The sequence below is a fragment of the Coregonus clupeaformis genome, chromosome 2, assembly GCF_020615455.1.
Source record: "Coregonus clupeaformis isolate EN_2021a chromosome 2, ASM2061545v1, whole genome shotgun sequence".
NCBI classification, from domain to species: Eukaryota; Metazoa; Chordata; class Actinopteri; order Salmoniformes; family Salmonidae; genus Coregonus; species Coregonus clupeaformis.
Window position 1 is genome coordinate 18,260,175 of NC_059193.1, and position 72,089 is coordinate 18,332,263.

Consider the following 72,089-nt stretch of genomic DNA (forward strand, 5'->3'; position numbering starts at 1 on the left):
ACGTTTCGACAGACAAGCTGTCTTCTTCAGGGTATAATGACAAACACTGCGGGTCACTAGTTTATATAGTGTCAAAGGACACACGCAGGTGTCTGTCATGGCCGGGTGTGGCCTAATAGCATTGGCCAATTCACAGATAAAAACAACATACAAAAACCATGGATAGCATATGATCATAGATACTTGGCTACATAGGCCCACAACATTTACAATGAATAGCAAAATCACAAGAATGGCTTCAAATCAAAGTCTACGTTGAGACCGAAGGGAGCAAGGGTCTTTAAATTAAAGATCCAGGCAGCCTCTCGTTTTAACAATAAATTGTCAAGGATAAGCCTACAAGAAACACAGCCCATATTTTAAGTGTTTCTAAAATCCCCTATGGGAAAAATGAATGGTGTAAAAACAATTGGAACCATTTCCCTGTTTGACCGCTAGGTTTTCTAAGTATTATTACTCATACTGTGGTACTCTATATGCTTATCAGAGTGGTTAAGGTTAGGTTTAAAATCTCATTTTAAGAAGATAAATTGTATAAATGGGCGGGGTTTATGACTTTGTGGCTGTGGTAACCAGTGATGACCAGGCACAACTGATAGGCTATAAAGTGTTTTTTCTCTCTCAAAGTTGCCAGGATGTCACGTGTCCTACTTATATCAGTACACTTGTAACAACCTAATCATTACAGAACTTATATTCGATAAAATAAGCAACCACGTAGCAAATAAGCCATTACAGGTAGCTTAGTGGGTAAGAGCGTTGTGCCAGTAACCGAAAGGTCGCTGGTTCTAATCCCCGGGCCGACTAGGTGAAAAATCTGTCGATGTGCCCTTAAGCAAGGCACTTAACCCTAAATGCTCCTGTAAGTCGCTCTGGATAAGAGCGTCTGCTAAATGACTAAAATGTAAATGTAAATGTTAACCAAATTCGACACTCTCTCATTGAACTCCATACAAAAACTCCTTGCTTTGTGAGCGAAAAAACGCAACTTGCTGGAGAAGACATATTTTGAGCCCAGTTATCCCTCTCGCTTCGCCTCTTCCTCTCTGGAATAGCTGGCTCGGACGCATTCACCATATGAATGGTGTGATTGGTATGATGATTTCCTGTTTTTTTAATGGGATGAGTGTAGTCTAATTGGGTGCACTGAGTCAGTCGTCAAAGTCATGCAATCTCCCTCCGTACAGGAAGAGGGAGACATTGTAATAGGGCACTACGTTTTTCAGCATTTTACGTCAGGGTTGTAAAGTGAACAATTTGACATCGCTGCAACATGTGTGTTGTGTTGTTGATGCACTAACTTTAGCTTTTGTAAATATTATTGGAGCTACGCAAAGGTAGGTTACTTAGCTATGTGTCACATCGTGTAGCTGTTATTCATGTTAATTTTAACATTGAATAACATGGCTTGTCTGCACGCACAGCTAGTTAGCTAGCTACCTTTCCATATTGGCTAGCCTGCTAGCTACAGATGCTAATCAATGCTCATTGTCTTCATCTGTGTATAGGTAAATAGGATTTGTGTGTAATGCGGAACTTGAGGTTGCTGAAGAGCCTTCGTTGCTTGGAGCTGCAAGGCCCAGGCACGCCGCAATGTTTCTCTGTTCGGACGGACACAGGCACGGTGCTCATCGCTTCAGAATACTCCGTCACAGAGTTGGACACACGAGCTGGCCAGGTACGTTACGCATAACAGTGTTCTCCAATCCTATTCCTGGAGACCCACATGGTGCAGGTTTTTGTTGCAGCCCATCACTAACACACTGTATTCAACTATTCCTATACCCATCATGTTCAGGTGGTGAATGAGGTGTCATTGACAGCTGAGAGCTATCTTCCAGAGGATGGCAGTGGGACAGTTGTTGGTATCCAAGACTTACCAGACCAGGAGTCAGTGTGTGTGGCTACAGCCACTGGTGATGTCATTCTCTACAACCTGAACACTAACCAGGTATCAAGATTGAAGTAGTAACCCTGTTTATTGAAATTACATAAGAGTGCATTGACACCGTTACTCATAACAGGTCTGTTCTGCCTCTGTTTTCACGTGTGTGTGTGTGTGTGTGTGTGTGTCCATGTCCATCTCAGCTGGAGTGTGTGGGCAGTGTGGGCAGTGGTCTGTCAGCCATGAGCTGGAGCCCGGACCAGGAGTTGGTCACTCTCACCACTGGTCAGTATACCAACCACCTCTAGATTATGGTCATTGACTTAATAGTCTATTGTTCATGGGGTCTATCATGAGCCATCAGAAGTAATGCGCTCTCTTTCTTGATACCTTTCAGGTCAGGACACCATTATCATGATGACCAAAGACTTTGAACCCATCACAGAGGTTGGGATCCATCAGGATGACTTTGGAGAGGGTAAGACTGATCAAATCACATTAAAGATGGGATCGTAATGTAAAATCCCAATGTATGTACACTATGCATATGGTTGACTGACACACCTTTTATGTGTTTTAGGGAAGTTTATCACAGTGGGCTGGGGGAAGAAAGAGACCCAGTTCCATGGCTCAGAGGGCAAGCATGCTGCCCAGAGGAAGACTATAGTAAGGAATATTATTAATCTTTCACCCTAAAAAGAGCAGTTGAACACTACTTGATGAAGGTCTCACTGTCTCTCTCCTCTCTCTCTGTGTGACAGGAGGTGCAGCCGGCCATGTCGTGGGACGACCGCAGGCCAAGGGTGACGTGGAGAGGAGACGGGCAGCTCTTCGCTGTGAGCGCTGTTTGCCCCCAGACTGGTGAGAATCAATGTTTTTCACAAACTCTGTGGAGTGAAGTGAAACAATTACTGTAAAAATATATATACTGTAGATTGTGTTGGTATCACATACATTGCATATGTGTGATGTTTCAGGTGCCAGAAAGGTCAGAGTGTGGAACAGAGAGTGTGTCTTACAGTCGACAAGTGAAACCGTCAACGGTCTGGAGCAGTCACTGTGTTGGAAGTAAGATTTCTGTGGAGAATCCTTCAACATCTTTGAGCACCTTGTTGTATTATGCTTTAGGTAACTCAAATACAACAAATATCACAACATGGTTTGCATTTGAGCTACATTGAAACCAATGCCTTGTTTCAGACCGTCGGGTAGTTTGATAGCAGCCACGCAGCGTCATCCTAACAAGCACAGTGTGGTGTTTATGGAGAAGAACGGCCTCCTACACGGGGACTTCACCCTGCCCTTTGGCAAAGAACAGGTCAAGGTACACTACCGGTCAAAAGTTTTAGAACACCTACTCATTCAAGGGTTTTTATTTATTTTTACTATTTTCTACATTGTAGAATAATAGTGAGGACATCAAAACTATGAAATAACACATATGGAATCATGTAGTAACCAAAAAAGTGTTAAACAAATCAAAATATATTTGATGTTTGAGATTCTTCAAATAGCCACCCTTTGCCTTGATGACAGCTTTGCACACTCTTGGTGTTCTCTCAAACCGTTTCACCTGGAATGCTTTTCCAACAGTCTTGAAGGAGTTCCCACATATGCTGAGCACTTGTTGGCTGCTTTTTCTTCACTCTGCGGTCTGACTCATCCCAAACCATCTCAATTTGGTTGAGGTCGGGGGATTGTGGAGGCCAGGTCATCTGATGCAGCACTCCATCACTCTCCTTCTAGGTAAAATAGCCCTTACACAGCCTGTTGAAAAACAAATGATACGCCATCCCATCTGGTTTGGGCTTAGTTGGACTATCGCTGTAGAATGCTGTGGTAGCCATGCTGGTTAAGTGTGCCTTGATTTCTAAATAAATCACAGACAGTGTCACCAGCAGTGCACCCCCACACCATAACACCCCCTCCTCCATGCTTTACGGTGGGAAATACACATGCGGAGATCATGCGTTCACCCACACCGCGTCTCACACAGACACGGCGGTTGGAACCAAAACTCTCCAATTTAGACTCCAGACCAAAGGACACATTTCCACTGGTCTAATGTCCATTGCTCGTGTTTCTTGGCCCAAGCAAGTCTCTTCTTATTATTGGTGTCCTTTAGTAGTGGTTTCTTTGCAGCAATTTGACCATGAAGGCCTGATTCACACAGTCCCCTCTGAACAGTTGATGTTGAGATGTCTGTTACTTGAACTCTGTGAAGCATTTATTTGGGCTGCAATTAACTTTTAACAAGGCACACCTGTTAATTGAAATGCAGCTGGTTGAGAGAATGCCAAGAGTGTGCAAAGGTGTCATCAAGGCTAAGGGTTGCTATTTGAAGAATCTCAAATATATAAAATACATTTTGATTTGTTTAACACTTTTGGTTACTACATGATTCCATATGTGTTATTTAATCGTTTTGATGTCTTCACTATTATTCTACAATGTAGAAAGTTGTCAAAGACTCCAGCCACACTAGTCATAGACTGTTCTCTCTGCTACCGTATGGCAAGCGGTACCGGAGCACCAAGTCTAGGTCCAAAAGGCTTCTCAACAGCTTCTACCCCCAAGCCATAAGACTCCTGAACAGCTAATCATTGCTACCCGGACTATTTGCACTATTTTCATTTCTTAATGGTTAGGATTTGGGGAGGGCAACTGATCCTAGATCTGTGTGACTGTTGCAGGTGAAGGAGCTGCTATGGAACAGTGACTCCACTGTGTTGGCTGTGTGGCTGGAAGATATGACACCAGGAGAGGGCGGTCAAGTCAACACATACAGTAAGATCCTCTACAAATTACTCCCAATATTATTTCTTAACTTTATAACATGGGTTAATCAAATTGTCTTTCAGTCAATTTGTTGCCTTTTTACCAAGCAGATGTTCTAATATGTTAAACTGATCTGGAGGGACATTCTGCATACTTTATAGTATCCAGGATGAAGCCAACCGTGCCATAGCTTTTTTTTTACACCCCTGCCTCACTCCCTCTCCGTCCCTCCTCCAGTTCAGCTGTGGACAGTAGGTAACTACCACTGGTACCTGAAGCAGAACCTGTACTTTGGCAGCGACCCCCAGAGGGCACCAGCCTACGTGAGCTGGGATCCTGAGAGGCCCCTGCGGCTGCACCTGGTGACCCGAGGCTGGGCCAGCCTGAACTACGACTGGGGCTGGAGCACCGACCGCAGCCACGGGGAGGACGGGCAGGACAACGCCAACGTGGCCGTGATTGACGGGGGTGAGTTTTTAGTTTAACATTTTTAATTTCACCTTTATTTAACCTGGTAAGCCGGTTGAGAACAAGTTCTCATTTACAACTGCGACCTGGCCAAGATAAAGCAAAGCAGTGTGATAAAAACAACAACAACACAGAGTTACATATGGAATAAACAAAACGTACAGTCAGTAACACAATAGAAAATCTATATACAGTGTGTGCAAATGTAGTAAGTTATGGAGGTAAGGCAATAAATAGGTCATAGTGCAAAATAATTACAATTTAGTATTAACACTAGAGTGATAGATGTGGAGAAGATGATGTGCAAATAGAGATACTGAGGTGCAAATGAGCAAAATAAATAACAATATGGGGATGAGGTAGTTGGCTGGGCTAATTACAGATGGGCTGTGTACAGGTGCTGTGATCGGTAAGCTGCTCTGACAACTGATGCTTAAAGTTAGTGTGGGAGATAAGTTTCAGACACAGACCTTGTTTATAGTAGTCTTTGACATTTACTGATCAGATCACTGATATATACAGTTGAAGTCGGAAGTTTACATACACCTTAGCCAAATACATTTAAACTCAGTTTTTCACAATTCCTGACATTTAATCCTAGTAAAAATTCCCTGTCTTCGGTCAGTTAGGATCACCACTTTATTTTAAGAATGTGAAATATCAGAATAATAGTAGAGAGAATGATTTATTTCAGCTTTTATTTATTTCATCACATTCCCAGTGGGTCAGAAGTTTACATACACTCAATTAGTATTTGGTAGCATTGCCTTTAAATTGTTTACCTTGGGTCAAACGTTTCGGGTAGCCTTCCACAAGCTTCCCACAATAAGTTGGGTGAATGTTGGCCCATTCCTCCTGACAGAGCTGGTGTAACTGAGTCAGGTTTGTAGGCCTCCTTGCTCGCACACGCTTTTTCAGTTCTGCCCACAAATGTTCTATAGGATTAAGGTCAGGGCTTTGTGATAGCCACTCCAATACCTTGACTTTGTTGTCCTTAAGCCATTTTTCCACAACTTTGGAAGTATGCTTGGGGTCATTCTCCATTCGGAAGACCCATTTGCGACCAAGCTTTAACTTCCTGACTGATGACTTGAGATGTTGCTTCAATATATCCACATAATTTTCCTTCCTCATGATGCCATCTATTTTGTGAAGTGCACCAGTCCCTCCTGCAGCATAGCACCCCCACAGCATGATGCTGCCACCCACGTGTTCTTCGGCTTGCAAGCAACCCCCTTTTTCCTCCAAACATAACGATGATCATTATGGCCAAACAGTTCTATTTTTGTTTCATCAGACCAGAGGACATTTCTCCAAAAAGTATGATCTTTGTCCCCATGTGCAGTTGCAAACCGTAGTCTGGATTTTTTATGGCGGTTTTGGAGCAGTGGCTTCTTCCTTGCTGAGTGGCCTTTCAGGTTATGTCGATATAGGACTCGTTTTACTGTGGATATAGATACTTTTGTACCTGTTTCCTCCAGCATCTTCACAAGGTCCTTTGCTGTTGTTCTGGGATTGATTTGCACTTTTACATTTACATTTATGTCATTTAGCAGACGCTCTTATCCAGAGCGACTTACAAATTGGTACGTTAATCTCTAGGAGACAGAACGCGTCTCCTTCCTGAGTGGTATGACGGCTGCTTGGTCCCATGGTTTTTATACTTGCGTACTATTGTTTGTACAGATGAACGTGGTACCTTCAGGCGTTTGGAAATTGCTCCCAAGGATGAACCAGACTTGTGGAGGTCTACAATTTTTGATTTCCTTTGATTTTCCCATGATGTCAAGCAAAGAGGCACTAAGTTTGAAGGTAGGCCTTTAAATACATCCACAGGTACACCTCCAATTGACTCAAATGATGTCAATTAGCCTATCAGAAGCTTCTCAAGCCCTGACATCATTTTCTGGAATTTTCCAAGCTGTTTAAAGGCACAGTCAACTTAGTGTATGTAAACTTCTGACCCACTGGAATTGTGATACAGTGAATTATGTGAAATAATCTGTCTTGTTGGAAAAATTACTTGTCCTGCAGAAAGTAGATGTCCTAACCGACTTGCCAAAACTATAGTTTGTTAAAAAGAAATTAGTGGAGTGGTTGAAAAACGAGTTTTAATGACTCCAACCTAAGTGTATGTAAATTTCCGACTTCAACTGTAAGTGAGTGGATAGATGAAGACATGGTTTCCAACCCTCCATTGCTTTCACAAACCGTACTGTGTCAGATCAGTGATTTCCTCAAGGACAGGGAGGAAGGAAAGGTGCATTTTTTTAAAGTATTCAAAAAGGGCCGATGAATTAGAGAAGGGGAGATATGGAGTATTTTGAAGCATCTAAAAGGCATCGCATTTGTCTGAATGCCTCTGTTTTCTAGATAAGGTCCTAGTGTCAACGTTTCGTCAGTGTGTGGTGCCCCCGCCCATGTGTGCCTACGACCTTCAGCTGCCCGCCCCCGTCAACCTGGTGACCTTCCAGCGCCAGAGCACCAATGAGCTGGCAGCGCTCACAGCCGACGGACACATCTCTGTCTATGGCCAAGGTGGGCCACCTGAAGTTTCCTATCTTATTGCTCAGCCATTATTCTTCTCTTGATACATGCATCTCTATGGTCGCTTTTTCCTCTACATCTCTTTTCCCACTCACACTGTGCTGTTAATTAATTAAGATGGGTACTGGGTCCATAAAGTCTGGTTGTGTGTTCAGGTACTGGGGAACAGAGTGAGCCTGCAGCCGGATTGAGAGGATTCCGATCTGTCACACACCCTCCCCAGCTAAAGACAACTTACAGGTACAATCGGGACAGTCATTCATCCAAAGCCTTTTCTATTATGACCCTCACACTACATATTGCGCCCTAACATTGTGGCTGTGTTGCGTGATGCAGGGTTGCGGTGGATCAGGAGGAGCCCCTGGCTCTGCGTCTGCTGCTGTGGCTGAGTGATGATGTGTTCCTGGGGGTGGTGGGCTGTACAGAGGGGCCGTCCCAGTCCAAGCTGCTCATCCTGGGACCCTCAGAGGCCCAGGGCCCCCAGCCAACCTTGGAGATCAGGTATGAAGGAATTATAGTTGACGACAACAACGCAACTTTTACCTGCTGTCAAATGTCCCCCTAACTGTTTCTATCCCCAGGTCACATGTGGAGGTGGAAGGTCACGTGATCAGCATGTGTCACAGCTCCAAGACGGGCACGGTGGCATTGCAGCTGGAGGATGGTCAGATCAGGAAGTTCCTCTGGGGTCAGTAACGACTACTTCCTGGATTATGAGAATATTGCTTGTAGACTTGCTTGCAGAGTTCGATCATGAGATGTATTTTATGTCTCCAGCTGTACATTTGAAAAATGATCAAATAGGATTTTTTTTAAATGAATGGACCTGTGTATGGTGTCCCCAGACTCTCTGAAGCCTAGTGTTGTGGAGTGGCAGGACTCAACAGGCTGCCGAATCAACTTTCCAGATCCCTGTGTGCAGACGGCCCTCTTTACCATAGAAGAGGTAAGGAAACAATCTAACTGAATACTGGTCTCACAGAAAATGTCAATATTACTATAATTTGGTGATTTGATAATGTTGATTATGTGCCAAAAGTACCTACCTCCTGGTCTCTAATCAAGGGGATTTTTTGGTAATGTCAACAGGAGCATCTGCTAGGGCTTACGGACCGATCTCACCTGTTTGTTGGCGAGACAGAGGTATGTCTTGTTTTGCTTTGGTGATTCAGCACAAAGGCAGAGTTACCATTGTGATTGATGCAAACACACCTCTTACTTTAATTAATTAGCTGCTGGGCCTCCCGAGTGACGCAGCGGTCTAGGGCACTGCATCGCAGTGCTAGAGGCGTCACTGCAGGCCCGGGTTCGATCCCGGGCTGTATTACAACCGGCCGTGATCGGGAGTCCCATAGGGCGGTGCACAATTGGTCCAGCATCGTCCGGCATCGTCCGGCTTAGGGGAGGGTTTGGCCGGGGGGGCTTTACTTGGTTCATCACGCTCTAGCGACTCCTTGTGGCGGGCCGGGCGTCTGCAGGCTGACCTCGGTTGGCAGTTGAATGGTGTTTCCTCCGACACGTTGGTGCGGCTGGCTTCCGGGTTAAGCGGGCGGGTGTTAAGAAGCGTGGTTTGGCGGGTCGTGTTTTGGAGGACACATGACTCGACCTTCGCCTCCCGAGCCAGTTGGGAAGTTGCAGCAATGAGACAAGATCGAAATTGGGGCGATAAAGGGGGTAAAAAATAAAATATTTAATTAATTAGCTGCTTGCCCCACTCATGTAATGCAAAGTTGAGTCATATTCATTAAAAACATTTGACTTTATTCACCAACCTGATTGTGTCATTGCCTCCCTCTGTCCTTCATCCACAGGTGGCCTCCAACGTTTCCTCCTTCGTGGTCTACGATGACTTCCTGCTGCTCACCACACACTCGCACACATGCCGCTGCCTCCGACTCAGCACACTCACTGTCAAAGGGCTGCAGGTGGCCTTGGCTGCAGACGGTCAGAATCAGAATGACCAGAATGACGAGACTCTCCGCAGGGTGGAGAGGGGCTCCAGAATCGTCACTGTGGTGCCCCAGGACACCAGGCTCATCCTACAGGTCTGAACAGTTCCGTCTGTCATAAAACAGATTAAAATCCCAGGTTACATCATTGCTATTACCCATATTGTTTAGCACAACATCCCTGGTCGTGTTGATGTTGAACGTGTTGGATGGGTGTCTGCAGATGCCTCGCGGTAACCTGGAGACCATCCACCATCGAGCGCTAGTATTGGCTCAGCTCAGAAAGTGGCTGGACAGTCAGAAGTTCAGAGAGGCCTTTGAGTGCATGAGGAAGCTGCGGATCAACCTCAACCTGATCTACGACCACAGCCCCAAGGTAGGTAAACACACAACCAGGTCACTTCTTCTTTTTCACCTAACCTGTCTGTGACCTTCTGGTGTGGAATGGCACATACAACAAGACTGTTTTTCCTTTCTGGCAGGTGTTTTTGGAAAGCGTGGAGACCTTCCTGAGACAGCTAGACTCTATCAATCACATCAACCTGTTCCTCACAGAGCTCAAGTAAGAACCTTTAACCTTTTTGTTTTTTACAACAATGACAAACGATGCCCATTTGTAATACATTTTAGGAAATTGCCATTAGTTTCAGTATGTACTTATTTTTTTTACTTTTTTAGGGAGGAAGATACCACTACAACAATGTACCCTTGTTCAGTGAACACTACAGGCCAGTCAGCCCCTGTGGCTTGTGGGAAAAAGGTGGATATTGTGTGTGATGCGTTGCGCTGCACCATGGAATCTATGGACCAGCACAAGTGAGTGCGCTCTTGATATGGATTATCCTTTTTGTCAATGAAAACCAATAAAATGTGATTTTGTATTGCACTATTTACAGAGCATTTTAACTAGTATTGTACTCAAATCATGTTTATTTCACAAGATTCTTGATTGAGAGAATAATACTGTCGTTATAACCCTCAGGTATTGTCTGTCTATTTTGACGTCACATGTGAAGAAGACTGTTCCTGAGCTGGAGATTGCCCTGCAGAAAGTCCACGAGCTTAGAGGTAAAACGGACACGAGCAGATCAGCAAGAGGAAGAAATTGTTAACAAGATATCTGAAATCTATGTTTGTAACCTGTGTATTTGTAGTGAACCCACCCAGTGCTGCCAACGCAGTGAGTGCGGAGGAGGCTCTGAAGTACCTGTTGTTCCTGGTCAATGTCAACGAGCTGTATGAACACTCTCTGGGCACCTACGACTTTGACTTGGTCCTCATGGTGGCCGAGAAGTCCCAAAAGGTGAGTGACAGTAGTACTTCACTGTACAGAACAGCACCTAAACAGTACCTAATAGCTACCCTGATGAAGCCATTGCTGCAGAAACTTTGGTGGACGACTGGACGTTCACTGCAAATAGAGAAAAGACTGTGCTACTTACATGTATTTTTATGGGTATTAAAGCGATTGATTCTCCTTTGCCTTCCCAAACATTCAAGGACCCCAAAGAGTACCTTCCCTTCCTGAACATGCTGAAGACATTAGAGCCCAATTACCAGCGCTACACCATCGACAAACACCTCAAGAGATACAGGAAGGCCCTGCATCACCTCAGCAAGTGTGGTGAGTGTCTCCTGCCATAGTCATCTCAACGTGTCATTACGTGGACAATTAATTAACTGAACTTCATTGAAAAGAAGGACCTAAACTGGGTGTGGTGTTTTGTGCCAGGTGAGGAGCACTTCAACGAGACCCTAAATCTGGTGAAGGACCAGAGGCTGTATAGTGAAGCCCTGGGGCTCTACCCAACAGACAGCCCTCAGTACAAGGTAATGCGTTATCACACAGCCGCGCTGTGTGCTATCCGCGCTGTGTGCTACTGTTGTCTCTGACCTCTAACCCCTGACCTCCAACCCTGACCTCTAGGCGCTGAGTTGTGCCTATGCCGAGTACCTGGTGGAGCAGCAGCAGGCGGAGCAGGCAGGGTTGTTGCTGTGGCGCTGCGGCGAGGCGACCCGCGCCCTCCAGGCCTTTGTGGGCAGTGCCAGCTGGAGGAACGCCCTCTGTGTGGCAGAGCAGATCCCGCTGCCATCCGACCAGCTGGCACTGCTGGCCAGGGACCTGGCAGGTACAGTGGCTACCCACGTCTGGCACTCAGCGCCTCACAGCTCCACCATCAAGTCTTTAATGTTGCTGTTATATTCAATCTGTGTTGCTCATTTGGTTTCATATTACCCCCTATCATTTCAGAGAAACTGATAGAGCTCAGAAGATATACGGAGGCGGCCATATTGTTGGAGCGGTATGCCAAGGACTGTGAGGAGGCCATATCAGCTCTAATCACAGGTGCAGTCTGGGAAGAAGCACTTCGACTGGTGAGTTAACAAGATGGCCTCCATCGTGCAACACGCTCTTCAAACTCTGCCCAAACCAAGACAAAATGACATTCTCTTTTGTCTGTACTAGGTGTATTTGTACAACAGACAAGACATAATTGAAACAAACCTCAAACCAGCTCTCTTGGAAGGTAAACCCCCCTTTTCCATTGGTGAATTGAAATGCTCTTGATGACAAAGTGCTAATTATTTTTCAATGTGCAGTATATTCATTATATAGGTCATAAATTTGGCACCAAATATATACATTGTTTTTATGAACACTGTCTTTAGCATGTAGTTCTCAGACCTCCTACCTGGAAGTTCAGAGGGCGATGTTCACTCGTCACAAAACCCGTCTGGCTGTGGTACGGGAGCTTAAGGAAAAAGCCAGGCTGGAGTTACTGGGTAGATACCATTCATTGTTGCATTACTTACACAAGGATACAGTTTATAATCGTTTTAAGGCTCTGAGAATGGGCTTGTCCATGTTATATTGACCTGCCTCCCTCGCTCGGTTTCTCCCTTTCTCTTGTTCTGTCTCCCCATCTCTCCTTCTAGATGAGGATGTCCCAGACTGTCCAGAGGCAGAGCTCTACTCAGAGGCCAGTAGTGTGATGACAGGCAGCCATGCCGGCTCCAAGTACTCACATAGTAACTCCCGCATCTCCTCGTGAGTCAGCACTTTACACATCTGTATAAATTACATGAAATACCTAGTGGGGGTAGAGGTGGGTTTGGGACTTGGGAGTAAGGTGTCAGCTGTCTCACTATGAGAGAGGAACTGACCTCTGTCTCTCAGGAGGTCATCTAAGAACCGCCGGAAGGCCGAGCGCAAGAAGCTGAGTCTGAAGGAAGGGAGCCCCCTAGAGGACATGGCCCTACTGCACGCCCTGGCAGAGATCATCCACTCTGTGGACAAGATGAGAGGTGGGAGATGCACATTCTTTTCTTACCGCTTCTCCCTTTCTTGGTCTCGCTCTCTCTCGCTTTCATCCATTTGGCCTACTCTCACTCATAATGATGGGCATTTCTCTGAAATCCTCAATAGAATTACAGTTATCTGGTTGGAATAGTTTTTAATCGTCTCATTCATATTTGTTATAGTGCTACTTAAAAGGTAGAGTGTTGTGGGCAGCTCCTGTGTGATTTACATGGTTTTGATCCACCCCTGCAGAGGAGGTGCACAGCCTGCTGAAAGCCCTGGTGCTGTTCCAGTTTGACGGACAGGCGGGGAGGCTGCAACAGGCCTATGGGGAGGCTCTCCAAATGATAGAGGTGGCCCTTCCTGAGGTGTGGCAGGAGGGTCTTCAGCAGACCCAGGCCCCGGTGAGAGAGAGAGAGACACACACACACACACACACAGACTTGTTTTTAGAAATAGTTAATTTACCCTGTGTTTTCATTTTGTTCTTCAGATCACAGGTCCTAACTCCACAGCCAACAGCATCATGGCTTCATTTCAACAGCCAAGACCCTCAGCAACCCAAGGTCAGTTTTAGTAATATTCCTATTTATTGCTATTGAAAACATAGTATTTACTTATTTGTTAAGCAATACTAGGTGCTAAAATCATAGTCAGGTCCATAAATATTTGGACATTGACCAAGTTATTATTATTTTAGCTGTCTACCACAGCATATTGGTGTTGAAATTAAATAATGAATATGAGCTGAAAGTGCAGACATTCAGCTTTAATTTGAGGGTATTTACATCCAAATCGGGTGAACGGTGTAGGAATTACAGCACTTTTTATATGTGGTCCCCCCTTTTTTAAGGGACCAAAAGTAATTGGACAATTGGCTGCTCAGCTGTTCCATGGCCAGGTGTGTGTTATTCCCTAATTAGTTCATTTACAAGTAAGTAGATGAAAGGTCTAGAGTTGATTTCAAGTGTGGCATTTCCATTTGGAATCTGTTGCTGTTAACCCTCAATATGAAGTCCAAAGAGCTGTCACTGCCAGTGAAGCAAGCCATCATTAGGCAGAAAAATCTAAACGAACCAATCAGAGAGATGGCAAAAACATTAGGTGTGGCCAAATCAACTATTTGGTACATTCTTAAAAAGAAAGAACATACTGGTGAGCTCAGGAACCACCAAAAGGCCCGGAAGACCACGGAAAACAACTGTGGTGGATGACAGAATAATGATTTCCCTGGTGAAGAAAAACCCCTTCACAACAGTTGGCCAGATCAAGAACACCCTCCAGGAGGTAGGTGTATCTGTGTCAGAGTCAACAATCAAGAGAAGACTTCACCAGAGTAAATACAGAGGGTTTACCACAAGATGTAAACCATTGATAAGCCTCAAAAACAGGAAGACCAGATTAGAGTTTGCCAAAAAAAAAAAACATCTTAAAAAGCCTGTACAGTTCTGGAACAACATCCTATGGACAGATGAGACAAAGATCAACTTGTACCAGAATGATGGGAAGAGAAGTGTATGGAGAAGGGAAGGAACTGCTCATGATCCGAAGCATACCACCTCATCTGTGAATCATGGTGGAGGCAGTGTTATGGCGTGGGCATGTATGGCTGCCAATGGAACTGGTTCCCTTGTATTTATTGATGATGTGACTGCTGACAAAAGCAGCAGGATGAATTCTGAAGTGTTTAGGGCTATATTATCTGCTCAGATTCAGCCAAACGCTTCAAAACTCATTGGACGGTGCTTCACAGTGCAGATGGACAATGACCCAAAGCACACTGCAAAAGCAACCCAATACTTTTTTAAGGCAAAAAGTGGAATATTCTGCAATGGCCAAGTCAATCACCTGACCTGAATCCAATTGAGCATGCATTTCACTTGCTGAAGGCAAAACTGAAGGCAAAACGCCCCAAGAACAAGCAGGAACTGAAGACAGCTGCAGTAAAGGCCTGGCAGAGCATCACCAAGAAAGAAACCCAGCATCTGGTGATGTCTATGGGTTCCAGACTTCAGGCAGTCAGTCATTGACTGCAAAGGATTTGCAACCAAGTATTAAAACTCACAATTTAATTTTGATTGTTAGTTTGTCCAAATACTTTTGAGCCCATAAAATTGGGGGGCTATGTATAAAAATGGTTTTAATTCCTACACGGTTCATACAATAATTTTGACAAAACCCTTAAATTAAAGTCTACACTTAAAGCACATCATGATAGTTTCCTTACAAATCCATTGTGGTGGCGTACAGAGCCAAAATGATGCAAATTGTGTCACTGTCCAAATACTTATGGACCTGACTACATTCTTATTCCCCTTTTAGTTTATTCATAAAATATGCTCTTCCTCTTTGCAGATTCAGAGACCCCACCACCCCCAAAGATGAGAAATGGTGTCAAGTGGAAGCTGAGTATTCTGAAGTAGCTTTTTGTCATCACTGTTATCTTTTTTTAACTGTAAAGCAATCAATCATCTTATCATAAATGTAGCCTATTAATAAAGATGTATACTGGATCTCTTGTCCTTCTTGTATGACTAAGGTATTATGAACAGAGCTCTGTGTTGTTAAATGGTCTCAAAATAATGTCGGTAATGGGTATGTGGTTATAACTTATTCATATTATCACAGATATGGAAAAGGCAGACACAGTTCAATTTAGTTAATTTACATTTACAATTTACTGTTTCATTTGCCAACTATACAGGTACATTTATAACGTTGCTTTCAGAAACATTTTCGAAAAATAGCAGAGGGCCCTTTTTCCTCAGTCTTTCTTCTGAATCCAAAGTGACTGGAAAGAGGACAGGGAGGCAAGGATGGAACCTCCAAGCCACACTGTGTTTTGACCCTCCTGGGATGCCACAACCATAGTCTCACTGCATGGTGCCATCTGGTTGAGCTCGCTCTGCAACCATTCAGGAAGACCGACCACTGAACATTGTGGAGCCGCCGCAAATTAGTATATTTTGTAGCATGTCACGCTTCAGTTTGATGTCACATTTATTGATCCAGTTCATGACCATAATAGGAAGTCCTGGGTCACGGGATCCAATCAGATTTGGCTGGAAAAGCACCTCTGGACAAAGAAAACACTCCTTCCCCAATGAGGGAGAATTCCCATCTGGAAGCTTGTATTGCACCGTGTCGCTTTCTCTTTGTTTTAGTTCAATGTCTATATCAGGGGCTACATACAGTAACAACATTTTGCCTTGATGACATCCATTAGGCCTAATTTATTACAATAAACACTTTTTCCAGACTCCTGCATTAACTTCTGTAAGTAAAGGTCAAGGCTTCATCCTGCGTTTTCTGCACGACGTGTAACTTGGCATGCAATGGGGACTGCGTAAGAGCACCCGTGCCCTCACTTCAAAAACCAGTCCACTGGTCCTACCATAGGAATATAGGGATACAACTGACTGGTTTCCAATGATCATTGCTGGGGTGCCGAAGCTCTCGAACCTGATTTCGGCTAGCTTTTCTCTGTTGGTGCTCTGACTAAGGCGGGTCACATAAAAGCACGGCGTCCTCTTCGCTTGGGATACCCAGCGTTTTGAACGCGTATTCCCACAGTCTCTCTTTGGCATCCCATCCCGTTACTATGCCATTATGCACCGGGCTGACGTGGAATATGTTTGACTTTTCTAAGATTTCACTCCCACATAGCTGCGTTTGTAATGCAAGGGGCATTGGCGCGCAAAACCCCACAACACTGGGAATCACGCACGAGGGCACAACCGCCCCCAACGAACACGGCTTTCAGGTATCCTTCCCCGACATCGATGACTACACACTTGGTGCACTTGACGATACCCTTTGGACTCGACTTCTTTTCATCAAACTCTGTTGAAGATTTAGATGATCTGGACGACTTCTTCGGTTTAGGGTTCTCTGTATCCGAAGAGGTGTTTTTATTTATTTGGAAGACGTTTTCCTTGTCTGACTTTTCCCTTCTCCTTCATTCACCCTGATCAACTTTTGCAGGACTCTCTCTTGGAAGAATGGGAGCCATAAAAGTGTCGTTGTCCATCTTTTTACGTCATGGTGTAAATACTGTAACATGCAAAAACCGAAAGCTCTGTGCCCCGACCACTGACAGTTTTGATACGCCAGGGTGACGGCAATCATTTCGTTACCTTTGTTGCGCTCATAAACGTCACAATCTAAAACGTCATTGGGAATGCATAAAGTCATGTAGCCTACAGAACAGTTAGAACCAGCGTGGCTCAGTCGAGAAAAATGTAACGAGAAGAATAGCTTCAGATCGCTGAGCACAGAGTACATTTGTTTCAACTACTCGGTGTTTCATTCACTGTTTTATAATAATCCAAATATAGCCTACCTGTATTTGTTTTATTTTTAATTCAAAGCATTTTGCATCGGAGATTTCCAAGGGATCAATAGGCCCATAAGTGCTTCTATTTAGCTTCCTTAAATATTCCACTGTTTAGCATTTAGTCCATAATTAACGCGTTGTCTAGATACCATTTTGACGTTAAATCTATAGTTTGCCCATATTATATTTAGTCTGCGTGCAAAATGGCACTAAGTTTGATCAGGGCCCATAGGGTGTAAAGAACTTAAGTTAAAAATACTTTAAAGTACTACTTAAGTAGTTTTTGGGGGTATCTGTTTACTATTTATATTTTATACATTTATTTTTACTCCACTACATTCCTAAAGGAAATAATGTACTTTTTACTCTACATTTTTCCTGACATCCAAAAGTACTCGTTACATTTTGAATGCTTAGCAGGACAGGGAAATGGTCCAATTCACACACTTATCAAGAGAACATCCCTACTGCTTCTGATCTGGTGGACTCACTAATCACAAATGCTTAGTTTGTAAATTATGTCTGAGTGATGGCGTGTGTCCCTGGCCATCCATAATTTTAAACACAAGAAACCCTTGCCATCTAGTTTGCTTAATGTAAGGATTGTTTTATTATACTTTTACTTTTGATACTTAAGTACATTAGCAATTACATTTTACTGTTGGTATTTAAGTATATTTTAAACCAAATACTTTTAGACTTTCACTCAAGTAATATTTTACTGGGTGACATTCACTTGAGTCATTTTCTATTCATGTCTCTTTACTTTTACTCAAGTATGACAATTGGGTACTTTTCCCACCACTGTGGTCAACAGTAGTATAGGGAATAGATTGCCATTTGGGAAGCAGCCAAGAGTTTCTCTCCTACATATTATTAAGTATTCAATTTATGTATGGTGTTAATTAAAGGAGCTTTATGTAAAATGTCTACATTGTAATTTCAGAAAATTTCCTTAACCCTATCAGTCCCGAGACCCCAGCAAAAATCGGCGTTTTCATTTATCTGACTTTCATTTATCTGCATGTCCAGCCCTTATATTTAGCCTCACAATTAAGTGTTTTAACATTTTCTTTTCAGGACAACCAGGGCTACAAGTAGAACACAAAACCATTTGACATAAACAGTTGCATTCATGAGTTTAATTTACAAAGCAAAAACCTGATAAAAATGAATTTATATAGAATGCTGTAAGTACAGAAATTGTTTGCTCACTGGGAAATGAATATCCAACTAGTCAGTGACAACTGTGTGGAGTTTGTGACAGCAACTATATGAGCTTATTACAGTAGTATATGCACTATGTCCTGGAATTTCCTATGATTTTCTATGTAGAAGAACCCCTGACCTTCTAACGACTCGTGTAGCTTGTGAGCAAAACGTGATACTTTTTAATAGTTTGTAGCTCAACCATTCGGACTCGACGTTTTTGTAAAAAAGACCCTTCGGGATCTGCCCGTATCTCACAAACATTGCTCTAGCTCAGCCCCCGTTAATCACGCAAATCGAATGGTACAACGCAGAAGTCTGTAGCTCAAACACGCAATGTTTAAAAGGGGTTAGAAGTCTAAATTGCACCTGTGTCACGGTTGGACTCATTGGGTTAATATATATGCAGTAAAAGTGTAATGAGTGTTTCACAATGTTTTTTTCTATAAATAAAAATTGGGCCCACACAAAATTGATGTGGGTCAACAAGCCGGAACGGCTCGTCAAATTGGCAGGCTGCACAACCTCCCCACCTTCCTGCCATTATCTGGTCCATTGGACCATTAGTTATCTCAAATGCAGTAGTTATGGAATGCCCTTAGACCTCATCTAATCAATGAAATAATATTAATATATAATATTGGGCTAACTCAAATCCTCACATAGACTAGGAACTCCACCTCAATTTTGCCCCTGAGATTGACCTAATGAGCCAAATCGGTGATTTAGCGCATTTTTATTGGGTAAGCATTATTTGTTTATTTATTTAAAACAGGCAAGTCAGTTAAGAACAAATTCTTATTTACAATGACGGCCACCTCAATATTTGCAGCCGTAGGTGGTAATATCTCTCTAGGAGCTGATCAGTCGTCAATATTGTTAAATATTTTGAATGTTAAGGAAAGATTTGAATGGAGAAAGCTGATCCGAGAGCAGCGCTCCCTCTATTTCGATCCTATCAGTAATCGACATGCTCCAAAGATGCACTTAGCGACCGTTCTCTCTGCGCGGTGTCTTGGGAAACGCATGTTACATTTTCGGGCGTTGTATAAAAGCTGCATAATTAAAACGCTCCTAAGCCTAAATTCCATCGCTATCGAGAAACTGGGCCCTGACCAGTTGGAGGGCCAGACTGCCAGAGCCTGAAAAAAACGTTATTCTCTCTCAGTATTATAATTTGATATATCCGAATTGCATTTACGTTGTTTGTGATAATTTTAAATGCCTAAATTGTTCTCAGAAAGGTGGGTTTAATGGTAAGAGATACCCAAAACATTTGTTGGAACAATCGAGTGTCTGCAGAAAAAATATCATGAAAGAACACAAATTACAAGTATTTTTACCTTAATCCCACTTGGTGGCATAAAGAGACCTGCTGTTACCAAGAGCGAAGTGTTGGATGTTGCACTAGAATATATATTATACTGTATATCTGACTGTCAAGGCTCAATAAGAGGGCAGCTAAACAAAGAAAATACTTTCACTATGTTCCTGGTCAAATATATTTTTAATGGCCCAGACAAGAAATTGTACATGTAAATCCAGGAAACCACTGACACATAATCAATACATAACAATCCATGCGTTTCACATCTAGGAACACAAGTCAACACACATGAAAAGGAATTTCATCAGGATTTGGGGATTCAAAAATCAACATGACTAATTAACCAGACAAATGACAGCCCTTTTTATTTCTTGCTGTGCAGTAAAAATAATCATAATAAATGCAATTAAAAAATATATTTACATGAATATTTTTATATATATAAAAAACAAGTATTTCTAATGCCTACGCCTGCACTCCCAATACCCCAGTGTTTCCCCTCGCTAGACCTTGTCTTAGGCGTGGCGCAGGAGCCCCAAAACAGCAACACGGACTGCCAATTGATATTAATTGGGGCCAAAGCATTTTGGCATGAACAACAGAGCTGGATGGGAGACCCTACCCGGCCCGCAGTAAAGAGATGGTAGGGAAAGCACTGCACAGTCCCATGGGAAGAGCAGCTGGCATGCCGATGGAAGGGGGCTTGTGGGGTTAAGCAGGGCTATGCTCAGGGTTTCCAGAGTTTGAGTAGGCCGTCCTCACTGTACGTGGAGATGAGGTTCTGGTGGGGGTGGTGGGCGATGCCAATCACATCCTTCTCATGGACCTGGGGTAGGGGAGACGAGATGTCATTATGAGATTCTAATACAACCTTTAGGCTATAGTCAATCCAGGCAATTTCACATTAATCTAACGAGGGCGGCAGGTAGCCTAGTGGTTAAAGCGTTGGGCCAGTAACCGAAAGGTCGCTGGTTCGACGAGCCGAGAAGGTGAAAAATCTGTTAATGTGCCCTTGAGCAAGGCACTTAACCCTAGTTTGCTTCAGGGGCACCATACTACTATGGCTGACCCTGTAAAACAACACATTTCACTCCACCTATCCGGTGTGATAATATACAGTGCATTTGGAAAGTATTCAGACACCTTTACTTTTTCCATATTTAGTTACGTTACAGCCTTATTCTAAAATTGATTGAATTGTTTTTTCCCCCTCATCAATCTACACACAATACCCCATAATGACAAAGCAAAAACAGGTTTTTAGAAATTTGAGCAAATGTATAAAAAAAACGAAAATATCACATTTACATAAGTATTCAGACCCTTTACTCAGTACTTTGTTGAAGCACCTTTGGCAGCGATTACAGCCTCAAGTCTTTTTGGGTATGATGCTACAAGCTTGGCACACTTTTCAGGTCTCTCCAGAAATATTTGATTGGGTTCAAGTCTGGGCTCTGGCTGGGCCACTCAAGGACATTCAGAGACTTGTCCTGAAGCCACTCCTGCGTTGTCTTGGCTGTGTGCTTAGTGTCGTTGTCCTGTTGGAAGGTGAACCTTCACCCCAGTCTGAGGTCCTGAGTGCTCTGGAGCAGGTTTTCATCAAAGGATCTCTCTGTACTTTGCTCCGTTCATCTTTCCCTCGATCCTGACTAGTCTCCCAGTCCCTGCCGCTGAAAAACATCCCCACAGCATGATGCTGCTACCACCATGCTTCACCTTAGGGATAGTGCCAGGTTTCATCCAGACATGACGCTTGACATTCAGGCCAAAGAGTTCAATCTTGGTTTCATCAGACCAGAGAATCTTGTTTCTCATGGTCTGAGAGGCTTTTAGGTGACTTTTGGTACCCTTCCTCAGATCTGTGCCTCGACACAATCCTGTCTCGGAGCTCTACGGATAATTCCTTCGACCTCATGGCTTGGTTTTTGCTCTGACATGCACTGTCAACTGTGGGACCTTATATAGACAGGTGTCTGCCTTTCCAAATCATGTCCAATCAATTGAATTTACCACAGGAGGACTCCAATCAAGTTGTAGAAACATCTCAAGGATGATCAATGGAACAGGATGCACCTGAGCTCAATTATCGAGTCTCATAGCAAAGGGTCTGAATACTTATGTAAATAAGGTATTTCTGTTTATTTGTAATACATTTTCAAAATAATAAAAACAACTTTTTGCTTTGTCATTATGGGATATTGTGTGTAGATTGATGATGACCAAAAAATTATGTAATACATTTTAGAATAAGGCTGTAACGTAACAAAATGTCGAAAAAGTCAAGGGGTCTGAATACTTTCCGAATGGACAATGTTGAATTACGTGCATTGTCCCTGACCCTGTCTGACTAAATTACATCAACACACATGAAAATAAATAAACAACTCTTATTTTTATAATTGGGAAGTAACAGTTTTAACCAGGCTTGAGGTAAATGTTTTTAATGATCGCAATGCAATTCACCCCACCTGCAAATCAAAATGCATTCATCTGTTCAGTTTTTGGGTGTCTGGATATATACCAGTAATATACTCTCCGGAGCATAAAAAAAAAAACTCCCATAGGCCTATTTCCTGTCGGATCATGGCACATGCTTTCTCTTTAAAATTAAATGTTTTGATAGATAACATGGCTTCATGGTAGACCTATGTTAATAAAAGCAGTAGGCCTATATGTTAGGGCTGGTCCTGCATGTCCGATGCGCATCCAAACTGGGAATGTAATCTCCGTCTCTCCCGTGTGGGCGGACTAATCTACCAGCTCACGTTTGTTGCCTATGTTTAGACCTAGTGCTCATTATGCACCTTGCTTTATTTGCATTATTTGAAAGGATTTGAGGGTTAGTTTAAGATTTGGGGAAAACAGGCAGTGGGTCTTGAGATCTGCCGTTGAAGATTTCACACAGGGAATTAGGGTGCTATATGCACAGCAGCTCAGTTCATAGTAGCCAACCTTGGATACCATGGATTGTTGCATATTAATATAACTATTGTGATGCATAATTGCCATGGTCATTTGGAATTACCAATCAATGAGCATTATAGGTAATGTAGTCATTCTACAGATACATTGGCCTACAAATGCTTGCATCATTTACATTGTGACAGCATGGTATCCCCGGGATACCGGACATTCCAAAACAAAAGTGGAATATAATGTGGCCAGTGGCATGTAAGAGGACAACGTGCTTCTTTCGAGCCTAAAATAAAGAAAATTGGTGCAATATTGTAGGAGGAGATCCTCCACAGTTAAGGCATACGGTATTAAAATATTGATGATTAGGAATACACATACTGTCAGGGTTCTCTCCAGCTTGCCGGTGACTGTGCTAAAGCAGTAGAGTACAAAGTCCTCTCCTACACAGTAGATCCACTCGCCACGGGGAGACAGCGTACAGCAGACAAAGTCTCCTCCCTCCCTCTTACCAGAGCTGAAACTCCTCACAATCTGGAGGACAGAGGGGGAATAAGGTAATACATGACATGTCTATCATTTTCAAATATTCAAAATGAATACTTCATACTCATTCAGTTATAAGTGGTTTAATGACTGTAAGTGGTCAAGTTGAGTCCTGACCTGGCCCTGCATGTTCATGATGACTACGGTGTTGGAGCGGTTGCACACCACAAAGTGCTCTGGGTTCTTGGGCAGCAGGATGACGTTGTTGACTGTGATGTCGGTTCCGGCCGAAGTGCCAAGGGACTTGAAGGTGTTGGTGCATTCTGTGGTTTTCATGTTCCAGACCTGACAGAGATTCACGGACAAGGGTTAACAATCAAAAGCCGAGAACATACAGTACCAGTCAAAAGTTTGGACACCTACTCATTCAAGGGGTTTTCTTAGTTTTTTTTACTATTTTCTACATTGTAGAATAATAGTGAAGACATCAAAACTATGAAATAAACAAATCAAAATATTTTAGATTCTTCAAAGTAGCCACCCTTTGCCTTGATGACTCTTGGCATTCTCTCAACCAGCTTCATGAGGTAGTCACCTGGAATGCATTTCAATTAACAGGTGTGCCTTGTTAAAAGCTAATTTGTGGAATTTCTTTCTTAATGTGTTTGAACCAATCAGTTGTGTTGTGACAAGGTAGGGGGGTATATAGAAGATAGCCCTATATGGTAAATACCAAGTCCATATTATGGCAAGAACAGCTCAAATAAGCAAAGAGAAACAACAGTCCATGATTACTTTAAGACATGAAGGTCAGTCAATCCGGAACATTTCATGAACTTTGCAGTCGCAAAAACCCTCAAGCGCTATGATGAAACTGGCTCTCATGAGGACCGCCACAGGAAAGGAAGACCCAGAGTTACCTCTGCTGCAGAGGATAAGTTCATTAGACTTACCAGCCTCAGAAATTGCAGCCCAAATAAATGCTTCACAGAGTTCAAGTAACAGACACATCTCAACATCAACTGTTTAGAGGAGACTGCATGAATCAGGTCTTCATGGTCGAATTGCTGCAAAGACACCACTACTAAAGGACACCAATAAGAAGAAGAGACTTGCTTGGGCCAAGAAACACGAGCAATGGACATTAGACCGGTGGAAATCTGTCCTTTGGTCTGGCGTCCAAATTTGAGATTTTTGGTTACAACCCGCTTGTCTTTGTGAGACGCAGAGTAGGTGAACAGATTATCTCCGCATGTGTGGTTCCCACCGTGAAGCATGGAGGAGGAGGTGTGATGGTGCTTTGCTGGTCACACTGTCTGTGATATATTTAGAATTCAAGGCACACTTAACCGGCATGGTTACCACAGCATTCTGCAGCGATACACCATCCCATCTGGTTTGCGCTTAGTGGGACTATCATTTGTTTTTAAACAGGAGAATGACCCAAAACACACCTCCAGGCTGTGTAAGGGCTATTTGACCAAGAAGGAGAGTGATGGAGTGCTGCATCAGATGACCTGGCCTCCACAATCACCCGACCTCAACCCAATTGAGATTGTTTGGGATGAGTTGGACCGCAGAGTGAAGGAAAAGCAGCCAACAAGTGCTTAGCATATGTGGGAACTCCTTCAAGACTGTTGGAAAAGCATTCCTCATGAAGCTGGTTGAGAGAATGCCAAGAGTGTGCAAAGCTGTCATCAAGGCAAAGGGTGGCTATTTGAAGAATCTAAAATATTTGTTTATTTGAATAACACTTTTTTGGTTACTACATGATTCCATATGTGTTACATTTCATTGTTTTAATGTCTTCACTATTATTCTACAATGTAGAAAATAGTATAAATAAAGAAAAACCCTTGAATGAGTAGGTGTCCAAACGTTTGACTGGTACTGTATATTATGCTATAAATAAAGGTATACTGGTCATACCATGAATTAAACAATCTGCTATTGGGTGGAGACAAGTCAATATACGCTATATACACTGCTCAAAAAAGTCAACAACGGCTCAGCCGCAAAGTGGTAGGCCACACAAGCTCACAGAACGGGACCGTAGAGTGCTGAAGCACATAGCGCGTAAAAATAGTCTGTCCTCGGTTGCAACACTCACTATTGAGTTCCAAACTGCCTCTGGAAGCAACTTCAGCACAAGAAGTGTTCGTTGGGAGCTTCATGAAATGGGTTTCCATGGACGAGCAGCCGCACACAAGCCTAAGATCACCATGCGCAATGTCAAGCGTCGGCTGGAGTGGTTTAAAGCTCGCCGCCATTGGACTCTGGAAACGCGTTCTCTGGAGTGATGAATCACGCTTCACCATCTGGCAGTCCGACGGACGAATCTGGGTTTGGCGGATGCCAGGAGAACGTTACCTGCCCGAATGCATAGTGCCAACTGTATAGTTTGGCGGAGGAGGAATAATGGTCTGGGGCTGTTTTCCATGGTTCGGGCTAGGACCCTTAGTTCCAGTGAAGGGAAATCTTAATGCTACAGCATACAATGACATTCTAGACGATTCTGTGCTTCCAACTTTTTGGCAACAGTTTGGGGAAGGCCCGTTCCTGTTTCAGCATGACAACGCCCCCGTGCAGAAAGCGAGGTCCATACAGAAATGGCTTGTTGAGATCGGTGTGGAAGAACTTCACTGGCCTGCACAGAGCCCTGACCTCAAACCCATCGAACACCTTTGGGATGAATTGGAATGCAGACTGCGAGCCAGGCCGAATCGCCCAACATCAGTGCCCGACCTCACTAATGCTCGTGGCTGAATGGAAGCAAGTCCCCGCAGCAATGTTCAAACATCTAGTGGAAAGCCTTCCCATTAGAGTGGAAGCTGTTATAGCAGCAACGGGAAGACCAACTCCATATTAATGCCCATGATTTTGGAATGAGATGTTCGACTTGTAGATTATGGGACTGTTGGCTTCTAGCAGCGTGGGGGTCATACCTTTACGGTGCCGTCAGAGGAAGCGCTGATGATATGGTGGCCGTCAGGTGTGAATGTTGCTTCATTAACAAACGAAGAATGTCCTCGGAACTCTTTCAGCGACTTGCCTGACTTCAGCCCGTGAACCCTGTGGAACGCAAAAACATAACAGTTATGGTTCATTGGTGACCACTGATCTATAGGCAGAAAAAAGGAGAAAGTCAGAAAAGAGAAAGCATGAGAGAAAAATAGTTTCATTTATGAAGGTTACCTAATGGTCTGGTCAAAGGAGGCACTGAGCAGCTGGCTGCTGTCCTTGCAGAAACTGAGGCAGGTGACACCTTTACTGTGGGCGCGCTCAAAGCGCCGCAAGCACTGGCCACTCTGGATCTTCCATACCTGTCAGAGGAGAAATGAGGTAGGGACGGTAGTGTGAGTATCCACTCAACCCAATGCAAGAGTTTGAACATCAAAAGTGGAGGGAAAAGTGACACTCCTATAGACCTTTTTAAGGAGGCGCGGAAGTGAACCCTGGAACCCCAAAGAAATTCCGGTGCATTTGTAAACAGCTGTTCCATCGCAGCTGTAAACAGCTAGGCTAACTAGCTTAGTCTAGTTGTTTTATCAAGGTCAAAATTAGCATTTGGACCATAGTATTCATGGGTGGGATGGTCCTTACGAGCAGAGACAAATCTATTTTTGCAATTTAAAGATTTCCCAAAGAAGCATCGCAGCGGGCTGCATTGCCTGCATGGATAGTAACATTAGCAGCAGGAGGTGGCGGCGCCAGGATGATGTGTAGCACACAGGTCATTGGTTTACGGCATCTATTCTAGGTAACGTCAGCTAGATAGCTACATATAATTAGGATAGACAGCCATCCCCACAAAAATGTATGACACAAATGTTAGCTTGATCTGCTAAAAACAACAATGTTAGCTACCTAGCTAGCTAATAAACATATTTCCAGTCCCAAAGAGAGAACTATGACAATACAAAAACAATTGCAACAATATGAAATGTTATATCACTTGAGAATAATGAATCAAGTCCTGGTCTAATTTCGATGTTTCCTAACCTCAGATACAGAGACCTGTGAAAGCTGCTTAACCCGGTCTGCAGATGAAGGTCCCAAGTCCTGGAGAGACTGAAGGGTATATCTCCAATGGGTTACATATGATATCGGTTTACTGTTAGAATTGGTTGTAAGATTACAAATATACTGTTAAGTAACATTACATAGATTTAGAACATGCATGGCCAACCTTGCTCCTAGATATCTAGCTACTGGGTGTGCTGGTTTCTGTTCCAGCCCAGCTCTGACATTCTGCTGATTATTTGTATTAGACACTATTCATTTAACTATTCAATCATCTCTTGTTTTGGAGTAAGATGGATGGCTAAACCCACTAACATTTACATAAGCTTTCTTTGTAGGATATGAAATGAAGTGTTGATTCTTTGAATTAAGTATTTTGTATTGTTTGGACATTGAACATTCCCTGTTTGTCTGTTTTATTTGGTTGTCATTCACTCTGATTTTGTCTGACATTGCACAGATTTGCAGTTGCAGCTGATGTCCTTGATTATTGGTGTGAGTGTAACGATCCCTGTATGGCTGACCTAGGATGCAACCCCTGTCCACAACAACACTTCAAACCCGCAAAGCAGCGTCCATTATCCTACCAAAACCATGATCTTGGTTGGGCTAGGATAACAATACTTGAAGTCTCAGGGTGGGTGACATCACCACACGATGACTACTAGGGCTTTGTCTCACTTTGTCTTTCCTTGATTACTCACATCCTATCGCAACTGTATTGGAGAAGGTACAAGGTCCCCCTCCCCTCTGACTTTCTTCTCAAATGGGTTTTGAGAAGGTGATGAGAGGAATCGAGGATGAATTGAGAAAGCACCCGTCACCCCTCCTGCAATTTTGCTTCATTCAACTCTCCTTCTCCAGTGGTTGGCACGCTAGCTTCATTTGATTAAGGTTTGCGTCCCGGCCCCGTCAGCCATACAGGGATGGAACTCATACATTAAAATGGCTACTTTGCTGCCCATGTAAAAGTGACCCTTCACTGTGTTCACTCTCCAGGGTATTTCTCTTGCCTCCACTATCCATGCTCTACCCTTTTGCTTCCATTGGTTGTGAAATTATTTATGGCATGCATGCCTCATGCAGACATATGATGGGATTAGTATCGGCTTCGTGGGCATGTCCAATGAGGCTTGTCATTTCTATACTGAAACAGGATTAGCAAGTCGTCACACATTGTTGACATTTTGTTGAGGTTTTCTCAATTTTAAATGATATTATTAGGAATATTAAAAAACACTTACATCTGAGAATCATTTGCTAATACCTTGAAAAGAAAAGGCTGATACTGGCAAGAGCAGTGTGGGTTATTTTTCATTAGACAATGAGGCTAAGCATGTTGAAGGATACAAGATTTGACTTCTACATTTAGTGTACATGCCGTCATGAAATGGATTAGTGCAAGCCCTACCCTTGAAGGTAGGCCTTAAGGATGACATGCACAGGAGAGAGACATCATTAGCAAATATCACCATCATGAGGGTGTGCAGAAAGGAATATTTAAAGGTTCATTTGATTTAATTTCAAAATATTTGTTTGCTTCATGTTATGTATGATCCTGGTGTAATCATATGCAGTTCAACATTATAACCACAAGGTGTCAGTTCTAGTATTTGTATACTGAACAAAAATATAAAACGCTTCATGTAAAGTATTGGTCCCATTTTCCATACGCACAAAAAGCTTATGCACAAATGTGTTTACATCCCTGTTAGTGAGCATTTCTCCTTTGCCAAGATAATCCATCCACCTGACAGGTGTGGCATATCAAGAAGCTGATTAAACAGCATGATCATTACACAGGTGCATGTTGTGCTGGGGACAATAAAAGGCCACTCTAAAATGTGCAGTTTTGTCACAAAACACAATGCCATAGCTGTCTCAAGTTGAGGGAGTGTACAATTTGCATGCTGACTGCAGGAATGTCCACCAGAGCTGTTGCCAGAGAATGTAATGTTAATTTCTCTACCATAAGAACTTTAGAGAATTTGGCAGCACGTCCAACCTGCCTCAACCACAGACCACGTGTAACCACACCAGCCCAGGACCTTCACATCAGGCTTCTTCACCTCCGGGATCGTCTGAGACTAGCCACCCGAACAGCTGATGAAACGGTAGGTTTACACAACCAAAGAATTCAGGGAAGCTCATCTGCGTGCTCGTCATCCTCACCACGGTCTTGACATGACTGCAGTTCGGAGTCGTAACTGACTTCAGCGGGCAAATGCTCACCTTCCGATGGCCACTGGCACACTGGAGAAGTGTGCTCCTCAAGGATGAATCCCGGGTTCAACTGTACTGGGCAGTTAGCAGACAGCGTGTATGGCGTCGTGTGGGCGAGTGGTTTGCTGATGTCAACATTGTGAACAGTGCCCCATGGTGGCAGTGGGGTTATGGCAGGGCTCGACATTAAAGCTTGTCCGCTTGCCCGGGGTAAGTAAAAAATGATTGCCGGACAAGCAGATTATACATTAAGTTGTCCAAATGGACAAGTACAAAATAAATCTCCCCAAAATCACAATATCAAACAATTAGGCTACTCCGATCAGAATTGTATCAAAGAGTCCTTCGGAACGCATTGGAGTATAATTATTGCAGGCCTGCACTGACAGGCGCCAGCGGTCTTTCAATCACGTGAGATGTGTTTTTTTTTTTTATCAAAGTGTGCCTAACTGCGTGTGAGCAAATGTTGATATTCATTGCTAGTGAATTAGTTATTTACCCAGTTATAGCTCACTTTTAGTCAGCAATGAAAATCCTGGAAAAGTCATGGTGTGTGCATCACCTGCATGTTTGCCAGTGGGGTAGTTGCCTGAAGAGAGAGCGAGCGAGACATTGCGCAGCAGGTAAAGTAATGATATAGTCTAACAGACTAACTAGATAGCCAATTCAATACATGTTGTATAGTTTGGATGGTTAACTCCCTAGTCAACTATTTAGCATATATTCATTTCATTGTCATGTCTGATGTCCTAAAATAACTTTCCACCGGCACTTGTGTAGGCTATAACCGCAAATGTCCAACCCGCTATTGATACTGGTGTGCAGTTGATGAAACCAATGCTGCATACCCCGGTTGTAAAACAGTCTCTCAGCGCTCAAAATTGGCTAGGATTTTCCCCTATTCAAAATATATTCAATATTTTGTCTTGCCCATTCACCCTCTGAATGGCACACATACTTAATCCATGTCTCAATTCTTTCAAATCCTTCTTTAACCTGTCTCCTCCTCTTCATCTACACTGATTGAAGTGGATTTAACAAGTGACATCAATAAGGGATCCTAGTTTTCACCTGGATTCACCTGGTCAGTCTATGTCATGGAAAGAGCAGATGTTCTTAATGTTTTGTACACTCAGTGTAGAACGTGTTATTGTTTTGACAGTTGAAAGGCTCTATAGTGTCAGTACATTAGTGCTGAGCGATTAGTGCTTTTTGAGGTCAGTTCGGTTTCAGTTCGATTATTACAAACTAATCACTGTTTTTGATTTCAATCTTTTTTTTTTTTTTTTTACATTAAATGCACAATGCATTATGTCGGTTGAATGCTGTAACACAGAATAAATCTATTAATGAAAGTCCCATGATGGTAGTGACTGCCCATTACTGCTTATCACTTATTAACCATCATTTATTCACATTACTTTTATTTGACAACTATTATTTAATTCCAAGTCATCATCTCATCTCTTTATAGCTGCTGCCTATGCTGTCTGACTAAATCACTATTTTAGTAGTTCTTCAAAATAATTAAGGCATACTTTTATGACTGCTGAATACCAACTATCAACCACTTAGATCATGCATTTTCAGGCTTGCGAAGCAACTGCTTTCTATCTATCCCTCTCGATCGCGGTTCTCTCAGTCTCCGTGTCAGCTCCGCACAGACCGGACAAGTTTAAGCAGGTGCGCAATGGATTATGGTTATTGTAGTTAATTACCACGTTTTCTGCGCTAAACTATGTAGAATATTGGCCTGTTGGAAACTACAACTCCCTACTACATCACACAGTTCAGGCATGATCTGATTTATCTCTACAGAAACTGCACATCGAGCTCACAGAAAAAAACAGAACGAAACGAAATTCAAATAATTTAACCGACGTTGGTCAATTAGTTGTTTAAAAACGGGAAAATAACCAACATTTCGGTTAATCGCTCAGCACTACAGTACATACCTTTATTTTGCCATCCTGGGCTCCTGTGGCCAGCATCTCTGTGTCCCTGCTGAAGCACATACACAGCACTGCATCATCCATCATCATGAAGTTATCCTGCGCCTGGTACTTCAGATCCTATCACACAAACATTTGATTAGGTCATTTTACAAAACGCTAGCAAGGGTATTTTCAAAACTCCATGAATTGAAATCCGAGTATCATTTGGTGTTGGATCGCACACGTACCTTTCTGATTTTGCCTGTGGTGAAGTTCCAGACTTCGATGAAACCATCAACTGATCCCGTGACCAAGTACTGACCATCAGGAGAGAAGCGGGAACACTCCACGTGGGACTTCTGCCCAAACTAGTAAGAATAACACCGCATTTTTATAAAAACACAAGCAGCACTCCTTGTTCTTGTTGTCATGCATCATTTGATTCAATTATCCTTTGCATAACCAAGCCAGTACCATTGAGATACAGGAATCTCTGTTGTAAGAAAGACATGGCAAAGAGGTAACATCAAAACCATCCTCACTAATAAAATACACTGACAGTACCACATCTGGGCATACAGTACCTTTATATGTCTGGTGAGCTGTGTGGGGAAGCGCTCCTCCTCCACGTCCTTCACGGCTGCCTTGCCCCTGAACAGGTCAATGGTCATACCTGGGGGTAGGAGACCCTGGTGCTGCTGCCATTTTAGGGACTGAGAGAGATGGTGGTTAACATACTAATCGGTGGTCTCAAATGTGAGATGTCAAAGCTGCTGCAACAGAATATTAGCCTGGTCGTAGATCAGATTGTATGTGCTGAACTAACGTGAAAAGACCCTATGGATGCCCAGAGGTATAGGAACATGTCACCCACCTGTCCCAGCAGGGCCATGAGACGGGAGGGGGGCACCACGCTGACCTCCCCGGCCAGGGCCTGGGCGATGGCTACGCGCCTCTTCTCCTTACTGCTTCCGTCTGGGTAGGCCTGGAGGACACAGAGGGAGGAGAGCACAGAGACACTGAGCAATGACACAAACACAAGACTGCAGGAACTCGTAAGAGCCCACAACAAAAACCGACCCGGGCCCGGTTTCCCAATAGCGATGGAACTTAGGCTTACGAGTGTTTTAACGATGCACCCTTCTTTCAAATGGCCAAAGATGTAACATTTCCCAAAAAAACATGAAGAGAAAATGTTCGCTAAGTGCATCGCTGAGGCCTGTGTTGACACTGATAGGATTGAAAGAAAGGCAGCGGCGCTCTCGGATCAGCTTTCTCCATTAAAAAATTGCATTATACAGTGCTGCTTGAAAGTATGTGAACCCCTTGTGCAATTACAGACTTTTTCAGTTTTTACCATGAAATCTTCATTTAATCAGAACCAGTCTTTTTGATCTGACATAACAGGTTTATAAATTATTTACCAATACCATATGTTGGTGTAGAGGAAATCATGCGTGTAGTACAAAAACAAAATTAAAAAGGAATTAGCGCAGGTGCAAAAATAAGTGAATCAGGTGGGTAAATAATTAGCTACTAAACGCACCAATCAAAGGAGAGATCGTTAGGAAAGAGTTTGGGCGGGACTCTGATAAATAGAGATAAGAAACCTGGTCAGTTTGGTGTTACCCATCCAGGTGAATGCAAAGCACACCATGCCAAGAGGAAAGGAGATCTCAGAGGACATCAGGACGAGGATAGTGAGAGCACATCAGTCTTGGGAAGGCTATAAAATCATCTCAAAAATATTTGAGCTCCATCAGTCCACTGTGAGGCAAATAATTTACAAATGAAGAGCATTTAACATGTTAGCGACTCGGCCTAGAAGTGGACGCCCTTCCAAAATATCCCCAAGAACAATAATAAATTGACCTTTTTGGTCACAATCAACACTGCTATGTTTGGCGAAAACCCAACACTGCCTACCACCAAAATAACCTTATCCCAACAGTCAAGCATGGTGGTGGGAATGTCAAGATCTGGGGCTGCTTTTCCTCCTCTGGACCTGGAAGACTCCACATCATTAAGGGAACCAGGAGATTCTTGAACAGAACGTCAGGCCATCAGTCAAGGAGCTAAAGCTGGGCCGAAAATGGATCTTCCTCCAAGACAACAACCCAAAGCATTCATGCAAATCTTCCAAAGAATGGCTCAGGAGAAAGAAGATTTGTGTTTTGGATTGGGCAAGTCAAAGTCCTGACCTAAATCCAATTGAGATGCTGTGGCAGGATGTGAAGCTGGCTGAGTTCTGTAAGGAGTGGGCAAAAATCCCTCAAAACAGATGTCAGAGACTGATTACTGGCTATAGGAGCCATTTAGTCCAAGTAATCGCTGCTAATGGAGGTGCCACAAGCCATTGACTGAAGGGGTTCACATATTTTTGCACACATCAAATCTGAGTTTCTGTTAAATAAACCACTTTTGTTAAATAAACAATGAAAATATATCTTTTTTTTTTGTTTCTGTCATTTACTTGGAATGTCTTTATTACGAATTGGGGTTTAGATAAGGATTTGATATGTTTATTTTAATATTTTATAGCAAAATAATGACCAGCCCTGTAGGGTTCACATACTTTCAAGCAGCACTGTATTTATTCCACAATACTGACGACGGATCACCTCCTGAAGAGATATTACCTATGGCTGAAAATGTTGAGGCGGCTTATTCTAATGCTTACCCAATAGGCTAATAATGCATTAAATCAAGATTTGGCACATTATCGCACACGTTGTTACATATCATTAAATATATGTGGCAAAAATTAGACAGTAGCCTGCAATTAGCAAAATATAACTAAATTTAATGAACATTAAAAAATTGATTTCTATATATAGGCCTTTGCCTAAACTGTATTCATATTTTAATACAGTCATCGGTTTTCATTTAATTCATATTTTTATCCTTCGCTTGTTTGTAACAATTGCAAAAACATTGACAACTTTTTATTTGTAGTTGATCTCATTCTGAAGTTATTGGTCACAGAGACACATAAACATCTTGATTGTGTGTTTAGCGGAGATCTTCTGTATATAAAGTTACACGGAAGGGCAAAAAATGCATCTAACAACACACTTAGCTGTTCTAAATAACAAGCGTTTTCAAATGCTACTTTAGTAACAATGGTTTTGGGACACAGCTCAGAGATTTAATGATGCTCCTACAAAGGTTCTAATGATGAACTTAGCCTTAAGATGCTTTTGGGAAACCGGGCCAGGGGTCATTTCTGAATGACAATGGAAGAAATAGATACAAATGCCAAAGTCAAAACTCTATAGGACATTTCTTTATGCTTTATTTCAGGGGGAACACAAGTGAAGTGAAGGTTATTTTTTGGTGTTCAGTAAAAGGATTTTCAGGCACACAACTGATGCACAGATAACCAGACTCATGACAGATAACCTGGAAAATAGTGCATACGGAGTTATATCTCCCTTGTGCAGGGTGTAATGTTGGGAGATGTCAACTCACCTCTCTGGGGTCAAAGTAGGAGCGAGCCAGTAGGTTCTCCAGGTGAATGTACCTCTCTGGTTGGGTCTGCTTCAGCATGATCATGGGGTCTGTTTGCCTTAACAAAGACCTGGCTGCTCCCAACTCTCTCAACTCAATGAGCTCCAACACCACCTGGGGGGAACAAAGAAATCTATTAACTCTCATCTTACAGAAAGCATATTGACATAGCAGTAGAGAGCTAGCTGGTGAATACAGTTCTGGTGCATACACATTCTAAATGCAACACACCAACAAGATTCATGACAACGTCTTACCTGTTCATACAAGTCTATCAAAGTCTTGTCAGGGAGCTTGAGTGACTGGATAGCTTGCAGCACAGTGTCCCAATGGCCACTGTTGATGTCTGCCACGAAACTCTCGATACTGTCCACAGTGTTCAAAGACACGGTGGTCTCTTCCTGAAGGGTGGTCAAAGTCCGGTGCAGATTGTTCTCTTTCAGGTATTGCATTATCAGACGAATCACGCTGCAAAATCAAGGTAGACTCCATCAAGGTACGTCATGTTTTGATGCAAGACAAGCTCGGTCTATCTTGTTCGCTTGCAAACTAGTGGCTAGCTAGCTGGGTTGATTAACGATGTAGCTAGCTAGCCTATCAGAACGGTTAAGTTAGATAGTACATACTATATGGCTGCAAGAGTATCATAACATAAGCTAAAAGACCACTGGTGGTTACAAAAACATACACAGCGCTTGCTAATGAAACATAGCTAACTAACAAGCAGGTTGGTTAGCTACGTTAGCAAAGTGATGTTAGCTTAGCTAGCTGGGGCTGGCTACAAGCTGCTTGCAGGTTGTGATACTGGTAGGCCTCAACTGAGTTTAGACCTGCCACGTGAACCCTAATAAAGGAACAAATCAAACAACCATTTACAGTTGTGCAAATATGAATATCTAGAATACTTACTCTGCTGATTCCACCTCCAAAGACATTATTAAATCACTAAAAAGTAGGTAGTTGTGAGGAGAGAACTCAGAACAAACGTAAGGAACGAACAGTCGTAGAAGTGGTCGGAGTTTCCAATAGACGAGAAATATGTTTTCAAAATAAAAGTCAAAACGTCCACAAGATGCTACATGGGCACAGCATTCCGGATAGTAGCTCTTAGCCCGTTTAAGGTGTTATTCAGGATAAACTGTTTACACGCATGTAACTTTGATTTTTCCGCTCACGAGTAGGCTATCCCTGTAACCATGAATAAACAGAATATTCCTAATTGAAGTTCATATGGGTTAAATGGAATAGTAACTGAAATATGGACACTGATTGTAGGCCTATAACCGCTCACATGTAGAGTAATATAATATGAACTCCTGCAGGATTGTGCATTTCTTGCAGTAAAATGATACAACATATGTTAATTATCTCGGGAACAGGAGTGGAGAGATGTGATTTCTTTCTTTCAGCATCTCTTGAGAAAATGGAATGCATGTGTAATGTGTTATCTTTGACACTGTTATGCAAACACAGTATTTCAACCACATAAAATTAGCACCCAAGATTAACTGAAGTCATCAGAAACGTGTTTCATAGTTTTCTCTGCTTTTCATTTCCTTAAAATTGGTGAAACTGATGGCATTTGGACATTTTGCACAGGACGAATCTTTCCACTGTTTTGGAGTTATTGCGTTTTTATTGCGTTTTATCCCCAGCCGGCCGCGACGGGGAGACCCATGGGCGGCGCACAATTGGTCCAGCGTCGTCCAAGGTAGGGGAGGGTTTGGCCGGCCAGGGATGTGGGTTCGTTTCCCACGGGGGGCCAGTATGAAAAAAACTAAAACACGTATTCATTCACTAACTGTAAGTCGCTCTGGATAAGAGCGTCTGCTAAATGACTAAAATGTAAATGAAACAGACAACTTTACAGGTGTTAACTAGATTAGTAATGCATTCATTCTATAGATGAAATACATTCTGTTGAGAACTAGGCCTACTTTTTTAGTCTTCTGGGGCAACAAGTTATGACAGAAGAGAATGTATCTAACTATGGTTGACAAACAAATGGCCTACCAAATGTCAGGGTGCTATTTTTTTTTCTCACAAAAGCGCTGACGAAGGCCTTGAGGCCGATATGTAAAGCTTATTTTTATGTTTTATTTAACCTTTATTTATTAAAGAGCAGTGATACGTAAAGCTTATTAAAGAGCAGTGATACTAGCAAGAGCAGTGTGCGGGTTTCTTATTTTTTTCTCATCTTATTCAACTGTTACCAGGCACCTGCAAAAAAGATAGCTCAGATGTGCAAGTGCCTTTTGAATTTTGAAATTATAAGCAGAAACTTGTCTAAAGTGCTTAGAAATGTACCTAAAACCATGAAAAATTTGTAAATCTCCCATTTAAAGCCTAAAACGTTGCCTACCATTATGTCAAACCATGAAATGTGATTTCAAATACATTTTTATCTGACCAAATTATTAGATGGCCTGCAAAAAATAGATGAAACAATGTTATGGGCTGAAAAATGTAGCATTGACCAGAATTTGGCTCTTTCCTCCCTATATTGTTCCTTACCATCTTCAGATAATGTTTTTTTATAATTGATCTGCAGATAATCGATGTCTGAAGCTCAAAAAGCAATAGTATCAGTATGCAAATCATGAAGCCAAATGAACGGCTCTTTCACAGATCAATCAATCAAATGTATTTCTAAAGCCCTTTTTACATCAGCAGATGTCACACAGTGCTTATACAGCTGTAGAAGCATGGTGGCTAGGAAAAACTCCCTACAAAGGCAGGAACCTAGGAAGAAACCTAGAGAGGAACCAGGCTCTGAGGGGTGGCCAGTCCTCTTCTGGCTGTGCCGGGTGGAGATCATAAGAGTACATGGCCATTAAGGCCAGATCGTTCTTCAAGATGTTCAGATGTTCATAGATGACCAGCAGCGTCAAATAATAATCACAGTGGTTGTAGAGGGTGCAACAGGTCAGCACCTCAAGAGTAAATGTCAGTTGGCTTTTCATAGCCAATCATTCAGAGGTCGAGACAGCAGGTGCAGCAGAGAGAGAGATAGATAGAGGAAGAGAGAGAGAGAGAAAGAGAGGGAGGGGGCGAGAGAGGGGCGAAAACAGCAGGTCTGGGACAAGGTAGCACGTCCGGTGGACATGTCAGGGTTCCATAGCCACAGGCAAAACAACAGAAACTGGATCAGCAGCATGACCAGGTTGACTGGAGACAGCCAGGAGTCATCAGGCCAGGTAGTCCTGAGGAATGGTCCTAGGGCTCAGGTCCTCCGGGAGGGGAGAGAGAGAGAGATGGGAGAATTAGAGGGAGCATACTTAAGTTCACACAGGACACCAGATAAGACAGAATAATTACACCAGATAGGACAGACTGATGTGATTTGGTTCCCGATGTTCACCAAAATGAGCCCTTCAAAAAGAGATGCTTTTGCTTTTTTGTCTGAATTTGGCTGAAGGCAGTTCAATGACTCAATAGTAGTGATGGGAAACCAAGGCTTTCTGAAGGCTTCTGAGCTTTCACCAAATTGTGCCGGAAAACAGTTCATTAGGCCTACTCTGAGCTTCATTATCGGTTCACAATGCACATTAGTGACATCTGTTGGTTAGCAATAAATTGCAGCATTTGATTTTCATCAAAACTCTGTGGCGCAGCAGTAAGGGAAGGCGTTAGTAGCCTACTTTCAGTTGGAATACCAGGTTTGCATCTTACATCATGCTTCCCCTTTTTTGCATTTAACTATTAAAAAAAAACTGAATCTATGGCATTTAGGATGCTTAAGACAGAAGCTTATACTATACGAAATAAAACGAATTATTTGAACAACAATGTGCAAAGAGTGTGGTTTCACATAAAACATTTTCCCAAATAATTGTCCTTCTCCGATATTCGACCCGACACCCTCATATTGCTGAATGTTCCATAGCGCCCTACTTTACCTGCTAAGCTACCAGTCAAATAAAACTAGGCCTACATGTAAAAAAATCCTAACTTCATTTGTAAGTACGTTGTCCAGTAGAGGTCGGTGTTTGGATGCAGCTTGGAATCGAAGAAAGCACCAGAACCACGACAAAATCAGTGGGATCTCACATTTTGCAACACAAGGTTTGAAAAAGCATGTGATCAAACAAAGCTTCAGACGCCATTGATGACGTGCTTCTAATAAAGTGATACAGGCATCCGCACACTGCTTTGGTAGTCTGGGGGTTGACCATGGAGAGGACCTCGGGCGAGCAATGGCGGAAGTGGAAGCATTGTGCGATTCTGTTGGCGCGAGTAAAGTTGGTGAGAATGAGTGGGCGACGGTAAAGAAGAATGGAGCTTAAAGGGTTCAAGTTGGAACTGTAAAGCAGTTTATTGTTGTAGTGCAATTCATGAGCACGGATGTTTTTTTTTGGGTGACCCGTTTGCGGTCTTGAAGATGGTGAAGAACGAATTGCGAAATTGGTCAGTGACAAAGAGCAGAATTATGTTGATTTTGTGTGTGTCAAAAGAGCAAAGCGAGAAAGCTCTGTGGCTCAACAAACTATCGATGTATAATGTGGAAAGTGTGGGAAATTATTATCTTATATTTTAATGTGCTGTTAGCTTAATAAGAAAGCATTAATGATTAAACAATAGGTTTGTACTGTACTGATATAGATTGTTTAATATAACAAGCTGTGATTAATGTGAGGAACTATTAGGAGGTAGGCTGAGACAGACTTGTGATTCACACAAACACTGCCTCTTTGTTAAACCGCTCAAGGACATGTGTTCTGCTACAAAGAAGAACAAATTATGTCTGAGGTTGCTGACTCGCAACAGTGAAGCGCCAAGGGGCTGGGACCAGTCTGTGGGCCAACGATAGGCTGGGTAAGTTTAAACCACGCCCAGCCTCTACTCTGATAGGCCTGCCTGGAGCAGGAACTACCTCTGTCAGAGTATTTAAAGAAGAACTTATAACAATGGCTCAGTTCTCTGTCTGCCCTGCGTGGTTTTTCAGTGGACCCGTATATACGAACATCATATTTACCATTGAAGTGTTTTGCATTAATTAAAATACTAGTCTATTTTAGAAGACGTGTATTGACCTCTTTTTGTTCCAATACCAGATTTGAATTGACGCAACTTAACAAAAGCTATGATTTTCTGAGTCATGCACTGATGTTCTCATCTCTGGCATCTTGTTGGACATAGGGATTCGTGTTTTAGGGAGAACATGTCAGGAGTGGTAGACACACGTCGCTTGACCCGAATGATAGACGGAAAGAAGGAGGAACGACTCTGTTTTACTGTTTGATTAAGTGTTTTTCCCAACTCATGTAAAACCAAGGTATGTGAGATTTACAAAAACCACTGCAGCATTACAATTGTAAAAAGTTTGGACACGTGGCAAGTGTTTTCAGAAGGAATACAAACAGTGCCTACAGAAAGTATTGACATATTCCACATTTTGTTGTGTTACAGCCTGAATTCAAAATGGATGAAATACATCTACACCCAATTCCCCATAAGTGAAAACATGTTTAGGAACATTTTTGCAAATAAAGAAATATCTACAGAGCTGTTCTTGCCATAATATGGACTCTGTATTTTACCAAATAGGGCTATCTTCTGTGTACCACCCCTACCTTGTCACAACACAACTGATTGGCTCAAACACATTATGAAAGAAATTCCACGAATTAACTTTTAACAAGGCACACCTGTTAATTGAAATGCATTCCAGGTGACTACCTAATGAAGCTGGTTGAGAGAATGCCAAGAGTGTGCAAAGCTGTCATCAAGGCAAAGGGTGGCTACTTTGAAGAATCTCAAATATAAAATATTTTGATTTGTTTAACACTTTTTTGGTTACATGATTCCATATGTGTTATTTCATAGTTTTGATGTCTTCACTATTATTCTACAATGTAGAAAATAGTAAAAATAAAGAAAAACCCTTGAATGAGTAGGTGTGTCCAAACTTTTGACTGGTACTGTATATAATTTACATACAGTGGGGAAAAAAGTATTTAGTCAGCCACCAATTGTGCAAGTTCTCCCACTTAAAAAGATGAGGCCTGTAATTTTCTTCATAGGTACACGTCAACTATGACAGACAAAATGAGAAAAAAAAATCCAGAAAATCACATTGTAGGATTTTTTATGAATTTATTTGCAAATTATGGTGGAAAATAAGTATTTGGTCAATAACAAAAAGTTTCTCAATACTTTTATATACCCTTTGTTGGCATTGACACAGGTCAAACGTTTTCTATAAGTCTTCACAAGGTTTTCACACACTGTTGCTGGTATTTTGGCCCATTCCTCCATGCAGATCTCCTCTAGAGCAGTGATGTTTTGGGGCTGTCGCTGGGCAACACAGACTTTCAACTCCCTCCAAAGATTTTCTATGGGGTTGAGATCTGGAGACTGGCTAGGCCACTCCAGGACCTTGAAATGCTTCTTACGAAGCCACTCCTTCGTTGCCCGGGCGGTGTGTTTGGGATCATTGTCATGCTGAAAGACCCAGCCACATTTCATCTTCAATGCCCTTGCTGATGGAAGGAGGTTTTCACTCAAAATCTCACGATACATGGCCCCATTCATTCTTTCCTTTACATGGATCAGTCGTCCTGGTCCCTTTGCAGAAAAACAGCTCCAAAGCATGATGTTTCCACCCCCATGCTTCACAGTAGGTATGGTGTTCTTTGGATGCAACTCAGCATTCTTTGTCCTCCAAACACGACGAGTTGAGTTTTTACCAAAAAGTTCTATTTTGGTTTCATCTGACCATATGACATTCTCCCAATCCTCTTCTGGATCATCCAAATGCACTCTAGCAAACTTCAGACGGGCCTGGACATGTACTGGCTTAAGCAGGGGGACACGTCTGGCACTGCAGGATTTGAATCCCTGGCGGCGTAGTGTGTTACTGATGGTAGGCTTTGTTACTTTGGTCCCAGCTCTCTGCAGGTCATTCACTAGGTCCCCCCGTGTGGTTCTGGGATTTTTGCTCACCGTTCTTGTGATCATATTGACCCCACGGGGTGAGATCTTGCGTGGAGCCCCAGATCGAGGGAGATTATCAGTGGTCTTGTATGTCTTCCATTTCCTAATAATTGCTCCCACAGTTGATTTCTTCAAACCAAGCTGCTTACCTATTGCAGATTCAGTCTTCCCAGCCTGGTCTTGCAGGTCTACAATTTTGTTTCTGGTGTCCTTTGACAGCTCTTTGGTCTTGGCCATAGTGGAGTTTGGAGTGTGACTGTTTGAGGTTGTGGACAGGTGTCTTTTATACTAATAACAAGTTCAAACAGGTGCCATTAATACAGGTAACGAGTGGAGGACAGAGGAGCCTCTTAAAGAAGAAGTCACAGGTCTGTGAGAGCCAGAAATCTTGCTTGTTTGTAGGTGACCAAATACTTATTTTCCACCATAATTTGCAAATAAATTCATTAAAAATCCTACAATGTGATTTTCTGGATTTCTTTCTCCTCAATTTGTCTGTCATAGTTGACGTGTACCTATGATGAAAATTACAGGCCTCTCATCTTTTTAAGTGGGAGAACTTGCACAATTGGTGGCTGACTAAATACTTTTTTCCCCCACTGTACGTATTTCACACCCCTGAGTCAATACATGTTAGAATCACCTTAGGCAGTGATGACATTTTAGTTATTTTAGCAGACGCTCTTATCCAGAGCGACTTACATGAGTGCATACATTTTCATACTGGCCCCCCGTGGGAAACAAACCCACAACCCTGGCGTTGCAAGCGCCATGCTCTACCAACTGAGTTACACGGGGCCCCAGCTGTGAGTCTTTCTGGGTAAGTTTCTAAGCCTTTCACACCTGGATTGTACAATTCTTGCACATTATTCTTTAAGAAATTCTTCAAGCTCTGTTAAGTTGGTTGTTGATCATTGCTAGACAGCCATTTTCAAGTCTTGCCATAGATTTTCAAGCCGATTGAAGTCAAAACTGTAACTAAGCCACTCAGGAACATTCAATGTCATCTTAGGTTATTGTCCTGCTGAAAGGTGAATTTGTCTTCCAGTGTCTGTTGGTAAGCATACTGAACCAGGTTTCCCCTCTAGGATTTTGCCTGTGCTTAGCTCTATTCCGTTTCTTTTTATCCTAAAAACTCCCTAGTACTTGCCGATGACAAGCATACCTGAATTAGAGGATGATGCCTCTGGAATTTATACACTGATTGAGTCGGTGACGTTATGGAGATTGTACTCCTGTTAGAGAGACAGATGAGAGAGACAGTTCCTCAATTTGGGTTCTTTAATGTTGATTGGAGATTAACAATGTTTGCAATTCTGTGCCATGTCACTCAGCTGTGATTATCCAATTAACTGTCCATTTATCCATACAAGATGTGGTCTGAAAAAAATAAACATGAATACAATGGCATCAATACTAAGATAAGGCACAGTCAGTTAGCAATAACAAACAAGATATACAACTCTCATCTGTTATAATAATCCAATGATTTAACCGAAAATACAAGTGGCTAGCAACATCAGACTAACCAGCTAACAATGACAGGCGAAAATGTAGCTAACAATGTTAGATAGCTAGTATAAAAAACGACACATAGTGCTGTAATAATGTCTGACGAAAATATTCTTAAACTATTGACAACTTCGTCAGTAAAACAGGGGAAAAACATATACCTTACTTACAGTTTTTTTTATTTACGCACAGTGATGAATAAGTTGGTCAGAAAGGAAATAATGTCCAAAACGGATATATGTGTTCACAGCAGTAGGTGGCGAGCTGCACTTGGTAATGAACTAAACACTCTGCCAGCGTGTGATGGCTGTGACGTCATCACTGAGTTTTTAAAGGGACAGGCTTTCTTACAATATCCATAACATGATGCAGCCCACCACCATGCTTTAAAATATGAGGAGTGGTACTCAGTGATGTGTTGTGTTGATTTTTGCACCTAACACAACGCTTTGCATTCAGGACATAAAGTACATTTCTTTGCCACATTGTTTGCAGTTTCACTTTAGTGCCTTATTAATAATATTTTGTATTATGTACAAGCTTCCATCTTTTCACTCTGTCATTTAGGTTAGTATTGTGGAGTAACTACAATGGTATTGATCCATCCTCAGTTTTCTCCTATCACCACCATTAAACTCTGTAACTGTTTTAAAGTCACCATTGGACTCATGGTGAAATCTCTAAGCTGTTTCCTTCCTCTCCGGAAACTGAGTTAGGAAGGACGCCTGTATCTTTGTAGTGACTGGGTGTATTGATACACCAACCAAAGTGTAATTAATAACTTCACCATGCTCAAAGGGATACTCAATGTCTGCTTTTTTTTATCCCTCTACCAATAGGTGCCCTTCTTTGCGAGGCCTTGGAAAACCTCCCTGGTCTTTGTGGTTGAAATGCACTGCTCAACTGAGGGACCTTACAGATAATTGTATGTGTGGGGTCCAAAGATTAGGTAGTAATTAAAAAATCATATTAAACACTATTATTGCACACAGAGTGAGTCCATGCAACTTATTATGTGACTTGTTAAGCACAGTTTTACTCATGAACTTATTTAGGCTTGCCAAAACAAAGGGGTTGAATACTTATTGACTCAAGACATTTCAGCTGCTCATTTTTAATTGATTTGTTAAAATGTCTATAAACATAATTACACTTTGACATGATGTTGTTTGCGTATGGAATGTTAGGAGTATGTTTTTTCACCCTTTCCCTTTCCCCTATTATTTCTGTGTTAAAGTTTCTCAGTTTTCACCCCATCCAGTAGCATGCACCTCTAACATTTGTTTGCGGACCACCATTATACCATAGAAGAAGAAGAAGAAGGCACACTACTTTGAAGTAAACTGCTGACAGAAAAAAAACTGACGACTTGTGATTGAGCTGTGTACCAAGAGAGAGCTGAAGGTTTTCTGCCACGACGGAAGTAGAACGAAGTTTGGGGGTTGTTTTTCTGTGTCTGGCCACTTCTCATGCTCTCAAAGTGTTGGCGCCCAGAAAAGACACGTTTCCAAGGTGAGAAGGACGATTATGAGATTACGTTGGGATGCCACCGGGCAGCAAGCAAAGTCGAGAGAAGAGGAATATTGGAACAGGGACACAGAAAGGTGGATTTCTGAGGAGGAATGGAGGGGGGAAAATAGGAAGAAGAGGTCAGAGAGAATGGATTTGGTTGGATTTGAATTTGAGGAAGATGGTGATAAAAATGGAGATGGGGTGTCGAAGGAGATTGGTGTAAAGTGCAAACAGAGTGAGCCGTGCGCCAGACCGAGTTCTGAAGGTGAAATGGAAGTGAATGAAGGTGAGTTAAGTGAGGTGGAAGGTGTGGTGAAGAGCTTGGAACCCGAGCCTGGCATCAATGGACATGATGAAGAAGAATCTGGTCCAGTAGGAGGGACATTTTTGGAGAAAGTGGATCCTTGCCTTTTGGTGGATCCATTTGTGGTTTCAAGGTGGGTGGGAAAGGAGTTCGGTGCAGTTGAATCAGTGAAGGGGGCTCTGTGTCATCAACTTGGGTCAAGATCTGTTTCTTGCTTTGCTCTTAGGAACAGGGCACCATTGAAAGGAGTGGAGGTGGAGCAATTACGGAGGTGGAGCAATTGAAGTTGAAGATTCCTAGTGTTTGTGATTCCCGCCGTTTGGTGCGACGCAGACCAAATAGTGAGCGTGGTGAAACAGAGGAGTCACTGTCAGTCCTTTTGACTTTTGAGTCAGTCTTTACCTGACAAAGTCATGTTAGGATATACACGATATATACAAAAGTATGTGGACACCTCTTCAAGTTAGTGGATTCGGCTATTTCAGCCACACCATTTGCTGACAAGTGTATAAAATTGAGTACACAGCCATGCAATCTCCATAGACACACAATGGCAGTAGAATTGCCTTATTGAAGAGCTCAGTGACTTTCAACGTGGCACCGTCATAGGATGCTACCTTTCCAACAAGTCAGTTCATCAAATTTCTGCCCTGCTACAGCTGCCCCGGTCAACAGTAAGTGCTGTTATTGTGAAGTGGAAATGTCCAGGAGCAACAAAGCTCAGCTGCAAAGTGGTAGGCCACACAAGCTCACAGAACGAGACCGCTGAGTGCTATAGCGCGTAGCGTGTAAAAATCGTCTGTCCTCAGTTGCAACACTCACTACCGTGTTCCAAACTGCCTCTGGAAGCAACGTCAGCACAAGAACTGTTCGTCGGGAGCTTCATGAAATGGGTTTCCATGGCCGAGCAGCCACTCAAAAGCCTAAGATCACCATGCGCAATGCCAAGCGTCGGCTGGAGTGGTGTAAAACACGCTGACATTGGACTCTGGAGCAGTGGAAACGCGTTCTCTGGAGTGATTAATCACCCTTCCCCATCTGGCAGTCCGACGGATGAATCTGGGTTTAGCGTATGCCAGGAAAACGCTACCTGCCCCAATGCATAATGCCAGCTGTAAAGTTTGGTGGAGGAGGAATAATGGTCTAGGGCTGTTTTTCATGGTTCGGGCTAGGCCCCTTAGTTCCAGTGAAGGGAAATCTTAATGCTACAGCATACAATGACATTCTAGACGATTCTGTGCTTCCAACTTTGAGGCAACAGTTTGGGGAAGGCCCTTTCCTGTTTCAGCATGACAATGCCCCCGTACACAAAGCGAGGTCCATACAGAAATGGTTTGTCAAGATCGGTATGGAGGCCACTTGACTGGCCTGCACAGAGCCCTAACCTCAACCCCATTGAACACCTTTGGAGTGAATTGTAACGCCGACTGCGAGCCAGGACCAACATCAGTGCCCGACCTCACTAATGCTCTTGTGGCTGAATGGAAGCAAGTCCCGCAGCAATGTTGCAACATCTAGTGGAAAGCCTTCACAGAGGAGTGTAGGCTGTTATAGCAGCAAAGGGGGGACCAACTCCTTATTAATGGCCATGATTTTGGAATGAGATGTTCGACGAGCAGGTGTCCACATACTCTTGGTCATTTAATGTATCAGTTATCCTGTTAGAGCTTTTGTGCTGAATCCACTGCGCTGTTTCAGTTGCAATGTTCATGGTCATGTCACAGCAGTTTGTAGGAGGGAGATTCCAAGATGTGGGAGGTGTGCAGGAGGGCATGGGATAGAGGATTGTGTAGTTTCGGTGGATAAAGTTGTGTGTGTCAACTGTTGCTGGGATCGGAAGTGTCCGGTGCGAGAGTGGCAGGTTGAGGTGGCTGGAGTCAGAGTAGTGCAGAAGGTGTCGTATGCTGAGGCAGTGAAGAAAGTAGAGGAGGATGGGTGATACAGTATATGCTTCAGTAAGTTTGGCTTCTTAGCATTCAGAGCAATGGTAATCAACTGTACCACAGAAATGGAACGTAAATCACAGAAAATAGATGTTGTGGTGGCAGCTGCAGAGAAGTATTTGGGCATACGAGATTTGACTTCAGAAGAGTTACAGGGTGTATTGAGTGGTGGTGTCCCATCCTCCCAGGCCATTGGCATGGTGCAGAAGCAGATGGGGTCAATGTAGTGGAATGGGGTAGTGAGTTTTTAATGAGTGTAGGGTTAGTAAAATGGATTTATAGTATTGTCCAGTTGGGGGCGGTAATGCAACATACTGGATGCCAACTGCCGTTAAACTCAGAAGAAGAAGAAGAAGTAAACTGATTCTCGATATTGACACAAGCCCCTGGGCTCCAATATCAAACGTAACATGACTACTGAATAGTCGGTTCTTATGTTTTGATAACTTTTTGTTTTAATCATGGCTACAAAAGAAATGTTTGTTTTTAGCAGTGGAGGTTCAGATAGGCCTACTTGTTGATTGCTAGCAAGCAAAGTGTAGACCTACGCCAATGGACAGTTGATCTAGCGCAATCAAACACATTTCAACAGAGGGGTAAGCACTGTTCGGACTACGGTAGGCCTATTATGTATTTGAGAGTTTTAATCGGCTGAACCTTCTTATTTGTTAACTTTCTCTGCTTTCGCACTTGTTCTAAATGCTTAGCCTACTGTGTGCCGATTGGCTGTGGCTGGTAATTGGATGAAGTCGTGTGCTGTGTTCCCCGGTTCCTAATCCGGCACACAGGTTAGCACTGAGGGGATTCGATTAAGCTGGCCCAGCGCCTTTGCGAAAAGTGATTACATTTGTTTCGGAACTGGGCTGCCTCCCGTGCTTGAACCTGGTTCCCGTTCTGGCTGACGGCAAAGTCGGCAAAAAAACAACATTTTCAGGTTAATGAGTAGGAGAAATGAGTAGGATTCAGTGTTTTCACATGCAAAAGGGATTGCTTTTGATTAAAACGCTTTATCTGCATTCCCAATTAAACCTAGTTTGAAAATTCAAAACATATATTTGATGGAAAAGAGATGTTGTATGTTTCTGAACGATACATCATGCTGCCTTGTTGACTACATGGCCGAGCGCCACAAATTACCGTTTACCCGGTCACGTGACGGGCCATAGCCCGGTTCAACCCGGGCCAGCTTAATCGAATCCCCTCAGTGATTGCATTTGTTATGTACCTCGGGCGGCCTCCCAGACATGCACACTCAGTCAGGTAGAATTGTGGAGAGATAGAGATAGGCCAGAGAGCAATACTAGAACCTTAAGGTTAACATGCTACACTGCATAATGTTATAAAAACACATTGTTAGATCATACTCCATCTTTGAATCAAACCACAGTAGGCTAGGCCTATACCACCCTGGCACCATCCCTTGAATGACCCATGGCACTTTGACGTCATTTGCTGCTTTCCCCAATTTGTTCAACAGGGGGAGATAGCTCCACGTTTATGGAGAGGACCGTCTCATCTCAGTGTTCTCTGCCAGTGAAGGTCTTTCAAGGTTATGACGTTCACCAGTCCAGCTTGGCGTTCATTTCATGCGTGTTGGTGGGGATATTGGCGCAATCCTGCTCTGAACAACATCCACATTGCAAATTAATTTGTCAGACTGCAATTCAGGATTGGTTATGAAATGACCTTTGACAGCGGAAAAAAGTATCGGTTTCCATTGTGTGCAATGCAATAATGTAGCAGACATTTGAACATAAATAATTGCCCCCTCCTCTGTCCTCATTTGAATTAGTCTTGGTCTTAAATGTTAGTATTTGGGACGTTGATTGGCACATGAAAATGTATTGCCACTGTGTATGATATAACACTAATAGCTGTTTGAGCCCACGCATGATGGGCCTTTCTCATGATAACATCAAATACATTACCTTATAAGGACAAGATGGCTGTTTTGGAGAGAGCCAAGAACTTGAGAGGAACCAACCTCTTCAACAAGGACTACTCGGAAGCTGGGCGCCAGAGGCGGAAATAATTTATCCCAGCCATGAAAGCTGCCAGAGAGCGTGGGGACATTGTTTACATCTGCTAGATTAGATTAGAAGTTTAATAGTCACAAGTACAGCGTTCAGGTGTAATGGAAAGGGACAGTGAAAATCTTAAGCTATGAGCTCCAACAATGCAGGTAAAAATGAAATAAAAACAATACATGTAATAGTAAAGAATATAAATAAAATATATACATATTAACACTGTACCAATGGTACAGTGGTTCAGCAGCCTGATGCTCTGAGGGTCGAAGCTCTTGGCCAATCTTCCAGTTTTTGCGATGATGCTCCTGTATTGCCCACATCTTAGTGATGGTAGTGGGGAGAACAGGTCATGACTGGGGTCCCTGATTATCTTCTTGTCCTTCCTGCGACACCTAGTGTAGGTGTCCTGGAGGGCAGGCAGTGTGCACCTAATGGTGCGTTCGGCTGAGCGTACCACCCTCTATAGAGTCTTGCGGTCCACGGCGGTGGAGTTGCCGTACCGACACTGCTCTCAATGGTGCTCCTGTAGAACAGGCTAGCTACGACAGGCTAATTGTCCACCCTCCCTCCAAAAAGCCTGGGAGTAGAGAGCCTAGCTTCTGGGTCAGTAGCTTCAGCGCTACATCTCTCACACACACACACACACACACACCAACTGACACTCACACGTGCCTGATTGTCTGACTATATTAGCCTTTCCCCCCTTCATATTATGTCTGTCTCCGATAAGGTACCCAGGAAAGGGCTAAAAATAGCAGATATTAACATATGTAGCCTTAGAAATAATAAAATAAATAACTTACTAACATCAGATAACATTCATATATTGGCCATATCTAAGACTCACTTGGATAATTCCTTTGATGATACAGCAGTAGCAATACAAGGATATAACATCTACAGAAGAGACAGGAATGCCTATGGGGGAAGTGTTGCATATGTTCAGAGCCATATTCCTGGAAATCTTAGAGAGGATCTCATGTCTAATGCTATTGAACTGCAAGTTCACCTGCCTCATTTAAAGCCTCTTCTTTTGGGGTGCTGCTATAGGCCACCAGGTGCTAACAGACAGTTTCTGGATAATATGTATGCAATGCTTGATAATGTGTGATAACAGATAGGTTTTATTTTTATTTTCTGGGTGACCTTTAATCTGGTTTTCAGGAAGCTGCTCACTGTCACCAGTGCCTGTAATCTGGTTAAGGTTATTAATCAACCTACCAGGGTGTTTACAAACAGTACAGAAACGTGACTGAACAAAAATATAAATGAAACATGCAACAATTTCAAAGATTTTACTGAGCTACAGTTCATATAAGGAAATCAGTCAATTGAAATAAATTCATGTATGGTTTTCACATGACTGGTAATACAGATATGCATCTGTTGGTCACAGATACCTTAAAAGAAAAGATAGGGGCATGGATCAGAACCAGATCAACGTCGATTCAGAGCATCCCAAACGTGCTCAATGGCTGACGTCTGGTGAGTATGCAGGCCATGGAAGAACTGGGACATTTACAGCTTCCAGGAATTCTGTACAGATCCTTGCGACATGGGGCGATGTATTATCATGCTGAAACGTGGTGATGGCGGCGGATGAATGGCACGACAATGGGCCTCAGGATCTTGTCACGGTATCTCTGTGCATTCAAATTGCCATTGATAAAATGGAATTGTGTTCGTTGTCTGTAGCTTATGCCTGCCCATAACATAACCCTACCACCACCATGGAGCACTCTGTTCACAACGTTGACATCAACAAACCGCTCGCCCACACGACACCATCTGCCCGGTACAGTTGAAACCGGGATTCATTCGGGAAGAGCCAGTGGCCATCGAAGGTGAGCATTTACCCACTGGAGTCGGTTAAGACGCCGAACTGCAGTCAGGTTAAGACCCTGGTGAGGATGATGAGCATGCAGATGAGCTTCCCTGAGATAGTTTCTGACAGTTTGTGCAGAAATCTTTTGGTTGTGCAAACCCACAGTTTCATCAGCTGTCCGGGTGGCTGGTCTCAGACGATCCTGCAGGTGAAGAAGCCGGATGTGGAGGTCCTGGGCTGGCGTGGTTACATGTGGTCTGCGGTTGTGAGGCCAGTTGGACGTACTGCCATATTCTCTAAAACTATGTGCACAATGAACATGCAATTATCTGGCATGTTCATTGAGGGAGCATGCCAATTGCACGCTCCCTCAAAACTTGAGACATCTGTGGCATTGAGTGACAAAACTGCACATTTTAGAGTGGCCTTTTATTGTCCCCAGCACAAGGTGAACAAGATGGGGCCAATAGAAATGGTTGACTGGTTCCTGGCTCCTAAGCAACTTTGCAGTATTATTTTAGCTTTTGTGTTATTTCTCACATTATTAGCTCAGAACGTTTTTTTTTTGTATTATTACATACAGCCGGATATAACTTTTGGATATCAGAGCAGCATTTCGACCAGAAATACCCCCAAGCCAATTCCACTTATACCAGAGGCTGCTCCAAGGCACCGGCGGTGGAGAAGAGGTATTCGGAGTGGACTTTTAGTCCAACTCAGGAGGCGTGCAAACCATCCACCGCTTCCGAGAATATTACTCGATAATGTTCAGTCCCTGGACAATAACGTAGACAAGCTCAGGGCGAGGATCTTCTTCCAGAGAGACATCAGAGATTGTAACGTACTCTGTTTCACGGAATCAAGGCTCTCTCTGGATATACTGTCCTCGTCCATACAGCCAGCTGGGTTCTCAGTACATTGTGCAGACAGGAATAAAGAACTCTCTGGGAAAAAGAAAGGCGGAAGTGTATGTTTCATCATAAACTACTCATGGTGTGATTGTGGTAATGTACAGGAACTCAAGTCCTTTTGTTCACCTGACCTTGAATACCATACAATCAAATGCCGACCGTAATAAACCAAATCTGAGGAAAACATACCAAAGTTTTACCAACACATTGCCTGCGCTACTCGCGCATCAAAAACTCTCGACCATTGCTACTCTCCCTTCCGGGACGGCTACAAGGCCCTCCCTTCCGCAAATCAGATCACGCCTCCATTTTTGGTATTTTATTAGGATCCCCATTAGCTGTTGCAAAAGCAGCAGCTACTCTTCCTGGGTCCACACAAAACATGAAACATGACATAATACAGAACATTAATAGACAAGAACAGAACAAGGACAGAACTACATAATTTTGTTTTAAAGGCACACATATCCTATATATCAATACATACACACAAACTATCTAGGTCAAATAGGGGAGAGGCGTTGTGCCGTGAGGTGTTGCTTTATCATTCTGCTCCTCCCTTCCTATAGACAGAAACTCAAACAGGAAGTACCCATGGTAAAGGTCTGTTCAACGCTGTTCTGACCAATCGGAATCCATGCTTCAAGATTGTTTTGATCACGCGGACTGGTATATGTTCTGGGTTGCCTCTGAGAATAACATTAACGTATGTCTCTGAGAATAACATTAACGTATATATTGACACAGTGACTGAGTTCATCAGGAAGTGTATAGGGGATGTTGTTCCCACGGTGACGAATAAAACCTATCCCAACCAAAAAACATGGATAGATGGCAGCATTCGCGCTAAACTGAAAGCGTGAACCACTGGATTTAACCACGGCAAGATGACTGGGAATATGGTTGAGTACAAACAGTCCAGTTATGCCCTCTGTAAGGCAATCAAACAGGCAAAATGTCAGTACAGAGACAAAGTGGAGTCGCAATTCAAGGGCTCAGACACGAGACGTATGTGACAGGGACTCCAGACAATCACGGATTATAAAGGGAAAACCAGCCACGTTGCGGACACCGACGTCTTGCTACCGGACAAGCTAAACACCTTCTTCGCCTGCTTCGAGGCTTGCCACCGCCGCTTCCGAGGACTGTGAGCTCTTGTTCTCTGAGGTAAGGCATTTAAGCGTGTTAACCCTCGCAAGGCTGCCAGCCCAGGCGGCATCTATTGCCACATCCTTAGAGCATGCGCAGACTAGCTGGCTGGAGTGTTTACGGACATTCAATCTCTCCCTATCACAGTCTGCTGTCCCCACATGCTTCAAGATGTCCACCATTGTTCCTGTACCCAAGAAAGTGAAGGTAACTCAACTAAATGAATATCGCCCCTTAGCACTAATTTCTGTCATCTTTGAGTACTTTCTTTACAAGCATTTCGCTACAACCGCAATAACATCTGCTAAATATGTGTATGCGACCAATAGCATTTTATTTTCTTTGACCTGTGTAATGTTCATGCTGTTTAATCAGCTTCTCGATATGCTACACCTGTCTGGTGGATGGATTATCTTGGCAAAGCAGAAATGCTCACTAACAGGGATGTAAACAAATGTTTTAGGGATATAATATTTTTGTGCTTATGGAACATTTCTGAGATCTTTTATTTCAGCTCATGAAACATGGGACCAACACTTTATATGTTGCATTTATATTTTTGTTCAGTGTGTATCACCCACATGTAGTGATCACATTTTTACCAATGCTGCAGAACTCTGCTCTAAAGCTGTATCCATACCCATTGGATGTACTTACCATACTATAGTGGCCATATTTAGAAAAGCCAAAGTTCCAAAGGCTGGGCCTAAAATAGTGTATAAGTGATCATACAACACGTTTTGTACCGATTCCTATGTTGAAGATGCAAAAAGTATTTGTTGGTCTGATGGGTGTAATGAGGAGCATCCAGACGCTGCACTTAATGCATTTATGGAATTTTTTCTTCCAGTTATTGATAAGCATACACCTATTAAGAAATGGACTGTTAGAACTGGAAAAAGCCCTGTGGGCAAACTTACTGTAAATTGTGAAATTGTGACTAAACTGAACGAAAATTAGAAGAAATTGCATAATGAAACCAAGATAAATGATATAAAGTATGATGGAAAAAAAACTGTGGAATACCTTAAATGAAATTATGGGCAGAAAGACTAATTCAACTCCATCTTTCATTGAATCAGATGTCTAATTTATCAGAAAACCTTTTGATATTGCCATTTTCTTTAATGACTATTTCATTGGAAAGGTAGGCAAACTTAGGCATGAAATGCCAACAACAAACTGTGAGCCATCATATTCATGCATCAAATACCTAATAATGAAGGAAACACATTGTACATTTGAATTTGTTAGTTAGTGTGGCTGATGTGGAAAAATTATTGTTGTTCATCAACAATGAGAAACCACCTGGTATCGACAACTTAGATGGAAAGCTACTTGAGGATAGTAGCGGACTATATTACCATTCCTATTTGTCAACTGCTTGGCCTCTGACCGCAAGGCACTACAGAGGGTAGTGCGTACGGCCCAGTACATCACTGGGGCAAAGCTTCCTGCCATCCAGGACCTCTATACCAGGCGGTGTCAGAGGAAGGCCCTCAAAATTGTCAAAGACTCCAGCTACCCTAGTCATAGACTGTTCTCTCTGCTACCGCACGGCAAGCGGTACCGGAGTGCCAAGTCTAGGTCCAAAAGACTTCTCAACAGCTTCTACCCCCAAGCCATAAGACTCCTGAACAGCTAATCATGGCTACCCGGACTATTTGCACTGCCCCCCCCACCCCATCCTTTTACGCTGCTGCTACTCTGTTAAGTATTTATGCATAGTCACTTTAACTCTACCCACATGTACATATTACCTCAACTACCTCAACTAGCCGGTGCCCCCGCACATTGACTCTGCAACGGTACCCCCCTGTATATATAGCCTCCCTAGTGTCACTTTATTTTACTTCTGCTCTTTTTTTCTCAACACTTTTTTTGTTGTTGTTTTATCCTTACTTTTTTTGTTTAAAATAAATGCACTGTTGGTTAAGGGCTGTAAGTAAGCATTTCACTGTAATGTCTGCACCTGTTGTATTCGGCGCATGTGACCAATAAAATTGGATTTGATTTGATATCTTTAATCTGAGTCTGGAGAACAATGTTTGATGTCAGACCTGGAGGGAAGCCAAAATCATTCCGCTACCCAAGAATGGTAAAGCACCCTTTACTGGTTCTAACAGCCGACCAATCAGCTTGCTGCCGACTCTTAGCAAATTTTTTGAAAAAATTGTATTTGACCAGATACAATGCTGTTTCTCTGTAAACAAATTAACAACATGCTTATAAAGCATGCTTATAAAGAAGGGCACTCAACATGTACTGCACTGACACAAATGACTGATGATTGGATAAAATAAATTGATACCAAGAAGATTGAGGGAGCTGTGTTGTTTGATTTCAATGCAGCCTTTGATATTATTGACCAAAACCTGTTATTGAAAAAATTTACGTGTTCAACCTCTGCCATATTGTGGATTCAGAACTATCTAATATAACACAGAGGGTTTTCTTTAACGGAAACTTCTCTAATGTTAAACATGTGAAGTGTGGTGTACTGCAGGGGTGCTCTCTTGGCCCCATACTGTTTTATGTTTTTACTAATAATAATATAATAATAATATGCCATTTAGCAGACACTTTTATCCAAAGCGACTTACAGTCATGTGTGCATACATTTTTACGTATGGGTGGTCCCAGGGATCGAACCCACTACCCTAGCGTTACAAGCGCCATGCTCTACCAATTGAGCTACAGAGGACCACTTGACCTACCACTAGCCTTAAGTAAAGCCTGTGTGTCTATGTATGCTGATGATTTAACATTATACACGCCAGCAACCACTGCTAGTGAAATCACTGCCCTAAACAAAGAGTTGCAGTTTTAGAATGTGTGGCCAGTAATAAACTAATCCTGAACATCTCTAAAACTAAAAGCATTATATTTGGTACAAATCATTTCCTAAGTTCTAGACCTCAGCTGAATCTGATAATGAATAATGTGGCTGTTGAGCAAGTTGAGCAGACTAAATTACTTGGTGTTACCTTAGATTGTAAACTGTCATGGTCAAAACATTGATTCAATGATTGTAAAGATGGGAAGAGGTCTGTCTGTGATAAAGAGATGCTCTGCTGTTTTGACACCACACTCTACAAAGAAAGTCCTGCAGGCTCTAGTTTTATCTTATCTTGATTATTGTCCAATCATATGGTCAGGTGCTGCAAAGAAGGACCTAGAAAAACTGCAGCTGGCCCAGAACAGAGCAGCACGTCTTGCTCTTCAATGTATTCAGAGGTCTAATATTAATACTATGCATGCCTATCACGATCGTTGACTGATGAAGCGGACCAAGGCGCAGCGTGATAAACGTACATACTTTATTCAGTACTTAACACGAACAAAACAACAAACGAAACGTGAAGTCCTAGGTTAACACAAAACCTTAACGGAACAAGATCCCACAACCTAACATGCCACAAGGCTGCCTAAGTATGGTCCCCAATCAGAGACAACGAGCTACAGCTGTCTCTGATTGGGAACTCTGGCCAACATAGAAACTAAACGAACTAGAACAAAAACCAATGAAAACTAAACATAGAAAATCCACACCCTGGCTCAACAATTAAGAGTCCCCAGAGCCAGGGCGTGACAGTACCCCAAAGGCGCGGACTGCGACGCGCCACACCAACACAACAGGGTAGGGGCCGGGTGGGCATTCCACCTCGGAGGCGGATCCGGCTCCGGGCGTGACCACCACTCTCTCTCTACCCCCCCGTTGCGCCCCTGGTCTGGTCTGGCCCCGCTGGCCGGAGCTGGACTGGACACCGGTGGAGCGGATTGCTCTGGCTCCGGAGTGGAGCAGCTGACCGATGCCGGACCAGGCACCGGTGGAACAGGCACGGACCGTGCCGGACTGACAACGCCGCACCACTGGCTTGGTGCGGGGTGCGGAACGGGCGGACCGGGCTGACGACGTGCACCACTGGCTTGATGCGGGAGTAAGGCGGGCGGACGGGCTGACGACGGGCACCACTGGCTTGGTGCGGGGAGCAGGAACAGGCCGGGCTGGACTGGGAACACGCACCATAGGCTTGGTGCGCGTCGTCAGCCCGGTCCGGCCTGTTCCTGCTCCCCGCACTCGCCAGTGGTGCGTCGCCGCCAGCCCGGTCCGGCCTGTTCCTGTCCTCGCACCAAGCCTGTGGTGCGCGTCGCCAGCCCGGTCCGGCCTGTTCCTGCTTCCCGCACCAAGCCTGTGGTGCGCGTCGCCAGCCCGGTCCGGCCTGTTCCTGCTCCCCGCACCAAGCCTGTGGTGCGCGTCGCCAGCCCGGTCCGGCCTGTTCCTGCTCCCCGCACCAAGCCTGTGGTGCGCGTCGTCAGCCCGGTCCGGCCTGTTCCTGTTCCCCGCACCAAGCCAGTGGTGCGCGTCGCCAGCCCGGTCCGGCCCGTTCCTGCTCCCCGCACCAAGCCAGTGGTGCGCGTCGTCAGTCCGGCACGGCCCGTGCCTGTTCCACCGGTGCCTGGTCCGGCACCGGGCAGCTGCTCCACTCCGGAGCCAGAGCAATCCGCTCCACCGGTGTCCAGTCCAGCTCCGGCCAATGGGGCCAGACCAGATCAGGGGCGCTACGGGGGGGTGGAGAGAGAGTGGTGGTCACGCCCGGATCCGCCTCCGAGGCGGAATGCCCACCCGGCCCCTACCCTCTTGTGTTTGGTTGGCGCGGTCGCAGTCCGCGCCTTTGGGGGGGTACTGTCACGCCCTGGCTCTGGGGACTCTTAAATGTTGAGCCAGGGTGTGTGGATTTTCAATGTTTGTTTTCTATGTTTTTGGTTCTAGTTCGTTTTGATCTATGTTGGCCAGGGTGGTTCCCAATCAGAGGCAGCTGTAGCTCGTTGTCTCTGATTGGGGACCATACTTAGGCAGCCTGTTGGCATGTTACTTTGTGGGATCTTGTTCCGTAGGGTTTTGTGTATAACCTAGGACTTCACGTATCGTTTGGTTTATTGTTTTGGTTCGTGTGTGTACACAAATAAAGAATGTACGCTTATCACGCTGCGCCTTGGTCCGCTTCATCTGTCGACGATCGTGACAATGCCAGTCTCTCTTGGTTATAAGTAGAGGAGAGACTGACTCCATCGCTTCTTGATTTTATGAGAAATAATGTGTTGAAAATTCCAAATTGTTTACATAGTCAACTTACACACAGCACTGACACACACACACACTTACCCCACCAGACATGCCAGCAGGGGTCTTTTCACAGTCCCGAAATACCAAATACGACAAAACAAAATGCCCCTGTTGTACCTTGTTGATACGGATCTGAGAGGTTGTTCAAGTGTGTACCCAGACAGAGTATGTGAGCGGAGCGGAGCTGGAGCGGAGCGAGGAGCAGAGTGTGTCCAATTTGACTGCAGTGTGGAGCGAGATTCGCAAAGGCTGGAGCGTCGCCTTCTCGCCTGCTCAATTTCGCTCCAGTAGCGCTCCAGTAGCGCTCACTTCACCAGCTCAGGGCATGCCCGCCCCAGCATGCATTTTTAGTCTACTTGTGTGCTGCTATAGCCCCTTGCTTTAGCTACTGTCATGGAGTTCGCTAAATATTCTCATAAAGAAACTGATAAAACACACCGGTGTTAAATCAAGGTGACTTACAAAGATGAGGAGCGAGAGAGGGGGTGCAGTGATGTAGTGTCCACAACTAAAGAATCATTGTGGAATCTGAAAGACACTTATCCCAGAAGCATGATGGTGTACTTAATACATTTACATCATTTAGCAGATGCTCTTATCCAGAGCGACTTACAGTTAGTGCATACATTATTTTATCATACTGGCCCCCCGTGGGAATCGAACCCACAACCCTGGCGTTGCAAACACCATGCTCTACCAACTGAGCTACCTCCCTGCCGGCCATTCCCTCCCCTACCCTGGACGACGCTGGGCCAATTGTGCACCGCCCCATTGGTCTCCCAGTTGCGGCCGGCTACGACAGAGCCTGGATTCGAACCAGGATCTCTAGTGGCACAGCTAGCACTGCGATGCAGTGCCTTAGACCACTGCGCCACTCGGGAGATACTAATACATGCACATGCTAAAAGAAAGGAACATGGTGGTAGATAACTAAGTGTGTCATTGTAGCAAAATATTTATAAACTAAACATCAGATCTCTTAAACATTTAGTTCATTTTCGTTCTATTATCTATACAATAGGCCAGGGTTAATCAACTAGGTTTGGCCTCAGGCCAAATTTTTTCTGCGCTAATAGTTGGCGGGCCAGAACATAATTTGTATATAATATTAGCACAATTAGTTGGCCTACACTACAAATTGAACAACATTTTTAATACATCTGATTAGTACATAATAAATTCAGTGACAATAACATAATAATTTCGATCTGATTACGCTCATAAAATCACCATGTCTCTATTCGATTATGATTTTTGTCTATTTCTCTGTGCGTTGATTGGTGGGGAAAAACAGGTCTACGTAGCCTAATGTAGGCTACACTACTTTTTTTACGTCAACATTTGTTCAGAACAATTACAGTGCCTTGCAAAAGTATTCATCCCCCTTGGCGTTTTTCCTATTTTGTTGCATTACAACCTGTAATTTAAATGGATTTTTATTTGGATTTCATGTAATGGACATACACAAAATATTCCAAATTGGTGAAGTGAAATGAAAAAAATAACTTGTTTCAAGAAATTCTAAAAAATAAATAACGGAAAAGTAATGCGTGCATATATATTCACCCCCTTTGCTATGAAGCCACTAAATAAGATCTGGTGCAACCAATTACCTTCATAAGTCACATAATTAGTTAAATAAAGTCCACCTGTGTGCAATCTAAGTGTTACATCATCTCAGTATATATACACACCTGTTCTGAAAGGCCCCAGAGTCTGCAATACCACTAAGCAAGGGGCACCACCAAGCAAGCGGCACCATGAAGACCAAGAAGCTCTCCAAACAGGTCAGGGACAAAGTTGTGGAGAAGTACAGATCAGGGTTGGGTTATAAAAAAATATCAGAAACTTTTAACATCCCACGGAGCACCATTAAATCCATTATTAAAAAATGGAAAGAATATGGCACCACAACAAACCTGCCAAGAGAGGGCCGCCCACCAAAACTCACGGACCAGGCAAGGAGGGCATTAATCAGAGAGGCAACAAAGAGACCAAAGATAACCCTGAAGGAGCTGCAAAGCTCCACAGCGGAGATTGGAGTATCTGTCCATAGGACCACTTTAAGCCGTACACTCCACAGAGCTGGGCTTTATGGAAGAGTGGCCAGAAAAAAAGCCATTGCTTAAAGAAAAGAATAAGCAAACATGCCTGTTTGGTGTTCACCAAAAGGCATGTGGGAGACTCCCCAAACATATGGAAGAAGATACTCTGGTCAGATGAGACTAAAATTGAGCGTTTTGGCCATCAAGGAAAACGCTATGTCTGGCGCAAACCCAACACCTCTCATCACCCCGAGAACACCATCCCCACAGTGAAGCATGGTGGTGGCAGCATCATTACATTTTACATTTTAGTCATTTAGCAGACACTCTTATCCAGAGCGACTTACAGTTAGTGAATACATTTTTTTTTATACTGGCCCCCCGTGGGAACCGAACCCACAACCCTGGCGTTGCAAACGCCATGCTCTATCAACTGAGCTACATCCCTGCCGGCCATTCCCTCCCCTACCCTGGACGACGCTGGGCCAATTGTGCGCCGCCCATGAGTCTCCCGGTCGCGGCCGGCTGCGACAGAGCCTGGATTCGAACCAGGATCTCTAGTGGCACAGTTAGCACTGCGATGCAGTGCCTTAGACCACTGCGCCACTCAGGAGATCATGATGTGGGGATGTTTTTCATCGGCAAGGAAACTGCTCAGAATTGAAGGAATGATGGATGGCATTAAATACAGGGAAATTCTTGAGGGAAACCTTTCAGTCTTCCAGAGATTTGAGACTGGGACAGAGGTTCACCTTCCAGCAGGACAATGACACTAAGCATACTACTAAAGCAATACTCGAGTGGGAAACATTTAAATGTCTTGGAATGGCCTAGTCAAAGCCTAGACCTCAATCCAATTGAGAATCTGTGTGAATAGTTATGCACGCTCAAGTTTTCTGTTTTTTAAATCTTATTTCTTGTTTGTTTCACAAGAAAAAATGTTTTTGCATCTTCAAAGTGGTAGGCATGTTGTGTAAATCAAATGATACAAACCCCCCAAAAATCATTTTTAATTCCAGGTTGTAAGGCAACAATATAGGAAAAATGCCAAGGGGGGTGAATACTTTTGCAAGCCACTGTAGCTTGATAGCAAGAGAAAATGTCACTCTCAAAAAGTATCAAAATAAAGGTGGATAATGAAAATCGAAGTTTCAGTGAAGAATGTACAGAGAGATATGCGTTCATCTTAACATATTTTGGCCAAAAATGAATTCTACAAATGAATTCAAAGACATTAATAAGTCATTTTTCATTTAATTTGTATTTAATTTTAAGTAAGTTACAGCCCATATGCGCAACTTATAGACTATAATGATTTAATACAACGAAATGTAGTTTAAATGCTGAGCGCTGTATGTCCCTACCAGCCTATTGTGTCGCACTCACACATGCTTCACAATGTATTTATTTGTAGGCTGTAACCTTGAAATAATATAGCCTAAATAAAAAATGTTTGTTCCTTCTTAGGCTCCCTGTCTGGCTCCTGGCCTACTTAGAGTGTTTATATGCTGTTTAATATGACATGTAGCCTTTTTGAAATGACGCTTGCTTCTTACATTCACCTTTTCATGTTTATTCAAATACTTTTAATTCAAATCCACATGGTTTGGTTTCAATACTTAAAAAACAATTGGCAGGTCCAGGTAGTCACAAAAATAGATGGGTGTTGGTTAAATAGTGATTTTAATGAATGGAGAGAAATTTGGAGCAGCAGTTTTTTTTCCTGTGAGTGTGGAGCAGTTTTTAGCGGAGCAGTAGGAAAGGACATGGAGCACCGGAGCGGTGCGCAAGCACCACTCCATGAGCAATGAGCAGGATTTCCAACCGCTCAACTCCGCTTACATGCTCTGTACCCAGCTGATACACAATACACAAAGGGCCATTAATTTGTCCCAAGAAGGTATTCACCTCTGTTCACTAATGGCTGGTGTTTGCATTAGTCTGAAGCAGGGGTGGGTGGGATTGGGTCATAGATAGATGTTCCCTCTAGGCAGCTTCTCCCCTGGATTCTAGCTGTCCTATTAGCACTTGCATAATTTTCACACTGCATTGGAAGGGAAAGGGGATTCATTGATAAGCCGTTATTGATCCTTCAGTCTGCCAGGCTGAGAGAGGAGAAAATGAGCGAGAATACTGAACCAGAGGACTAACCTATTCAAAAGGCTGTTACATTCACATGGCTTACAGTGAAAACAAAACCCACTCAATTGGGTCTTTTCATATCAAAACCAGCTGGCATTGGAATACAATGAATGATGGCACACCAAGGTGATAAAAATGCTTTACAGTAAAAATGAGATTGTGCCTGTGAGGCAATGGGTCTGCACACACACAGGGACAGATGTATGGGGCTCTCTGAACAGCCTGGCTTGAAGAGATACACAACAGAACAGAAGGGAATCCGTCTTCCTGTAATGCAATAAATGGAGTCTAGGCTCACCACAGAGCAACTGCTCTTAAGTGGAAAAGCTGTTTCACATTGTATTGACAAGCAGATGTTCTGAATAGTGCTATCACTATCTTTTCAGGTGCTGGGCTGTCTCCTTGGCTGAGGCCGCTGCCCGGATTTAAGTAAATGTGACATGTAAAATGTTTGTTCTTTTTTGTAAAGAAGCCCCGCTATTTGGTGCGTTTGTTGTTGAGAATGCACAAGTGGTCTGTATGAGCAGTATAGGATATGACTGTCTTGTCAGTTCAGTTGCTGATCAAAGGGATCATTTTGGGGGGTAGAATGCATTGGCTGTACTGTGGTTTGAAACTTATAATAGAGTTCTGTTATTGAAAAAAGGGAATGAATGAGAATGCATCACAGGTTACCAAATGAGGCTTATTCGTATAAACTAAATTAGCCACCAGAAATGTTGCGTACTCCTTATCATAACATAAGTTACAGGAAACGAATTCATAGGAATTGACAAGATCATGTGTTATATGATTTGAAAAATTCTACACCACAGTTAACTTGCTAGCTTGCCTGCTACTGTAAGTAAACAAGGAGCTTGCTATCTGCCAATGGAGATGCAGCGAAGTGATAGGCTAAGTGTGATTTGTAATTGTTGATCCATCCTTGCTCATTTTCATCAGTGACACTAAGACTCCATACCATACAGCTCAGGGTGGAGTTATAATAACACATGCAGTCAGTAATTGCTGTGCTTAAGCAATTTACATTTGCACATTCAGACTCGGTTCGTACTGAAACAACAGGTTTAACAAGTTTGAATGAGGCAACAAAAGTTAAAGAAAGACATTTCGCAGTAGCGTAATTGAATGCTATAATCACAAGGCAATTGTGTAAGGCTAGATAGAGTGTTGGAAGTAACATGTCGCTCTGTACTGCATATCATCACAGCCTTTCTTCTATTGTTAACCGGCTTCAACAATACATTTGTATTTGCCTCACACTTCCAGAGTAGTTACAGTGGGGGAAAAAAGTATTTAGTCAGCCACCAATTGTGCAAGTTCTCCCACTTAAAAAGATGAGAGAGGCCTGTAATTTTCATCATAGGTACACGTCAACTATGACAGACAAATTGAGAATTTCTTTCTCCAGAAAATCACATTGTAGGATTTTTTATGAATTCATTTGCAAATTATGGTGGAAAATAAGTATTTGGTCAATAACAAAAGTTTCTCAATACTTTGTTATAAACCCTTTGTTGGCAATGACACAGGTCAAATGTTTTCTGTAAGTCTTCATAAGGTTTTCACACACTGTTGCTGGTATTTTGGCCAATTCCTCCATGCAGATCTCCTCTAGAGCAGTGATGTTTTGGGGCTGTCGCTGGGCAACACGGACTTTCAACTCCCTCCAAAGATTTTCTATGGGGTTGAGATCTGGAGACTGGCTAGGCCACTCCAGGACCTTGAAATGCTTCTTACGAAGCCACTCCTTCATTGCCCGGGCGGTGTGTTTGGGATCATTGTCATGCTGAAAGACCCAGCCACATTTCATCTTCAATGCCCTTGCTGATGGAAGGAGGTTTTCACTCAAAATCTCATGATACATGGCCCCATTCATTCTTTCCTTTACACGGATCAGTCGTCCTGGTCCCTTTGCAGAAAAAACAGCCCCAAAGCATGATGTTTCCACCCCCATGCTTCACAGTAGGTATGGTGTTCTTTGGATGCAACTCAGCGTTCTTTGTCCTCCAAACACGACGAGTTGAGTTTTTACCAAAAAGTTCTATTTTGGTTTCATCTGACCATATGACATTCTCCCAATCCTCTTCTGGATCATCCAAATGCTCTCTAGCAAACTTCAGACGGGCCTGGACATGTACTGGCTTAAGCAGGGGACACGTCTGGCACTGCAGGATTTGAGTCCCTGGCGGCGTAGTGTGTTACTGATGGTAGGCTTTGTTACTTTGGTCCCAGCTCTCTGCAGGTCATTCACTAGGTCCCCCTGTGTGGTTCTGGGATTTTTGCTCACTGTTCTTGTGATCATTTTGACCCCACGGGGTGAGATCTTGCGTGGAGCCCCAGATCGAGGGAGATTATCAGTGGTCTTGTATATCTTCCATTTCCTAATAATTGCTCCCACAGTTGATTTCTTCAAACCAAGCTGCTTACCTATTGCAGATTCAGTCTTCCCAGCCTGGTGCAGGTCTACAATTTTGTTTCTGGTGTCCTTTGACAGCTCTTTGGTCTTGGCCATAGTGGAGTTTGGAGTGTGACTGTTTGAGGTTGTGGACAGGTGTCTTTTATACTGATAACAAGTTAAAACAGGTGCCATTAATACAGGTAACGAGTGGAGGACAGAGGAGCCTCTTAAAGAAGAAGTTACAGGTCTGTGAGAGCCAGAAATCTTGCTTGTTTGTAGGTGACCAAATACTTATTTTCCACCATAATTTGCAAATAAATTCATTAAAAATCCTACAATGTGATTTTCTGGATTTTTTTCCTCAATTTGTCTGTCATAGTTGACGTGTACCTATGATGAAAATTACAGGCCTCTCTCATCTTTTTAAGTGGGAGAACTTGCACAATTGGTGGCTGACTAAATACTTTTTTTCCCCACTGTATGTATTCCCAGTGTCTGAAAAGGATACTGTTATGAGAATTATTTACTCTCAATGGTTATACTCAACTATTTCAGTGTCTCTGTGCTTCTCCCAAAAGGTTGTAAGTCTTTTGGATCAAGAAACGGAGTCCCAGTCTGCATAGTCAGGTCTTTATTAATTGAGAATTCTGCCCCTCACAATGAGGAACATCCTTATATACACACACACATTCTTTGTCCCGAGAGACACTCCCTGACTTGGTTTCACAATATTACAACACAACAACAACAATTTCGCTCTCCATCCTCTTTCATAAGCTATTCTGATTTCTCAGACTAGACTTCCCCATTCCCCAAAACAGTTATGTTCTAACCTCATGATTGAAACCGCAACCATTACTCTTTAGCAATGGTACCTAACCTGTTTACCCACTATCTGGAGACAACAGTCTAAGCCTATAATGAAAAACATTTGCTTTAACACATTATGCAATATTGGTTAACTAGTACATCATAATTAAAACAAGAATATTTCACAACTCTATTTAAGGGTGAAACATTTAGTCATTACTTTTTAACCTGTATATATTTAATTTCTATATCAGATACATACTCCTTAGTGGTGGAGTTGCCGTACCAGGCTGTGAGGCAGCCCGACAGCATGCACTCAGTGGTGCTCCTGTAGAACAGGCTAGCTACGACAGGCTAATTGTCCACACTCCCTCCAAAAAGCCTGGGAGTAGTGAGAGCCTAGCTTCTGGGTCAGTAGCTTCAGCCCCAAATCACACACACGCACTCTTACGCACACGCACACGTGCACACGCACACACACACACAGTCTTGTGCAGCTAACCTTGTAGGGACATACAATTCAATCCCATTCAAAATCCTATTTTCTCTAACCCCTAACGCTAAACATAACCCTAACCCGTACCCTTACCCTTATCCTAACCCTAATCCTAACCCAAAAACCTAACCTTAATCCTAAACTTAACCCTAAAACTAACCCTATCTCCTAACCCTAAAACTAATTCTAACCCTAACACTAATTCTAACCTTAACCCTAAACCCCCTATAAATAGCATTTGACCTCATGGGGACCAACAAAATTTTTCTTGGTTTACTATTCTTGTAGGGACTTCTGGTCCCCACAAGTACAGTTAAACATGCCCACACACACACACACTACCCTTGCAGTAAGGTCTAAAGAGGCAGGACTGGCGTGGGTCCTTTTCAAATATTAGGCGCAACAACGCTCGCTGGGGCGACTGCTGAGAGGGAACCAAACCAAAATGTCACTGCCTCGCACCTACCCATTGTGCTCCTCTGTATAATAATACTTTTTAAAATGAGAGTAGCATTTGTCACCATGAGAATAGGCCTGGCTGTCGGAAATGATTGAAAGTACAGCAAAACCTAGTTTGAAAAGGTCAAACCCCAATAATGAGAATTGAAGCCCATTTTTCCTGGGATATCAAAGTTCAATTTCAAGATTCTACATTAATTATGGCCACAATTACCTTGAGGAAGTATTTATTATTAGCTTAGCATGTTATTATAGAAGAATTAAGTTATTATTAAAATGGAGAAAGAAGTCATTCTCTCTCTGAGCTTGCAAAAATAGGAAGTGTGATAGGCTAAAGAATACAACATTTTATAGTCAACTATGGACCATGTTACACTGGCGCACTTTACAATACAGAAAACTCAATTGCAGTGCAGCTCACATGAGATACTATGAACATAATTAAAAAGATAACACATTTGAATATAAACATCTCACATCCTATTTTTCTGGACTTTTCTAGTGTCCAGTCCAAATTAACTCTTGGGAGGGATGATCTGATGTGCATTTTGTGTCATGTTTAACTACAGAAAAGTACATTAGGTCTTCCCTATAGACCTGCATGAAAATGCAATCTAACAATACAGTTCTAAAAATGTCATACGTTTTGGTTTATATCGGTGGTTGTTCGTCTTATCTCGATCGCCCCCCACTGGAGTTTATAGTTTACCCACTTTTTTATTTTACCACGACATCACTGATCAGCACGTAAAGAGAAAGGAAAAATACAAGTGGCTGTACTATAGACAACACACAACTTTACAATTCTCCCCTACCTCTCCTCAAGTAAGGTCGAAATTAATCTGTAATCTCATATTACCGTCCAATGTTTTTGGCATCGACCCAGTCTTAAGATATGATCCAGGAGGAGCATGTCAGTGTATAATGACTATAATCATTAATCAAGACACCTGCATCTGTGCTGCAACCAGCTTGGTTTCTTTCAAAACATTCCTTAAACTTTGCATGTAGTCCCAATTACAAGATCACTCCCGGGGAACAATAGGCGTTCAATATAATCACCTGTGATTTATTGACTTCTCGTCAGTACAAAGTCATCAGTACAGAATAAAGCTGCCACATGACCATGCAGTGACTAGCATTACAGAGCAAGATGAGAGAAGAGGTAGGATAGACAAGCGGTATAAATAATTCAGAGAGAGAGAGAGAGAACTGTTACAACTCTACCATTGTGCCACCATGATTTCCTTCCCCCTGCGGGAACCTGACATTAACCAATGGTACACATCGTTTAGCTGTGGGCATCGACTTCCATGGAGATCCACAGTCCACTCTGCTAATGTGTCTATTCACGCAGTCTCAGACAGAGAACCTCCCCATAGTCAGGGGAAAATGGCTCTGGATATTATGTAAATAACTACCATTATAACGCAGTACCTTCAGGTTGTATCATGGAAAGCTTTAGAAGCCCTTATACTGTATGAAATGTTTTTCTGAAAATGTTTATGTAGCTGTTGTTGTTTCCCTCTGACATATGGTAGTCATAAGTGCTTTTAGCCACAGTAGGCAAATGTGTGATTTATACTTTATGGTTTATGCTCCAAGTTTGGTCTTGCTGTGCTAAGCACCGACTGAGCTAAATCCTGAGATACTGTAATTGGTATGTTCAGAAAATCACGGTGTTGATAATTTGTTGCTGCGCTTAAAACCGCTGTCGTAAACCCGGGCAGAGCACATCGTGTGCCTTTTCTGACACAGACAAAAACAATAATCTCAATTTCTCAGAATAGATTTAGCCTGAAATGGATAATAGCACAGGCCGCGCTACTCAAAGAGAAACAGTGTTGTTGTACTTTGTTAATAATGAAAGTTTGAAGACATGACAAGCCGGTAAAGCCGGAAATGTTCTCTTCACATTGATATAATAATATCATTGCTTCACTGCATTCTTCCAGCATTGCACACATGCACAGCCGCAGACAAGGGAGGAATGCTTCCCATTTGCTAGGGAGACATTTGACTCTTATGGGTCAGCTGCGCTTTAGCGTTTTGAGGGATGAAGCACTATCAATAATTCATTAGTTTAGAGGGAGATTTGTCACTACGGCTGGATGAGGATGGAGGCAATGAGCTACAGGTCTGGGCGCCAGCACCTCTCTGACCCTACTACAGTACACAGGAAATCGTTTCAGGTATAATAACATTCTGGGAGCCATCCTAGATCATACATATGCCCATTTACAGTGTGGCCGCAATGCTAACAGGCTGCCTTAACAATGTGCAATCTGTTTTCTCACAGCGGTTTAGCCATCTACATTGAACAGCTAATGCCACATAGTACACAGTGAGGGCTCTTAAGTGTGTGTTTCGAGGGATTTATATGACATGGTGAATATCTAGCTGTACATTATGGATATTTTTATAATGTGTATAGTCCAGCTACTAGTCTCAGAGTGTAGACAACTGATTTCTGATATAAACTGCACCTTTAGATTTTCACCGAAAACAAATAAAAAAGCCATAAGGCCACAAAAACACAGCCATTCTAGTTCTCATCAGGTGAGATACTATCCAATCGCTTTTTTTATCGACTGTCAAACTCTCTACTCTGTCTCAAGGAGTCAGCCTGAGTCCCACAGGGTTGCAGAAAGATGACAAACAGAAATAAAGTGACACAGGGGAATTTCAGGACACGTTCCCCGTGATATTAAAGGCCATCCAATCTTTCTCAGATTATCTCTCCCTTCTTTCTTTCGGTCTCGAAGCAACAAAGAAAGCTTTACTAAACTGGGAGTTGTCTCCACTAAGACTGTAGGCTATGAGAGAGCAGCACATACCGTTTTAATCAATAGCCACCCTCGTGAATATGATGTTTTGATGGGTTTAATTAGCTGCTTCATCCCTAAGAGTGCCGTGAGGGAATTCCCAGATTAACGATTGCATTCAGTGTTACCATACAATCCCACTCAATCACCTCAATGGGAGACAGAATTAGCCCACGCCTAAACTGTTCTGACACCAGTGTAATCATGCTTGACTCAATAACAGTTTGAGTGCTTCAATATATTTTGTGATGGACCTACAGTGCCTTCAGAAAGTATTCAGACCCCTTCACTTTTTCCACATTTTGTTACGTTACAGCCTTATTCTAAAATTGATTAAATAAAAAATTTTCCTCAGCAATCTACACACAATACCCCATAATGACAAAGCGAAAACAGTTTTTTTGACATTTTTGCAAATGTATTAAAAATAAAAACCTGAAATACCGTATTTACATAAGTAGACTCGAAATTGAGCTCAGGTGCATTATGTTTCTACAACTTGATTGGAGTCCACCTGTGGTAAATTCAATTGATTGGACATGATTTGGAAAGGCACACACCTGTCCATATAAGGTCCCACAGTTGACAGTGCATGTCAGAGCAAAAACCAAGCCATGAGGTCGAAGGAATTGTCCGTAGAGCTCCGAGACAGGATTGTGTCGAGGCACAGATCTGGGGAAGGGTACCAAAAAATGTCTGCTGCAAGAACACATTGGCCTCCATCATTCTTAAGTGGAAGAAGTTTGGAACCACCAAGACTCTTCCTAGAGCTGGCCGCCGACCAAACTGAGCAATCAGGGGAGAAGGGCCTTGGCCAGGGAGGTGACCAAGAACCCAATGCTCACTCTGACAGAGCTCAAGAGTTCCTCTGTGGAGAACCAGAAGGACAACCATCTCTGCAGCACTCCACCAATCAGGCCTTTATGGTGTGGCCAGACGGAAGCCACTCCTCAGTAAAAGGAACATGACAGCCCGCTTGGAGTTTGCCAAAAGACACGTAAAGACTCTCAAACCATGAGAAACAAGATTCTCTGGTCTGATGAAACCAAGATTGAACTCTTTGGCCTGAATGCCAAGCGTCACGTCTGGAGGAAACCTGGGACCATCCCTACGGTGAAGCATGGGGGTGGCAGAATCATGCTGTGGGGATGTTTTTCAGTGGCAGGGACTGGGAGACTAGTCAGGATCAAGGGAAAGATGAATGGCGCAAAGTACAGAGAGATCCTTGATGAAAACCTGCTCCAGAGCACCCAGAACCTCAGACTGGGGCGAAGGTTCACCTTCCAACAGGACAACGTCACTAAGCACACAGCCAAGACAACGCAGGACTGGCTTCGGGACAAGTCTCGGAATGTCCTTGAGTGGCCCAGCCAGAGCCCAGACTTGAACCCGATCGAATATCTCTGGAGAGACCTGAAAATAGCTGTGTAGCAACGCTCCCCATCCAACCTGACAGAGCTTGAGAGGATCTGCAGAGAAGAATGGGAGAAACTCCCCAAATACAGGTGTGCCAAGTTGTAGCGTCATACCCAAGAAGACTCAATGCTGTAATCGTGGAAAAAAACATTACAGCAAAAGGATGAACCAGTCATGCAGTGCCCGGATCCTCTTGATGGAACATGTTTTGAGCTCCTACTGCAGATTAATTCAACATCATTACAGACCCACTGAAATACTCTTAGCTACTGTGTGTGACTGAGCATAAAGACCTGTCTCCTTTTCGCTGGCTCAGGAACACAGAAGGTAAACACGTCTGCCTTGTTAGTATCAAAAGTAGTTTAGTGTACTTTCAACTATCTGATCTCCCCAAGGCAAAGTCATCCCAGAAGAAAACAAGTCGCAAGCATCTTCTGTCTTCTTTACGCCTCTGTAATTTTGTACCGTTTGACAATAAAATAATGGCTGTTGAATATATCTGTTGATATTGTAATCACAGGTTGGCCTCAGGAATCTCCATGGATGACTGCTCTCTGGTGGTTCATTTGAAAATAAATAAGTTCATCTCAAAATAGTAATGCAGATCTCGCTTGCTGGTCAATTTGAATTTTATCTCTAAACTGTAAAAGATAAGAAGGTCGCCTTGCAATTCAGTCATGTTTGATCATGCCATCATTTTGCTGGCAATTTTAGCAAGTAATGCTGGATTGTGGTTATGTGGTTTCCTAAGAGATATATACTTTTTTTAAAATCACATAATCATTTGAATACCTTCGCAACAGAAGCTACTAGTTCATGGGTGCCAAGTTGTGTATCTGTTACGACACCCCCGCTGAAGATGTGACCGTCATCATGAACGGCATCTACAGTAGTAAGGTTATAGATGTGGAACTCTGTTAGAACATGTCCTATCAATACAATACAACTCTGTTCTAAAGGCTTTTTAGAAACTCAATTCACAATGTTATACAAGTCATTCCAATATATATTTTTCATTTAAATGAAAGCATCTATTTTCTTAAAGCATTATGTTACTAGCCTGAAAGAACATGATTCAATTGTGTGCTGGAATCATTACATACAAATACAACTATAGGGAAGTCTACTCTTACATTCTATTTGCCGTTTACAGTTTAAAAAAATTGAACTACATAAGTTGAAATCTGAATGTCACTGGAATTGCTTGAAATTAGAGTTGCTTTAGTCCAATATCGACGTGCTTAGGAGTGCGCAAACATGTAGTCTCGGAAACCCAGACCTAAGAGCGACAGCACTAGGATTGATGACGGATTGTCTTGGTAACTTTGAAAAAAAAAAATCCCAACAAATCACAAG

General features: G+C 43.0%; 2 protein-coding genes and 1 long non-coding RNA gene across 4 annotated transcripts; 1 reads left to right on the forward strand and 2 right to left on the reverse strand.

The window, feature by feature from the left end:
- Positions 1 to 1,231: 1,231 nt before the first annotated feature.
- On the forward strand, positions 1,232 to 15,441 carry elp1 (elongator acetyltransferase complex subunit 1). Of its 2 annotated transcripts, XM_041840524.2 has the most exons (34): positions 1,232 to 1,337; positions 1,509 to 1,678; positions 1,799 to 1,951; positions 2,089 to 2,170; positions 2,283 to 2,363; positions 2,466 to 2,551; positions 2,647 to 2,746; positions 2,863 to 2,953; positions 3,086 to 3,209; positions 4,579 to 4,672; positions 4,901 to 5,131; positions 7,505 to 7,669; positions 7,834 to 7,918; positions 8,015 to 8,179; positions 8,260 to 8,366; positions 8,524 to 8,624; positions 8,768 to 8,821; positions 9,490 to 9,723; positions 9,851 to 10,003; positions 10,110 to 10,189; positions 10,306 to 10,443; positions 10,610 to 10,695; positions 10,782 to 10,930; positions 11,128 to 11,251; positions 11,360 to 11,457; positions 11,555 to 11,756; positions 11,879 to 12,003; positions 12,095 to 12,155; positions 12,298 to 12,411; positions 12,565 to 12,676; positions 12,806 to 12,933; positions 13,181 to 13,332; positions 13,422 to 13,494; positions 15,284 to 15,441. In XM_041840524.2, the coding sequence occupies exons 2-34, from the start codon at positions 1,529 to 1,531 to the stop codon at positions 15,349 to 15,351; spliced, it is 3,966 nt and encodes a 1,321-aa protein (XP_041696458.2). In that variant the 5' UTR covers positions 1,232 to 1,337; positions 1,509 to 1,528; the 3' UTR covers positions 15,352 to 15,441. The 2 variants fall into 2 exon arrangements, with proteins under 2 accessions (XP_041696458.2, XP_041696466.1); XM_041840532.1 differs by lacking the exons at positions 1,232 to 1,337; positions 1,509 to 1,678; positions 1,799 to 1,951; ... (4 more) ...; positions 2,863 to 2,953; positions 3,086 to 3,209 and adding an exon at positions 3,602 to 3,631.
- Positions 15,442 to 19,961: 4,520 nt separating this feature from the next.
- On the reverse strand, positions 19,962 to 35,936 carry LOC121534085 (WD40 repeat-containing protein SMU1). Its single transcript, XM_041840543.2, has 12 exons — positions 35,799 to 35,936; positions 35,147 to 35,357; positions 34,851 to 35,003; positions 32,254 to 32,364; positions 31,964 to 32,092; positions 31,628 to 31,747; positions 31,401 to 31,517; positions 26,395 to 26,522; positions 26,145 to 26,271; positions 23,377 to 23,544; positions 23,095 to 23,247; positions 19,962 to 20,626 (listed from the first exon to the last, which is right to left on the reverse strand). Exons 1-12 carry the CDS (start codon positions 35,822 to 35,824, stop codon positions 20,528 to 20,530), a joined length of 1,542 nt encoding a protein of 513 aa, XP_041696477.1. The 5' UTR covers positions 35,825 to 35,936; the 3' UTR covers positions 19,962 to 20,527.
- Positions 35,937 to 43,091: 7,155 nt separating this feature from the next.
- LOC121536951 lies at positions 43,092 to 43,601 on the reverse strand. The gene is made up of 2 exons (XR_005994933.1): positions 43,508 to 43,601; positions 43,092 to 43,205 (listed from the first exon to the last, which is right to left on the reverse strand). It is a non-coding gene; the product is annotated as an uncharacterized LOC121536951 (long non-coding RNA).
- Between the last annotated feature and the right edge of the window lie 28,488 nt (positions 43,602 to 72,089).

Bases quoted from the DNA above. Each gene is read 5' to 3' on its own strand.
- elp1 (XM_041840524.2), top strand. From the start codon at position 1,529: ATGCGGAACTTGAGGTTGCTGAAGAGCCTTCGTTGCTTGGAGCTGCAA. The intron at 8,625-8,767 runs GTAAGGAAACAA...TAATGTCAACAG, and splicing joins CCCTCTTTACCATAGAAGAG to GAGCATCTGCTAGGGCTTAC. The intron at 13,333-13,421 runs GTGAGAGAGAGA...TTTGTTCTTCAG, and splicing joins TTCAGCAGACCCAGGCCCCG to ATCACAGGTCCTAACTCCAC.
- LOC121534085 (XM_041840543.2), bottom strand. From the start codon at position 35,824: ATGTCTTTGGAGGTGGAATCAGCAGA. The intron at 35,358-35,798 runs GTAAGTATTCTA...TTGATTTTGCAG, and splicing joins TTGGAGGTGGAATCAGCAGA to CGTGATTCGTCTGATAATGC. The intron at 35,004-35,146 runs GTAAGACGTTGT...TGTTCCCCCCAG, and splicing joins TGATAGACTTGTATGAACAG to GTGGTGTTGGAGCTCATTGA.